General features: G+C 43.7%; 1 protein-coding gene across 1 annotated transcript; it reads left to right on the top strand.

The window, feature by feature from the left end:
- Positions 1–43,517: 43,517 nt before the first annotated feature.
- LOC134350331 (uncharacterized) lies at positions 43,518–68,692 on the top strand. Its single transcript, XM_063055388.1, has 2 exons — positions 43,518–44,110; positions 67,633–68,692. The coding sequence occupies exons 1-2, from the start codon at positions 43,645–43,647 to the stop codon at positions 68,121–68,123; spliced, it is 957 nt and encodes a 318-aa protein (XP_062911458.1). The 5' UTR covers positions 43,518–43,644; the 3' UTR covers positions 68,124–68,692.
- The last annotated feature ends 3,397 nt before the right edge of the window (positions 68,693–72,089 follow it).

Here is a 72,089-nt window from a genome sequence, read left to right as displayed (position 1 = left end):
ACATCATTAACACCGAATTAGAACACATCATAAACACTGAATTACAATACATCACAAACACCGAATTCAGACACATCATAAACACCGAATTAGGACAAATCATAAACCCCGAATTAGGACACATCATAATCCCCGAATTAGACCAATATCATTAACACCGAATTTCAACACATCATTAACAGCGAATATCAACCAATCATGAACACTGAATTTCAACACATCATAAACACTAAATTAGAGCACATCATAAACACCGAATTTCAACACATCAGAAACACCGAATTAGAGCACATCATAAACACCAAATTGGAGCACATCATAAACACCGAATTTCAACACATCAGAAACACCGAATTAGAGCACATCATAAACCCCGAATTAGAACACATCATAAACACCGAATTAGGACACATCATAAACACCGAATTAGAACACATCATAAACACCGAATTTCAACACATCATAAACACCGAATTAGGACACATCATAAACACCAAATTTCAACACATTAGAAACACCGAATTAGAGCACATCAGAAACACCGAATTAGAGCACATTATAAACACCGAATTAGGACACATCATAAACACCGAATTTCAACACATCATAAACACTGAATTAGGACACATCATAAACACAGAATTAGGGCACATCGTAAACACCGAATTAGGACACATCATAAACCCCGAATTAGAACACATCATAAACACCGAATTAGGACACATCATAAACACAGAATTAGGGCACATCGTAAACACCGAATTAGGACACATCAGAAACACCGAATTGGAACACATCAGAAACACCAAGTTGGAACACATCAGAAACACCGAATTTCAGCACATCATAAACACCGAATTTCAGCACATCATAAACACCAAATTAGGACACATCATAATCACCGAATTAGAACACATCATAAACACCGAATTTCAACACATCACAAACACCGAATTAGAACACATCATAAACACCGAATTTCAACACATCATAAACACCGAATTAGGACACATCATAAACACCAAATTTCAACACATTAGAAACACCGAATTAGAGCACATCAGAAACACCGAATTGGAACACATCATAAACACCGAATTAGGACACATCATGAACACCGAATTTCAACACATCATAAACACTGAATTAGGACACATCATAATCACCGAATTAGAACACATCATAAACACCGAATTAGGACACATCATAAACCCCGAATTAGACCACATCATTAACACCGAATTAGAACACATCATTAACACCGAATTTCAACACATCATAAACACCAAATTAGAACACATCATAAATAACCAAATTAGAGCACATCATAAACACCGAATTTCAACACATCAGAAACACCGAAATAGGACACATCATAAACCCCGAATTAGAACACATCATAAACACCGAATTAGGACACATCATAAACACAGAATTAGGGCACATCGTAAACACCGAATTAGGACACATCAGAAACACCGAATTGGAACACATCAGAAACACCAAGTTGGAACACATCAGAAACACCGAATTTCAGCACATCATAAACACCGAATTTCAGCACATCATAAACACCAAATTAGGACACATCATAATCACCGAATTAGAACACATCATAAACACCGAATTTCAACACATCACAAACACCGAATTAGAACACATCATAAACACCGAATTTCAACACATCATAAACACCGAATTAGGACACATCATAAACACCAAATTTCAACACATTAGAAACACCGAATTAGAGCACATCAGAAACACCGAATTGGAACACATCATAAACACCGAATTAGGACACATCATGAACACCGAATTTCAACACATCATAAACACTGAATTAGGACACATCATAATCACCGAATTAGAACACATCATAAACACCGAATTAGGACACATCATAAACCCCGAATTAGAGCACATAATTAACACCGAATTAGAACACATCATTAACACCGAATTTCAACACATCATAAACACCAAATTAGAACACATCATAAATAACCAAATTAGAGCACATCATAAACACCGAATTTCAACACATCAGAAACACCGAAATAGGACACATCATAAACACCGATTTAGAGCACATCATAAACACCGAATTAGGAGACATCATAAACACCGATTTAGAGCACATCATAAACAGCAAATTTAAACACATCAGAAACACCGAATTAGAGCACATCAGAAACACCGAATTAGAGCACACCAGAAACACTGAATTAGAGCACATCATAAACACCGAATTAGAGCACATCATAAACACCGAATTAGGACACATCATAAACACCGAATTAGGACACATCATAAACACCGAATTAGGACACATCATAAACACCGTATTAGGACAGATTATAAAAACCGAATTAGAACACATCAGAAACACCGAATTAGAACACATCAGAAACACCAAGTTGGAACACATCAGAAACACCGAATTTCAGCACATCATAAACACCGAATTTCAACACATCATAAACACAGAATTAGGACACATCATAATCACCGAATTAGAACACATCATAAACACCGAATTAGGACATATCATAAACCCCAATTTAGACTACATCATTCAGACCGAATTTCAACACATCATTAACACCGAATTAGAACACATCATAAACACTGAATTACAATACATCACAAACACCGAATTAGAAAATAGCATAAACACCGAATTACGACACATCATAAACACCAATTAGGACACATCAGAAACACCGAATTTCAACACATCAGAAACACCGAATTAGAACACATCAGAAACACTGAAATAGAGCACATCATAAACACCAAATTAGAGCACATCATAAACACCAAATTAGGAGACATCATAAACACGGAATTAGGACACATCATTAAAACCGATTTAGAGCACATGATAAACACCGAATTGGAACACATCAGAAACACCGAATTTCAGCACATCATAAACACCGAATTAGGACATATCATAATCACCGAAGTAGAACACATCATAAACACCGAATTAGGACATATCATAAACCCCGATTTAGACTACATCATTAAGACCGAATTTCAACACATCATTAACACCGAATTAGAACACATCATAAACACTGAATTACAATACATCACAAACACCGAATTCAGACACATCATAAACACCGAATTAGGACAAATCATAAACCCCGAATTAGGACACATCATAATCCCCGAATTAGACCAATATCATTAACACCGAATTTCAACACATCATTAACAGCGAATATCAACCAATCATGAACACTGAATTTCAACACATCATAAACACTAAATTAGAGCACATCATAAACACCGAATTTCAACACATCAGAAACACCGAATTAGAGCACATCATAAACACCAAATTGGAGCACATCATAAACACCGAATTTCAACACATCAGAAACACCGAATTAGAGCACATCATAAACCCCGAATTAGAACACATCATAAACACCGAATTAGGACACATCATAAACACCGAATTAGAACACATCATAAACACCGAATTTCAACACATCATAAACACCAAATTTCAACACATTAGAAACACCGAATTAGAGCACATCAGAAACACCGAATTAGAGCACATTATAAACACCGAATTAGGACACATCATAAACACCGAATTTCAACACATCATAAACACTGAATTAGGACACATCATAAACACAGAATTAGGGCACATCGTAAACACCGAATTAGGACACATCATAAACCCCGAATTAGAACACATCATAAACACCGAATTAGGACACATCATAAACACAGAATTAGGGCACATCGTAAACACCGAATTAGGACACATCAGAAACACCGAATTGGAACACATCAGAAACACCAAGTTGGAACACATCAGAAACACCGAATTTCAGCACATCATAAACACCGAATTTCAGCACATCATAAACACCAAATTAGGACACATCATAATCACCGAATTAGAACACATCATAAACACCGAATTTCAACACATCACAAACACCGAATTAGAACACATCATAAACACCGAATTTCAACACATCATAAACACCGAATTAGGACACATCATAAACACCAAATTTCAACACATTAGAAACATCGAATTAGAGCACATCAGAAACACCGAATTGGAACACATCATAAACACCGAATTAGGACACATCATGAACACCGAATTTCAACACATCATAAACACTGAATTAGGACACATCATAATCACCGAATTAGAACACATCATAAACACCGAATTAGGACACATCATAAACCCCGAATTAGACCACATAATTAACACCGAATTAGAACACATCATTAACACAGAATTTCAACACATCATAAACACCAAATTAGAATACATCATAAATAACCAAATTAGAGCACATCATAAACACCGAATTTCAACACATCAGAAACACCGAAATAGGACACATCATAAACACCGATTTAGAGCACATCATAAACACCGAATTAGGAGACATCATAAACACCGATTTAGAGCACATCATAAACAGCAAATTTAAACACATCAGAAACACCGAATTAGAGCACATCAGAAACACCGAATTAGAGCACACCAGAAACACTGAATTAGAGCACATCATAAACACCGAATTAGAGCACATCATAAACACCGAATTAGGACACATCATAAACACCGAATTAGGACACATCATAAACACCGAATTAGGACACATCATAAACACCGTATTAGGACAGATTATAAAAACCGAATTAGAACACATCAGAAACACCGAATTAGAACACATCAGAAACACCAAGTTGGAACACATCAGAAACACCGAATTTCAGCACATCATAAACACCGAATTTCAACACATCATAAACACAGAATTAGGACACATCATAATCACCGAATTAGAACACATCATAAACACCGAATTAGGACATATCATAAACCCCAATTTAGACTACATCATTCAGACCGAATTTCAACACATCATTAACACCGAATTAGAACACATCATAAACACTGAATTACAATACATCACAAACACCGAATTTCAGCACATCATAAACACCGAATTTGGACACATCATAATCACCGAATTAGGACACATCAGAAACACCGAATTTCAACACATCAGAAACACCGAATTAGAACACATCAGAAACACTGAAATAGAGCACATCATAAACACCAAATTAGAGCACATCATAAACACCAAATTAGGAGACATCATAAACACGGAATTAGGACACATCATTAAAACCGATTTAGAGCACATGATAAACACCGAATTGGAACACATCAGAAACACCGAATTTCAGCACATCATAAACACCGAATTAGGACATATCATAATCACCGAAGTAGAACACATCATAAACACCGAATTAGGACATATCATAAACCCCGATTTAGACTACATCATTAAGACCGAATTTCAACACATCATTAACACCGAATTAGAACACATCATAAACACTGAATTACAATACATCACAAACACCGAATTCAGACACATCATAAACACCGAATTAGGACAAATCATAAACCCCGAATTAGGACACATCATAATCCCCGAATTAGACCAATATCATTAACACCGAATTTCAACACATCATTAACAGCGAATATCAACCAATCATGAACACTGAATTTCAACACATCATAAACACTAAATTAGAGCACATCATAAACACCGAATTTCAACACATCAGAAACACCGAATTAGAGCACATCATAAACACCAAATTGGAGCACATCATAAACACCGAATTTCAACACATCAGAAACACCGAATTAGAGCACATCATAAACCCCGAATTAGAACACATCATAAACACCGAATTAGGACACATCATAAACACCGAATTAGGGCACATCGTAAACACCGAATTAGGACACATCAGAAACACCGAATTGGAACACATCAGAAACACCAAGTTGGAACACATCAGAAACACCGAATTTCAGCACATCATAAACACCGAATTTCAGCACATCATAAACACCGAATTTGGACACATCATAATCACCGAATTAGAACACATCATAAGCACTGAATTACAATACATCACGAACACCGAATTAGGAAATAGCATAAACACCGAATTACGACACATCAGGAACACGAATTAGGACACATCATAAACACCGAATTTCAACACATCAGAAACACCGAATTAGAACACATCATAAACACCGAATTTCAACACATCATAAGCACCGAATTAGAACACATCATAAACACCGAATTTCAACACATCACAAACACCGAATTAGAACACATCATAAACACCGAATTTCAACACATCATAAACACCGAATTAGGACACACCATAATCACCGAAATAGGACACATCACAAACCCCGAATTTCAACACATCATAAACCCCGAATTAGAACACATCATAAACCCCGAATTAGGACACATCATAAACACCGAATTAGACCACATCATAAACACCGAATTAGACCACATCATTAACACCAAATTTCAATACATCATTAACACCGAATTTCAACACATCATAAACACCAAATTGGAGCACATCATAAACACTGAATTTCAACACATGATAAACACCGAATTTCAACACATCATAAACACCGAATTTCAACAAATGATAAACACCTAATTAGGACACATCATAAACACCGAATTAGACCACATCATTAACACCGAATTTCAACACATCATAAACACCGAATTTCAACACATCAGAAACAGCAAATTAGAGCACATCATAAACACCGAATTAGAGCACATCATAAACACCAAATTAGAGAACATCATAAACACCGAATTAGGAGACATCATAAACACCGAAATAGGACACATCATAAACACCGATTTAGAGCACATCATAAACACTGAATTGGAACACATCAGAAACACCGAATTTCAACAAATGATAAATACCTAATGAGGACACATCATAAACACCGAATTTCAACACATCATAAACACCAAATTAGAGACATCATAAACACCGAATTTCAACACATCAGAAACAGCAAATTAGAGCACATCATAAACACCGAATTAGAGCACATCATAAACACCAAATTAGAGTACATCATAAACACCGAATTAGGACACATCATAAACACCGATTTAGAGCACATCATAAACACTGAATTGGAACACATCAGAAACACCGAATTTCAATACATCATAAACACCGAATTGGAACACATCATAAACACCGAATTTCAACACATCATAAACACCAAATTGCAGCACATCATAAACACCGAATTTCAATATATCATAAACACCGAATTAGAGCACATCATAAACACCAAATTAGAACACATCATAAACACCAAATTAGGGACATCATAAACACCGAATTAGGACACATCATAAACACCGATTTAGAGCACATCATAAACACCGAATTGGAACACATCAGAACCACCGAATTTCAACACATCAGAAACACCGAATTAGAACACATCATAAACACTGAATTACAATACATCACAAACACCGAATTAGGAAATAGCATAAACACCGAATTACGACACATCAGAAACACGAATTAGGACACATCAGAAACACCGAATTACGACACATCATTAACACCGAATTTCAACACATCAGAAACACCGAATTTCAACACATCATTAACACCGAATTTCAACACATCATAAACACCGAATTAAGACACATCATAATCACCGAATTAGAACACATCAGAAACACCGAATTAGGACACATCATAAACACCAAATTTCAACACATTAGAAACAACGAATTAGAGCACATCAGAAACACCAAATTAGGAGACATCATAAACACCGAATTAGGACACATCATAAACACCAATTTAGAGCACATCATAAACACCGAATTGGAACACATCAGAACCACCGAATTTCAACACATCAGAAACACCGAATTAGAACACATCATAAACACTGAATTACAATACATCACGAACACCGAATTAGGAAATAGCATAAACACCGAATTACGACACATCAGGAACACGAATTAGGACACATCATAAACACCGAATTTCAACACATCAGAAACACCGAATTAGAACACATCATAAACACCGAATTTCAACACATCATAAGCACCGAATTAGAACACATCATAAACACCGAATTTCAACACATCACAAACACCGAATTAGAACACATCATAAACACCGAATTTCAACACATCATAAACACCGAATTAGGACACACCATAATCACCGAAATAGGACACATCACAAACCCCGAATTTCAACACATCATAAACCCCGAATTAGAACACATCATAAACCCCGAATTAGGACACATCATAAACACCGAATTAGACCACATCATAAACACCGAATTAGACCACATCATTAACACCAAATTTCAATACATCATTAACACCGAATTTCAACACATCATAAACACCAAATTGGAGCACATCATAAACACTGAATTTCAACACATGATAAACACCGAATTTCAACACATCATAAACACCGAATTTCAACAAATGATAAACACCTAATTAGGACACATCATAAACACCGAATTAGACCACATCATTAACACCGAATTTCAACACATCATAAACACCGAATTTCAACACATCAGAAACAGCAAATTAGAGCACATCATAAACACCGAATTAGAGCACATCATAAACACCAAATTAGAGAACATCATAAACACCGAATTAGGAGACATCATAAACACCGAAATAGGACACATCATAAACACCGATTTAGAGCACATCATAAACACTGAATTGGAACACATCAGAAACACCGAATTTCAACAAATGATAAACACCTAATGAGGACACATCATAAACACCGAATTTCAACACATCATAAACACCAAATTAGAGACATCATAAACACCGAATTTCAACACATCAGAAACAGCAAATTAGAGCACATCATAAACACCGAATTAGAGCACATCATAAACACCAAATTAGAGTACATCATAAACACCGAATTAGGACACATCATAAACACCGATTTAGAGCACATCATAAACACTGAATTGGAACACATCAGAAACACCGAATTTCAATACATCATAAACACCGAATTGGAACACATCATAAACACCGAATTTCAACACATCATAAACACCAAATTGCAGCACATCATAAACACCGAATTTCAATATATCATAAACACCGAATTAGAGCACATCATAAACACCAAATTAGAACACATCATAAACACCAAATTAGGGACATCATAAACACCGAATTAGGACACATCATAAACACCGATTTAGAGCACATCATAAACACCGAATTGGAACACATCAGAACCACCGAATTTCAACACATCAGAAACACCGAATTAGAACACATCATAAACACTGAATTACAATACATCACAAACACCGAATTAGGAAATAGCATAAACACCGAATTACGACACATCAGAAACACGAATTAGGACACATCAGAAACACCGAATTACGACACATCATTAACACCGAATTTCAACACATCATAAACACCGAATTAAGACACATCATAATCACCGAATTAGAACACATCAGAAACACCGAATTAGGACACATCATAAACACCAAATTTCAACACATTAGAAACAACGAATTAGAGCACATCAGAAACACCAAATTAGGAGACATCATAAACACCGAATTAGGACACATCATAAACACCGATTTAGAGCACATCATAAACACCGAATTGGAACACATCAGAACCACCGAATTTCAACACATCAGAAACACCGAATTAGAACACATCATAAACACTGAATTACAATACATCACAAACACCGAATTAGGAAATAGCATAAACACCGAATTACGATACATCAGGAACACGAATTAGGACACATCATAAACACCGAATTTCAACACATCAGAAACACCGAATTAGAACACATCATAAACACCGAATTTCAACACATCATAAGCACCGAATTAGAACACATCATAAACACCGAATTTCAACACATCACAAACACCGAATTAGAACACATCATAAACACCGAATTTCAACACATCATAAACACCGAATTAGGACACACCATAATCACCGAAATAGGACACATCACAAACCCCGAATTTCAACACATCATAAACCCCGAATTAGAACACATCATAAACCCCGAATTAGGACACATCATAAACACCGAATTAGACCACATCATAAACACCGAATTAGACCACATCATTAACACCAAATTTCAATACATCATTAACACCGAATTTCAACACATCATAAACACCAAATTGGAGCACATCATAAACACTGAATTTCAACACATGATAAACACCGAATTTCAACACATCAGAAACACCGAATTTCAACAAATGATAAACACCTAATTAGGACACATCATAAACACCGAATTAGACCACATCATTAACACCGAATTTCAACACATCATAAACAACGAATTTCAACACATGATAAACACCGAATTTCAACACATCAGAAACACCGAATTTCAACAAATGATAAACACCTAATTAGGACACATCATAAACACCGAATTAGACCACATCATTAACACCGAATTTCAACACATCATAAACACCGAATTTCAACACATCAGAAACAGCAAATTAGAGCACATCATAAACACCGAATTAGAGCACATCATAAACACCAAATTAGAGAACATCATAAACACCGAATTAGGAGACATCATAAACACCGAAATAGGACACATCATAAACACCGATTTAGAGCACATCATAAACACTGAATTGGAACACATCAGAAACACCGAATTTCAATACATCATAAACACCGAATTGGAACACATCATAAACACCGAATTTCAACACATCATAAACACCAAATTAGAGACATCATAAACACCGAATTTCAACACATCAGAAACAGCAAATTAGAGCACATCATAAACACCGAATTAGAGCACATCATAAACACCAAATTAGAGTACATCATAAACACCGAATTAGGACACATCATAAACACCGATTTAGAGCACATCATAAACACTGAATTGGAACACATCAGAAACACCGAATTTCAATACATCATTAACACCGAATTTCAACACGTCATAAACACCAAATTAGAGCACATCATAAACACCAAATTTTAACACATCAGAAACACCGGATTCGAGCACATCAAAAACACCGAATTAGAGCACATCATAAACACCGAATTAGGACACATCATAAACACCGAATTAGAGCACATCATAAACACCAAATTTTAACACATCAGAAACACCGGATTAGAGCACATCAAAAACACCGAATTAGAACACATCATAAACCCTGAATTAGGACACATCATAAACCCCAAATTAGGACACATCATAAACACCGAATTAGAACACATCAGAAACACCGAATTAGAACACATCAGAAACACCAAGTTGGAACACATCAGAAACTCCGAATTTCAGCACATCATAAACACCGAATTTCAGCACATCATAAACACCGAAATAGGACACATCATAATCACCGAATTAGAACACATCATAAACACCGAATTAGGACATATCATAAACCCCGAATTAGGACACATCATAATCACCGAATTTCAACACATCATAAACACCCAATTAGAACACATCATAAACACTGAATTACAATACATCACAAACACCGAATTCAGACACATCATAATCCCCGAATTAGGACACATCATAAACACCAAATTAGAGCAGATTAAAAAACACCGAATTTCAACACATCAGAAACACCCAATTAGAACACATCAGAAACACCGAATTAGGACACATCATAAACACCGATTTAGAGCACATCATAAACACCGAATTGGAACACATCAGAACCACCGAATTTCAACACATCAGAAACACCGAATTAGAACATATCATAAACACTGAATTACAATACATCACAAACACCGAATTAGGAAATAGCATAAACACCGAATTATGACACATCATAAACACGAATTAGGACACATCATAAACACCGAATTACGACACATCATTAACACCGAATAAGACCAAATCGTTAACACCAAATTTCAACACATCAGAAACACCGAATTAGAACACATCATAAACCCCGAATTAGGACACATCATAAACCCCAAATTAGGACACATCATAAACACCGAATTAGAACACATCAGAAACACCGAATTAGAACACATCAGAAACACCAAGTTGGAACACATCAGAAACACCGAATTTCAGCACATCATAAACACCGAATTTCAGCACATCATAAACACCAAATTAAGACACATCATAATCACCGAATTAGAACACATCATAAACACCGAATTAGGACATATCATAAACCCCGAATTAGGACACATCATAATCACCGAATTTCAACACATCATAAACACCCAATTAGAACACAACATAAACACTGAATTACAATACATCACAAACACCGAATTCAGACACATCATAATCCCCGAATTAGGACACATCATAAACACCAAATTAGAGCAGATTAAAAAACACCGAATTTCAACACATCAGAAACACCCAATTAGAACACATCAGAAACACCGAATTAGAATACATCATAAACACCAAATTAGAACACATCATAAACACAGAATTTCAACACATCATATTCACCGAATTAGAACACATCAGAAACACCGAAATAGAGCACATCATAAACACCAAATTAGATCACATCATAAACACCAAATTAGGAGACATCATAAACACCGAATTAGGACACATCATAAACACCGATTTAGAGCACATCATAAACACCGAATTGGAACACATCAGAACCACCGAATTTCAACACATCAGAAACACCGAATTAGAACACATCATAAACACTGAATTACAATACATCACAAACACCGAATTAGGAAATAGCATAAACACCGAATTACGACACATCATAAAAACGAATTAGGACACATCATAAACACCGAATTACGACACATCATTAACACCGAATTAGACCAAATCGTTAACACCGAATTTCAACACATCATTAACACCGATTTAGGACACATCATAATCACCGAATTAGAACACATCATAAACACCGAATTAGGACATATCATAAACCCTGAATTAGGACACATCATAATCCCCGATTTAGACTACATCATTAAGACTGAATTTCAACACATCATTAACACCGAATTAGAACACATCATAAACACTGAATTACAATACATCACAAACACCGAATTACAATACATCACAAACACCGAATTCAGACACATCATAAACACCGAATTAGGACACATCATAAACCCCGAATTAGGACACATCATAATCCCTGAATTAGACCACATCATTAACACCGAATATCAACACATCATTAACACCGAATTTCAACACATCATAAACACGAAATTAGAGCACATCATAAACACCGAAGTTCAACAGATCAGAAACACCGAATTAGAGCACATCATAAACACCAAATTGGAGCACATCATAAACACCGAATTTCAACACATCAGAAACACCGAATTAGAGCACATCATAAACCCCGAATTAGAACACATCATAAACACTGAATTAGGACACATCATAAACACCGAATTAGGACACATCATAAACACCGAATTAGAACACATCAGAAACACCGAATTAAAACACATCAGAAACACCAAGTTGGAACACATCAGAAACACCGAATTTCAGCACATGATAAACACCGAATTTCAGCACATCATAAACACCGAATTACAACACATCATAATCACCGAATTAGAACACATCATAAACACCGAATTAGGACATATCATAAACCCCGAATTAGGACACATCATAATCACCGAATTTCAACACATCATAAACACCCAATTAGAACACATTATAAACACTGAATTACAATACATCACAAACACCGAATTCAGACACATCATAATCCCCGAATTAGGACACATCATAAACACCAAATTAGAGCAGATTAAAAAACACCGAATTTCAACACATCAGAAACACCCAATTAGAACACATCAGAAACACCAAATTAGGACACATCATAAACACCGAATGTCAACACATCATTAACACCGAATGTCAACGCATCATTAACACCGAATGTCAACGCATCATTAACACCGAATTTCAACACATCATAAACACGAAATTAGAGCACATCGTAAACACTGAATTTCAACACATCAGAAACACCGAATTAGGACACATCATAAACACGAATTAGGACACATCATAAACATGAATTAGGACACATCATAAACACCGAATTACACCACATCAGTAACACTGAATTTCAACACATCATAAACACCAAATTAGAAGACATCATAAACACCGAATTTCAACACATCAGAAACACCGAATTAGAGCAAATCATAAACACCAAATTAGAGCACATCATAAACACTGAATTTCAACACATCAGAAACACCGAATTAGAGCACATCATAAACACTAAATTAGAGCACATCATAAACACCGAATTTCAACACATCAGAAACACCAAATTAGAACACATCATAAACACTGAATTACAATACATCACAAACACCGAATTAGGACACATCATAAACACCGAATTAGGACACATCATAAACACGAATTAGGACACATCATAAACACGAATTAGGACACATCATAAACACCGAATTACACATCAGTAACACCGAATTTCAACACATTATAAACACCAAATTAGAAGACATCATAAACACCGAATTTCAACACATCAGAAACACCGAATTATTGCAAATCATAAACACCAAATTAGAGCACATCATAAACACTGAATTTCAACACATCATAAACTCCGAATTAGGACACATCATAAACACCGAATTAGTGCGCATCATAAACACCGAATTTCAGCGCATCATAAACACCGAATTCGGACACATCATAAACACCAAATTTCAACACATCATAAACACCGAATTAGAACACATCATAAACCCCGAATTAGGACACATTATAAACACCGAATTAGGACACAGCATTAACACTGAATTTCAACACATCATAAACACCAAATTAGAGCACATCATAGACACCGAATTTCAACACATCATATACACCGAATTTGAACACATCACAAACACCGAATTTCAACACATCACAAACACCGAATTTCAACACATCACAAACACCGAATTTCAACACATCACAAACACCGAATTTCGACACATCATAAACCGGAATTTCAACACATCATAAACACCGAATTTCAACACATGATAAACACCTAATTAGGACAGATCATAAACACCGAATTTCAACACATCATAAACACCGAATTCGGACACATCATAAACACCAAATTTCAACACAGCATAAACACCGAATTAGAACACATCATAAACCCTGAATTAGGACACATCATAAACACCGAATTAGGACACATCATTAACACTGAATTTCAACACATCATAAACACCGAATTTCAACACATCATAAACAACGAATTTCGACACATCAAAAACACTGAATTAGGACACATCATAAAACTGAATTAAAGCCCAGATCTGCAATCCATGTCTATTCCAATGGTCGTAGTGAGAAGAGAGTGAGACAGGTCAGACACAGACAAGCAGGACAGCCTCAGGTGAGGGATCATAGCTGACATGGAGTAGTGATCTGATCTGTGAGTAGTGAGCTGAACTGTGGGTAGTGATCTGAAATGTGAGTAGTGAGTTAATTTGTGAGTAGTGAGCTGAACTGTGAGTAGTGAGTTAAATTGTGAGTTGTGATCTGATCTGTGAGTAGTGAGCTGAACTGTGAGTAGTGATCTGAACTGTGAGTAGTGAGTTAAACTGTGAGTAATGAGCTGATTTGTGAGCAGTGGGCTGAACTGTGGGTAGTGATCTGAACTGTGAGTAGTGAGTTGAACTGTGAGTAGTGAGCTGATTTGTGAGCAGTGGGCTGAACTGTGAGTAGTGATCTGAACTGTGAGTAGTGAGTTAACTGTGGGCAGTGAGTTGAGTGATCTGAACTGTGGGTAGTGAGTTGAACTGGATAGCGAGTTGAACTGTGAGTCGTGATCTGATCTGTGAGTAGTGATCTGATCTATGGGTACTGATCTGAACTGTGAGCAGTGATCTGAACTGTGAGTAGTGAGTTAAACAGTAGTGAGCTGATTTGTGAGCAGTGGGCTGAACTGTGGGTGGTGATCTGAACTGTGAGTAGTGATCTGAAGTGTGAGTAGTGATCTGAACTGTGGGTAGTGGGCTGAACTGTGGGTAGTGATCTGAACTGTGAGTAGTGATCAGAACTGTGAGTAGTGATCAGAAATGTGAGTAGTGATCTTATGTGAGTAGTGATCTTATGTGAGTAGTGATCTGAACTGTGGGTAGTGATCTGAACTGTGAGTAGTGATCTGAACTGTGCGTAGTGATCTGAACTGTGAGTAGTGAGTTGAACTGTGAGTAGTGAGCTGATTTGTGAGCAGTGGGCTGAACTGTGAGTAGTGAGTTAACTGTGAGTAGTGATCTGAACTGTGTGTAGTGATCTGAACTGTGCGTAGTGATCTGAACTGTGAGTAGTGAGTTGAACTGTGAGTAGTGAGCTGATTTGTGAGCAGTGGGCTGAACTGTGAGTAGTGAGTTAACTGTGGGCAGTGAGTTGAGTGATCTGAACTGTGGGTAGCGAGTTGAACTGTGGGTAGTGAGTTGAACTGTGGGTAGTGAGTTGAACTGTGAGTCGTGATCTGAACTGTGAGTTGTGATCTGATCTGTGAGTAGTGATCTGATCTATGGGTACTGATCTGAACTGTGAGCAGTGATCTGAACTGTGGGTAGTGATCTGATCTATGGGTACTGATCTGAACTGTGAGTAGTGATCTGAACTGTGGGTAGTGAGTTAAACTGTGAGTAGTGAGCTGATTTGTGAGCAGTGGGCTGAACTGTGGGTAGTGAGTTGAACTGTGGGTAGTGATCTGAACCGTGGGTAGTGAGCTGAACCGTGAGTAGTGAGTTGAACCGTGAGTAGTGAGTTGAACTGTGGGTAGTGATCTGAACAGTGGGCATTGGGCTGACCTGTGGGTAGTGATCTGAACTGCGAGTAGTGATTTGAACTGCGAGTAGTGAGCTGATCTGTAGGCAGTGATCTGAACTGCGAGTAGTGATTTGAACTGCGAGTAGTGATCTGAACTGCGGGTAGTGAGTTGAACTGTGGGCAGTGATCTGAACCGTGGGTAGTGAGCTGAACCGTGAGTAGTGAGTTGAACCGTGAGTAGTGAGTTGAACCGTGGGTAGTGATCTGAACAGTGGGCATTGGGCTGATCTGTGGGTAGTGATCTGAACTGCGAGTAGTGAGCTGATCTGTAGGCAGTGATCTGAACTGCGAGTAGTGATTTGAACTGCGAGTAGTGATCTGAACTGCGGGTAGTAAGTTGAACTGTGGGCAGTGAGCTGAACTGTGGGTAGTGAGCTGAACTGTGGGTAGTGAGCTGAACCGTAAGTAGTGATCTGAACCGTGGGTAGTGAGTTGAACTGTGAGTAGTGAGTTGAACTGTGAGTAGTGAGTTGAACTGTGGGTAGTGATCTGAACAGTGGGCATTGGGCTGATCTGTGAGCAATGGGCTGATCTGTGGGTAGTCAGCTGATCTGTTTGTAGTGAGCTGAACTGTGAGTATTGAGCTGAACTGTGGGCAGTGATCTGAACTGGGGCAGTGATCTGAACTGTGGGTAATGAGCTGAACTGTGGGCAGTGATCTGAACTGTGGGTACTGATCTGAAATGTGGGCAGTGAGCTGAACTGTGAGTAGTGATCTGAACTGTGAGTATTGAGCTGAACTGTGAGTAGTGATTTGAAGTGTGAGTAGTGATCTGAACTGTGAGTAGTGATTTGAACTGTGGACAGTGATCTGAACTGTGGGCAGTGAGCTGAACTGTGGTATTCAGTAGTTCATCTTCTACACTTGGCCTCAACACAATCTTTTAGGCACAGGGCCCTTAGCTTTGTTAGTCATCGCACTCATCTGTCTTTTTGACCCCCGTAACATCGTGGTGTTAGTGTCGTGGTTAGCTGAACCCTTTACAGTACTAGCGACCCAGGTTCAATTCAGAATCAGAATCAGGTTTATTATCACCAGCATGGGATGTGAAATTTGTTAACTTAGCAGCAGCAGTTCAATGCAATACATAATATTAAATAAATAAATAACCAACCAACCTGCCACTGCATGTAAGGAGTTTGTATGTTCTCACCATGACTGCGTCTGTTTTCTCCGGGTGCTCTGGATTTCTCCCACAGTCTGAAGACACACCGGTTGGTAGGTTAATTCATCATTATAAATTGTTCCATGATTAGGCTCGGATTAAATCTGTGGATTGGTGTGCAGTGTTGTTCAATGGGCTGGGAGGGCCTCTTCTGTGCTGTTTCTCAACAAATAAATCAATAAAATTAGGCAGGAGGTGCCATAGCATTAGCACAGGGATTGTTAGGGTGGGAAACAGCGTCTTCCCCCAGACCATTCTAAACACAATCTACATTTATTGTTAAAGTATATATCATATATGCAATGTCCAGATTCGTCTCCTTATAGGCAGCCACAAAACAAAGAAACCCCATAGAAACTCAATTTAAAAAGAGCATCAAACACTCAATATGCAGAAGAGAACAACTCAAGCAAATAAGATTCAGAACTGAAATTCATGAAAATGCGTTCGCAGCTATGAAGTCACAGCTGACTCAGGAGCCTGTTAATTGCAGGCCACAGCGGAGAGACGAGTAAAGCTCGCAGAACAGCCAGCTGAGCACCGGCCTGCCCCGGCACCCTGAGCCACTGAAGATTACTGGACTCCCTGACACCACCCAGGACCATCATCACAACAGCCATCATCACCTGAGTGGGCCGAGTCAGAGTGGTGACCTCGAGGCTTCCGCGAAGGGAGGCTTCAGTCAGAGAAAGCAAAGCAAAGAAAAGCTCAAGGTTGTTTTCTTTTTCATTCCCTTCTTCATATCTGCTCAGCTCGGACGGTAGAGGTGATAGGGAGGACAGTTGAATGCTCCTCCTGGGGGATGTGGGAAGGCAGGGAGACCGCCAGAGTTTTTTCAATTATATAAAGCATAAAATGGAGGTGAGAGTTGATATTGGACCACTGGAAAATGATGCTGGTGAGGTAGTAATGGGGGACAAAGAAATGGCAGATGACCTTAATAAGTACTTTGCTTCAATCTTTACTGTGGAATACACTAGCTGTATGCCAGAGTGTCAGGGAGCGGGAGTGAGAGCCATTGCTATTACAAAGGAAAACGTGCTGGGCAAACTCAAAGTGGACAGGTCACGTGCACCAGCTGGATTACGTCCCAGAGTCCTGAGGGAGGCTGCTGAAGAAATAACAGATGCATTGGTCATGATCTATGTTCCCTCTAAGCTGTGTACGTGTGCACGCGCGCACACATTTTTCAACCAGCGCACAAAGGAAATTAGTCATAGTCGTAGTCATAGTCATACTTTATTGATCCGGGGGGAAACTGGTTTTTGTTACAGTTGCACCAGAAATAATTAAATAGTAATATGTAAATTATGCCAGGAAATAAGTCCAGGACCAGACTATTGGCTCAGGGTGTCTGACCCTCCAAGGGAGGATTTGTAAAGTTTGATGGCCACAGGCAGGAATGACTTCCTATGACGCTCTGTGCTGCATCTCGGTGGAATGAGTCTCTGGCTGAATGTACTCCTGTGCCCATCCAGTACATTATGTAGTGGATGGGAGACATTGTCCACGATGGCATGCAACTTGGACAGCATCCTCTTTTCAGACACCACTGTGAGAGAGTCCAGTTCCATCCCCATAACATCACTGGCCTTACGAATGAGTTTGTTGATTCTGTTGGTGTCTGCTACCCTCAGCCTGCTGCCCCAGCACACAACAGCAAACATGATCGCACTGGCCACCACAGACTCGTAGAACATCCTCAGCATCGTCCGGCAGATGTTAAAGGACCTCAGTCTCCTCAGGAAATAGAGACGGCTCTGACCCTTCTTGTAGACAGCCTCAGTGTTCTTTGACCAGTCCAGTTTATTGTCAATTCATATCCCCAGGTATTTGTAATCCTCCACCATGTCCACACTGACCCCCTGGATGGAAACGAGGGTCACTGGTACCTTAGCTCTCCTCAGGTCTACCACCAGCTCCTTAGTCTTTTTCATATTAAGCTGCAGATAATTCTGCTCACACCATGTGACAGTTTCCTACCGTAGCCCTGTACTCAGCCTCGTCTCCCTTGCTGATGCATCCAACTATGGCAGAGTCATCAGAATTAATGTGCGCACAGAAGGTTAGTTATCTAAAATAATGTAGTAATTAATAATTATACTTATTGAAAATAATCCTTTAGCTAAATGTTTCTGTTAACTAGTTAGTCAGTTTTTTAAATATCACCATACACGTCACCTCACCTTTCCTGTTCCGGTTTGTACAGCTGCATCATGGTGGACACTGTTCATATCGTAAAGTTTACAAAGATCTGTTTCAAATCCTGTAGGTAGCTTACTAAGTTTTTATTGAAAAAAATATTGATTCACTATGTCGAATTCAAAAGTGAAGGGCGTGAAGCACATAAGAACTTCACAGGTTTTAAGTGATGCCTTTGATGAACTGGCTGCACTGTGCAAGATTTTGCAAAAGCGTGGCCTGACACCGATTGATTCACTTCATTTTGCACGAGGCAAAATTAACAAGAAAGCAGAATCTGGGAGACAATATTTCGTGGAGTTACAAAGTTAAAGTTTTGCTAAGCGAACAACATGAAGAAAATGTCACAGTAGATACAAGTTCACTGTTGACTTTTATAAGTAGTCGCTGTGTTCATTTAGAAGAAAGGTTTCCTGAAGTTGAGGTACAGGAATGGTCAGCTTTTCATTTCTCCGCAATTGCAGATTGGGACTTCACATTTGGCAATGAACAAGTTAATGCCTTATGTCTAAGATATCATGATTTTCTAGCTGAAAATACTGTAATAGTTAGACAGTTTAATGATTTCAAATTTTCCGTGCAAAAAAATATTAAATCCAAACTGATTTCAAACTTTGCTCAAATGGTGGCATTTATACTTCAAAATGAACAGTTTTGCGACCTTACACAGTTGATGGACATTGGGGGAACCTTTCTTGCATCAAGTGCGGACTGTGAGCGAGGTTTTAGCCTAACGAATCAACTCAAAAACAAGCTGAGAAACCGTTTAGGTGAATGTCATTTGGATATGTTAATAAGAATCAAAAGCTTTTAACACCTTAGTTAGGGAAGGAAGGAGGAGGTATGGCACTTCCTTGTTTGAGAAATCATTTTTATGCTTCACAGATAACCCCTCTGTTATATTGGTGTAATAGGGAATATAAGGCTAGATGGAAGGAAATAGAATTTGGTTTGATTGACGGTTTTCCTCTACAGGCCTCAATAGCGGAGAAAGGATTGATGGCCCAATTGGAAAAGTTTAAAAACAGCTGGATAAATCTCACATTAAAAGTATGGCAGAAGGTGGCTAATTCATGTGGAATCAATAGCATGTTAAAACTTTTCAGGTGGTGTGCATATGACACTGAATTCCTTCCCAGCAGAGGAGATAGAAGATTTGAACTATGGATAAAGAAAGGTCTTACAAACCACCTCTCATTCACACATAAAAGAGTATCACAAAGTTTTCAGTCCCTGCAGGACAAACGTGGCCTAGAACACAATGACTTTTTTTAGGTACCTTCAAGTACGACATTATGTTAACCAGAGTCGTAGATATACAGACTTATCAACAGTAGAATTAGAATTTTTCAAGATTCTGAATTCGGCTTACAGTTCAATACCAAGTAAATCAGTTTCTTAATTACATAATGCCCTCTTTCATGCCAAAAATGAAAACACATTGTATATTAAAGAGAAGTGGGAGAAAGAAGTGAGGTTGGTACTTTCAGAGGAGGCTTGGGGGAAAATATGCAGCTTTCAGTGGTCTTCGACTAACTTTTTGATTTGGAGAGAACATTGTTGGAAAAATATTATAAGATACTTCAAGACCCCCTACCAGGAAAAATATAAAGACACAAACGTGATGTGTTGGAGAAGGTGTGGCTCCAAGGAGGCAAATCATTTCCATATTTTTTGGGATTGCCCTAAATTAAGTTTATATTGGAAAGGTATTCACAGAACATCAGTTAAGGTATTTAAGACCCAGATACCTCTGAACTTGAGACTCTCTATTTGGGACATGTGTTGTTTCCTGAACAGAAGAAAGATATAAAGTTGCTGCAGGCCCTTTTAGCGGCAAGTAAGAAATCAATCACCAGAAAGTGGCTAAATCCAATATCACCTACATTAGAAGATTGGCATGAAATTATTTTGGAAATATTTAAAATAGAAAAGATGACTTACTCTCTGAGAATTCAAAAAGAAAAATCTTATCAAATTTGGAATAAATGCATTGAATTTATAACCCCAAAGCGAGCAGACTTTAGATGACTCTCCTAATAGTTTATACTGCTTACCTCATCAACATAGTAATAGTGTTAACATAAGCACCCTTGGTTCGAACGTTTACTGTTCTTTTTTGGAAAATGGGGAATTAACACAAGTAAAGGAAAATATTTAGGAAAGGAAAAAAATGATAAAAGGAAATAAATAAGTACATAGGGATTGGATAAGTATGTTTATGAGTAGGAGCAAACATGAACAAGTTAAGATACAAACACCTACGATGGAAATTACATAGGGCTACACGCAATATTTTGGACCAGGAAGAAATGGACCAGAAGAGATAAATGGAAATTAATATTCAACCACTGTTATTACTAGTTTTTAACAACCATTATCATTTCTTAATCTAATAGAGTGGAATTACAACTGCACACAATTATCTATTTAAGTGCCTAATTACTTTTTATATCATCTCAATGTGTACTTGTGAATGTATAAATAATTATAAATTTATACGTATATAAAAAATGGAAAAGGTTATACATGTAAAAAAAAGTTAGTATAATACTTGCGAATACCTTATCCAAATTAAAAAAAGAGAATCAAAAACTATCAATTGGATGCAAGTTCTATTAGTCTAGATAGCGTTTACAAAGAATGGATTAATGCCAAAGACAGGAGAGAGAAAAAATATCTGTGACTTAAATATGTATGCTATTTTGTTGTTACTCTGTGCAGTTTTATGTCAAATATTTTGTAAACCTACATAAACTGAGCAATGTGTGCATTCAGTGCGCATATACTTTTGTCACAGAAAAAAAAATTGCACAACATAAGATTTTTGTGCACACTGACTACTAAAAATTAGAGGGAACATTGGTCACGATCTTTCAAGAATCACTCGATTCTGGCATGGTTCCGGAGGACTGAAAAATTGCAAATGTCTCTCCATACTTTTAAGAAGGGAGGAAGACAAAAGAGTGGAAATTATGGGCCAATTAGCCTAATCTCAGTAGTTGAGAAAGTGTTGGAGTCTACAAACAGTATTATTAAGGATGAGGTTTCAAGGTACTTGGAGACTAATGATAAAATAAGTCAAAGTCAGTATGGTTTCCTGTAACGGGAAATCTTGCCTGACAAATCTGTTAGAGTTAGGGGCACAAATCTGTTAGAATTCTGTACTCACTGGAATTTAGAGGAAAGTGTGGAGATCTCATTGAAACTTCCTGAATATTGAAAGGACTAGATAGGGTGGATATGGAGAAGATGTTTCTTATGGTGGGGGTATCCAGAAATAGAGGGCACAGCCTCAAAATTGAGGGGGCTACCTTTTTTTAACAGAAGTAAGGAGGAATTTTTTCAGCCAAAGAGCGGAATGTTCTGCCACACCCTGTGGTGGAAGCCAATTCCTTTGGTATATTTAAAGTGGAAGTTGATAGATTCTTGATTGGGCGGACATTGAGGGATATGGTGAGAGGGCAGGTGTATGGGGTTGAATGGGATCTGGGATCAGCCATGATGAAATGGTGGTGTGGACTCGGTGGGCTGAATGACTTAATTCTGCTTCTATGTCTCATGCTCTTGTGGTCCCAGATGACTACAACTGTGAGGAGTGCATTCAGATACAGCTTCTAACAATCTGCGACCTGCATTAGGAGTTGGAGGCAGAACTGGATGAACTCTGGATCATTTGGGAGACTGTGGGGACAGTAGATAGGACTTATGGGGAGGTAGTTACACCCAAGGTGCAGGACATGGGAAACTGGGTGGCATTCAGAAGGGGAAGGGGGTTAAGGAGCCAGTGCAGGGTGCCCCTCTGGCCAGCCCCTCAACACTTTGGATACTGTGGGAGGGGGGATTGACCTAATAGAGGAAAGTCACAGTGGTCGGGTCTCTGGCAGTGAGTCTGCCTCTGGGACTCAGAAGAGGAGAAGAGGCACGCTGTTGTGATGGAGATTTATTAGTTAGGGGGACAGACAGGAGGTTTTGAGAATAAGATTCCCCAATGGTATGTTGCCTCCAAGGTGCCAGAGTCTGGGAAATCTTGGATCAAGTTCTCAGCATTCTTAAATGGGTGAGTGAACAGTCAGAAGTTGAGGTCCATTTAGGTACCAAGTACGTGGGTAGGACGAGTGATGAGGTTCTGCGGAGGGAGTTCAGAGAGTTAGGTGATAAGTTAAAGGGCAGGATCTCCAGGGTAGAGATCTTAGAACTGGTATCTGTGCCACGTACTGGTGAGACCAGAACTAGGAAGATTATACACTTTAACACATGGGTCCCCAACCTTTTTTGCACTGTGGACCGGTTTATTATTGACAATATTCTTGCGGACCGGCCGACCTGGGGGTGAGGTTGCAAACAGACAAGAGTAGCAGTCAAATACGTTGTGTTTACCCCGAGAAAGACTACAATGACCATGAAGCCTTGCGCGGGAACCAGTGCGCATGCGTGTACGTGCCGATTTTTTTTTTCTACAAATTGGTTTTGGTGATTCTGTTCTGGTTGAGGGGGGCGGTTAATCACGACCGGAATATCGGTGATAAGTGGCGAATACACTCAATTTCATTTCTAAAAGGGTTTATCTAACGAATTTAATATTAAACACACAGCGCATATTGTCCTCACACGAATATAGTGAGAAGTCAATTATCAGGGGAGGACAGGGGAGCTTGAAGTAAGTGTTGAACGAACTTCCAGTAGAAGTGGTAGAAGCAGGTTCGATATTACCAGTTAATGAAAAATTGGATCGGTGGATGGACAGGAAAGTAATGGAGGGTTATGGGCTGAGTGCAGGTCAGTGGGACTAGGTGAGAGTAGCGTTTGGCACGGACTAGAAGGGCAGAGATGGCCTGTTTCCGTGCTGTAATTGTTATATGGTTATATAAGTCAATAGCATCATAATATTTTAAGTAACGTTTGGATATTAAACACAGCGTATATTTTCCCCGTATGAACATATAAAATCATTGCAACACACCAATATTGCTGAATCAGTGGGAGCCCTGGGCTTGTTCCCTGCAATAAGACGGTCCCATCGAGGGGTGATGGGAGACAGCGATACTCGAGGGGGGTTCCTCATGTCCAGTCTATTCCGCAGTTCAGTTTTTGTTGCATTCATTGCAGAGATTTGTTAGAAATGGAAGCAGCATTTTCGGTGCTTTCGTGGCTATCTCAGGATATTTAGCCTTGACTTTGATCCAGATGCCGGCAGAGATGTTACGTCAAACATACTTTTCAGCCCGTCGTCATTTGCAAGCTCGCAGAGTTGATCTCCTTCCCGTGCTGACATGGATGACGCGCGGGTCATGACCTTGTGTGCATTTAAGCTCAACAGTGGGCGTGACAGGGAATGAGGAAAGGTGCAGCTGACTCATATCGCCAAATCATATCATTTCCTCGTGGCCTGGTAGCACATGCTTTGTGGCCCGGTACCGGTCCGCGGCCCGGTGGTTGGGGAATGCTGGTTAACACATGCCTAAGGGAGCTAGGGCTTTACTCTTCGGAGAGAAGGAGGATGAGAGGAGACATGATAGAGGTGTACAAGATAATAAGAGGAATAGATAGAGTGGATAGCCAGCACCCCTTCCCCAGGGCACCACTGCTCAATACAAGAGGACGTGGCTTTAAGGTAAGGGGTGGGAAGTTCAGGGGGGATATTAGAGTAAGGTTTTTAACTCAGAGAGTGGTTGGTGCGTGGAATGCACTGCCTGGGTCAGTGGTGGAGGCAGATATACTAGTGAAGTTTAAGAGACTACTAGACAGGTATATGGAGGAATTTAAGATGGGGGGGGTTATATGGGATGCAGGGTTTGAGGGTCGGCACAACATTGTGGGCCGAAGGGCCTGTACTATGCTGTACTATTCTATGTTCTATGTTAAGGAGTTGGTGTAGGAGGGAGGGCAGAAGATTTTTGGATCATTGGGCTCTCTTCCTGTACAGAAGGGATGGTTTACACCTGAACTGGAGGGGGACTAATATCCTAGTGGGAAGGTTTGTTAGTACTGCACAATGGGGTTTAAACTAGAGTTGCAGGGGGATGGGAACCAGAACAGTTAGTGGAGAAGTTGTGAAGGCAGATGCTGGTAAGACGACAGACAAAGGCCGGAATCGAAAGATTGAGCATGGTGTGACTCGTGTCCTGAGCTCCATATATTTCAACGCAAGAAGTATCATAGGAAAGGCAAATATAGGGCTGAAGATGAGGCATCCGGTTTACAGAACGCAATGTGTAGTGACGAGAGGCTGTTGAAAGGGCAAAATTGCAGTCAACAGATTGAGTTGTAACGTACAGTAAAAGGTGAACAAAACCGAAAAGTGTATCTGAATGTGTGCAGTGTACGGAATAAGGTCGATGAACTTGCAGCACAGTTGCAGATTGGCAGGTATGATGTTATAGGCATCACTGAATCATGGCTGGGAGTTTACTGTCCAAATCTAGTTAACATTGTATCAAAAGGACAGGCAGGAAGGCAGAGGGGGTGGTGTGTTCTCTGCTGGTAAAAATGAAATCAAATCATTCGAAGAGGTGACATAGGGTCGAAAGGTGTTGAATTGTTGTGGATAGAGCTAAGGAACCGCCAGGGTAAAAAGACCCTGATGGGAGATGTATATAGAACCCCAAACAGTAGTAAAGATGTGGGCTACAAGTTACAACGGGAGATAGAAAATGCATGCCAAATGTGCAATGTTATAATAGTCATGGGGGATTTCAATATGCAGGTAGATTGGGAAAATTAGGTTGGTGCTGGATTACAAGAAGAGAGAATTCTGTCCCTCAATGTCACAAAAACAAAGGAGCTGGTTGTGGACTACAGGAGGGATGGAGACAGGCTAAACCCCATTGACATCAATGGATCTGGGGTTGAGAGGGTGAACAGCTCTAAATTCCTCAGCATACACATCACCGAGGATCTCACATGGTCTGAACATACTGGCCGTGTAGTGAAAAAGGCACAACAGTGCCTCTTTCACCTCAGACGATTGGACAAGTTTGGTATGGGCCCCAAATCCTAAGAACTTTCTACCGGGGCACAATTGAAAGCATCCTGACTGGCTGCATCACTGCCTGGTATGGGAACTGTACCTCCCTCAATCGCAGGACTCTGCAGAGAGTGGTGAGGACAACCCAGCACATCCATAGATGTGAACTTCTCACTATTCAGGACATTTACAAAGACAGTTATGTAAAAACTCGGATCACTGGGGACCCGAGTCACCCCAACCACAAACTGTTCTAGCCGCTACCATCTGGGAAATGCTACCACAGCATTAAAGCCAGGACCAACAGACTCCAGGACAGCTTCTTCCACCAGGCCATCAGACTGATTAACTCACATTGATACAATTGTATTTCTATACTATATTGACTGTACATACTATTTATTATAATTTACTATAAATTGCACATTGTGCATTTAGATGGAGACGTAATGTAAAGATTTTTACTCCTCATGTATAAGAAGGATGTAAGTAACAAAGTCAATTTAATTCTAGAGTGCCAAAGAGATGGCTTTTTAAAACAGCTCGGTGTTCATTCTACCAGGGCATCAGCAAATCTGGATTGGGTGTTGTGCAATGAACCAGAATGGATTAGAGAGTTTAAGGTAAAAGAATCCTTCGGGGAAGTGATCATAATATGATCAAATTCATCCAGAAATTTGAGAAGGAGAAGATAAAGTCAGATGTATCAGTATTACAGTGGAGTAAAGGGAATTACAGAGGCATGAGAGAAGAGTTGGCCAGAATTGATTGGAAGAGAACACTGGCAGGCGTTATGACAGAGCAGCAGTGGCTGGAATTTCTGGAAGCAATTCAGATGGTACAACATATATACATCCCAAAGAGGAAGAAGTATCTGAAGGAAGATGACACAAACATGGCTAACAAAAGAAGTCAAAGCCAACGAAGACAGGCCATATAATAAAGCAAAAATTAGTGGGCAGTTAGAGGACCGGAAACTTTTAAAAACAAACATAAGGGAACAAAAAAGTCATTAAGAAGGTAAAGATGGAATATGAAAGTAAGCTAGCCAATAATATTAAAGAGGATACCAAACGTTTCTTCAGATACATATAGTGTAAAGAGAGTAAAGAGTGGATATTGGACCACTGGAAAATGATGCTGGAGGGGTGGTAATGGGGGACAAGGAAATGGCAGACAAACTAAATAAATATTTTGTGTCAATCTGGTGGAAGTTCCAGGTGTCAAGGACCATGAAGTGTGTGAAGTTACCATAACCAGAGAGAAGGTTATGCTGACTTCATAACCAAAGGCAAAACTGAAAGGGCTGAAGATAGATAAGTCACCTAGACCAGATGAATTACACCCCAGAGTTCTGAAAGAGGTGGCTGAAGAGATTGTAGAGGCATTGGTAAAGATCTTTCGAGAATCGCTAGATTCTGGGATAGTTCCAGAGGACTGGAAAATTGCAAATCACATGGCTCTTCAAGAAGGGAGAGAGGCAGAAGAAAGGAAACTATTGGCCTGTTGGAGGTTCACCTTTTCTACAGCAGTGACACTATCTCTGATCAACAGTGCCACACCCCCACCTCTTTTGCCTCCATCCCTGTCCTTTCTGAAACATCTAAAACCCGGCACTTGAAGTAACTATTCCTGTCTGAGCCATCCAAGTCTCTGTAATGGCCACCACATCATATCTCCAAGTACTGATCCATGCTCTAAGCTCATCCACTTTGTTCACAATACTCCTTGCGTTAAAATAGACACATCTCAAACCTTCGGTCTGAGCACGTCCCTTCTCTTTCATCTGCCTATCCTCCATCTTGCACTGTCTACAAGCTTTCTCTGTTTGTGAGCCAACCTCCTCTTCCCCAGTCTCTTCAGTTCACAGCCTCTTTTAAATCTGGCCTGGCTCTCAAGGACTTTAGATGAGGTGAAATTTGCAAAACGCATCCAAGGATTTTTTAGATAGCTTGTAGAGAGTACTGTACAACCAGGAAGGTGCCCTACCTGAACTTACAGTAGGGGAGAAGGATAGGCAAGTCTGTATAGGGACCCTTTGGTAACACTCACCATAGTTTGAAAAGTAACTTTATCCTTAGTAAGGTGGGGTTGTTCTGAACTTTTTGCAGGAAATGCGGATGGGCAGATGTTGGAAGAGTCTTCAGGGAACCTGCAGTTACACCGACCATCATTTTCCAAGCAAGTCATAAACACAAGAGGTTCCACAGATACTGAAAATCCTGAACCACACACACAAAATGCTCGTAATGTTCAAGGCGGACATGGGTAAAGATATGGGTGGTCCTGAGGTTAGTGGGACGGCAGATTTTAACAGCCTACGGCAGGACCTGATGGAGGTAGACTGGGAGCAGCTGGGGGATGGGAAACATCAAAGTTCAAAGTAAATTTTATTACCAGAATACACTCTGAGCACCGGTGCCCCACAAGGCTGTGTACTCAGCCCCCTGCTGGACTCACTGTACACCCATGATTGTGTAGCCAAGTTTCCATCAAACTCAATATATAAGTTTGCTGATGACACAACAATTGCAGGCCGTATCTTGGGTAATGATGAGTTTGAGTACAGAGAGGAAATTAAGAACACGGTGGCATGGTGCGAAGACAATAACCTATCCCTCAACGTCAGCAAGACGAAGGAGTTGGTTGTTGACTTCAGAAGGAGTAGCGGACCGCACGACCCAATTTACATCAGTGGTGCGCAAGTGGAACAGGTCAAAAGCTTTAAGTTCCTCGGGGTCAATATCACAAATGACCTGACTTGGTCTAACCAAGCAGAGTTCACTGCTAAGAAGGCCCACCAGCACCTTTACTTCCTGAGAAAACTAAAGAAATTTGGCCTGTCCCCTAAAACCCTTGCTCATTCTTCTCGGGTGCATCACAACCTGGTATGGAAGTTGTCCTGTCCAAGACTGAAAGAATCTGCAGAAGATCATGAACACAGTGCAGCACATCACACAAACCAATCTTCCATCCGTGGACTCACTTTACACCGCATGCTGTCGGAACAGTGCTGCCAGGATAATCAAGGACACAACCCACCCAGCCAACACACTTTTCGTCCCTCTTCCCTCCGGGAGAAGGCTCAGGAGCTTGAAGGCTCGTACGGCCAGATTTGGGAACAGCTTCTTTCCAACTGTGATAAGACTGCTGAACGGATCCTGACCCAGATCTGGGCCGTACCCTCCAAATATCCGGACCTGCCTCTCGGTTTTTTTGCACTACTTTACTTTCCATCTTTCTACTTTCTATTTATGATTTATAATTTAAATTTTTAATATTTACTATCGATTTGTAATCCAGGGAGCGGGAAGCGCAGAATCAAATATCGCTGTGATGATTGTATGTTCTTGTATCAATTGTTTGGAGACAATAAAGTATAAAAGTATATGTCACCACATACAACCCTGAGGTTCATTTTCCTGTGGGCATACTCAGCAAATCTATAGAACAGTAACTATAACAAGATCAATAAAAGATCAACCAGTGTCCAGTGACAACAAACTGTGCAAATGCAGATATAAATGAATAGCAATAAACAATGAGAACATGAAATGATCTAGTACTTTCCCGGCATATGTGACGAATCATCTCTTCTCAGGCTTCCAGCCAGGTATGGGTATGGATGTGGATTTTAACAGATATTTCAATGACAAACTCTGCCAGGTTCATCAAGTTGGCAGGTCTAGTCCAGTGGTCTATATACCTCCATCGTCCGTCCCTCTTGATTGGTTCATCCTCAGCCAATCCGGTTTCTGCTCTCCCACCTTGTTTCCAATCGAATTCCAGTTCTTCCTTTGAGCAAGACCTTCATCCTTATTAAAGTTCTTTTTCTCCTATTTAATTTCATTGGCCTTCCTCACCAGGCGGTCCCAAAGGCCATTGGCACAGCACAGTAGTTTTGTGCCGTTGAAGTCAATCCCAAGGCCATTGCGAATGCAATGCTCTGCTACTGCTGATTTCACTGAGTAACCCAGACAAATACTCCTCCGGTGCTCCCTGATGCAGGTTTCCACTGTCCGCCCCATCTGGCCGGTATACGCTGCTCTATATTCACAGGGAATCCTGCAAACACCAGCCTTCCTGAGTCCCACGCCATCTTTCGCCTGCACAAACTGAGCTTCCTTATGGGTTTATGGATGGTATTAATCCGATATTTCTTCAGGATCCTGGCTAACTTTGCGGAAACCGTGGAAGTATAGGGAAGACAGGTAGTAGCGATGGATTCCCTCTCGTTGTTAGGTTTCCTTGTTTTCCCATTGGCCCTTTTAAGGGCCAATTGATTTCCTTCACCTTGTAGCTATTCTGTAGGAACATTGTGCGGAATTGTCTTATTTCCCGTGGGTCTGAAACGGTTAATCAAAGTAGAAAGAACCGCGCTATGTTGGGAAGTGTGATGGTGGCTGTGATTGTTGAGCTATAAGTCCGTGTAAGTGGTGGGACAGCAGAAACCTGATTGGTTAAGAACTAACCAATCGGGGAGGCAGACGACAGGGGTGTATATACTGCTGGACTTGACATGCCGAGGTATTATCCCTAATGAAGATGGCAGAGCTCGTCATTGAAACATCGGTTAAAATTGATACTTGTACCTGACTAGAAGCCTGAGAAGATAAAGAGTCCTTAAAGTGAGATAATCGCCTGAGGAATTATTGATTATTGACAAGTGGGGAGTGTCTAGAAACATAGAAACATAGAAAATAGGTGCAGGAGTAGGCCATTCGGCCCTTCCAGCCTGCACTGCCATTTATTATGATCATGGCTGATCATCCAACTCAGAACCCTGCACCAGCCGTCCCTCCATACCCCCTGATCCCCAAAGCCACAAGGGCCATATCTAACTCCCTCTTAAATATGGCCAATGAACTGGCCTCAACTGTTTCCTGTGGCAGAGAATTCCACAGATTCACCACTCTCTGTGTGAAGAAGTTTTTCCTAATCTCGGTCCTAAAAGGCTTCCCCCTTATCCTCAGACTGTGACCCCTCGTTCTGGACTTCCCCAACATCGGGAACAAACTTCCTGCATCTAGCCTGTCCAATCCCTTTAGGATTTTATACGTTTCAATCAGATCCCCCCTCAATCTTCTAAATTCCAACGAGTACAAGCCCAGTTCATCCAGTCTTTCTTCATATGAAAGTCCTGCCATCCCAGGAATCAATCTGGTGAACCTTCTTTGTACTCCCTCTATGGCAAGGATGTCTTTCCTCAGATTAGGGGACCAAAACTGCACACAATACTCCAGGTGTGGTCTCACCAAGGCCTTGTACAACTGCAGTAGTACCTCCCTGCTCCTGTACTCGAATCCTCTCGCTATAAATGCCAGCATACCATTCGCCTTTTTCACCGCCTGCTGTACCTGCATGCCCACTTTCAATGACTGGGGTATAATGACACCCAGGTCTCGTTGCACCTCCCCTTTTCCTAATCGGCCACCATTCAGATAATAATCTGTTTTCCTATTTTTGCCACCAAAGTGGATAATTTCACATTTATCCACATTAAATTGCATCTGCCATGAATTTGCCCACTCACTTAACCTATCCAAGTCACCCTGCATCCTCTTAGCATCCTCCTCACAGCTGACACTGCCGCCCAGCTTCGTGTCATCCGCAAACTTGGAGATGCTGCATTTAATTCCCTCATCCAAGTCACTAATATATGTTGTAAACAACTGGGGTCCCAGCACTGAACCTTGCGGTACCCCACTAGTCACTGCCTGCCATTCTGAAAACGTCCCGTTTATCCCCACTCTTTGCTTCCTGTCTGCCAACCAATTCTCTATCCACATCAATACCTTACCCCCAATACCGTGTGCTTTAAGTTTGCACACTAATCTCCTGTGTGGGTCCTTGTCAAAAGCCTTTTGAAAATCCAAATATACCACATCCACTGGTTCTCCCCTATCCACTCTACTAGTTACATCCTCAAAAAATTCTATGTGATTCGTTAGACATGATTTTCCTTTCACAAATCCATGCTGACTTTGTCCGATGATTTCACCGCTTTCTGAATGTGCTGTTATCACATCTTTGATAACTGACTCCAGCAGTTTCCCCACCACCGATGTTAGGCTAACCGGTCTATAATTCCCTGGTTTCTCTCTCCCTCCTTTTTTAAAAAGTGGGGTTACATTAGCCACCCTCCAATCCTCAGGAACTAGTCTAGAATCTAAAGAGTTTTGAAAAATCATAACTAATGCATCCACTATTTCTTGGGCTACTTCCTTAAGCACTCTGGGATGCAGACCATCTGGCCCTGGGGATTTATCTGCCTTTAATCCCTTCAATTTACCTAACACCACTTCCCTACTAACATGTATTTCGCTCAGTTCCTCCATCTCACTGGTCCCTCTGTCTCCTATTATTTCTTGGAGATTATTTATGTCCTCCTTAGTGAAGACAGAACCAAAGTAATTATTCAATTGGTCTGCCATGTCCTTGCTCCCCATAATCAATTCACCTGTTTCTGTCTGTAGGGGACCTACATTTGTCTTTACCAGTCTTTTCCTTTTTACATATCTATAAAAGCTTTTACAGTCAGTTTTTATGTTCCCTGCCAGTTTTCTCTCATAATCTTTTCTCCCCTTCCTAATTAAGCCCTTTGTCCTCCTCTGCTGAACTCTGAATTTCTCCCAGTCCTCAGGTGAGCCACTTTTTCTGGCTAATTTGTATGCTTCTTCTTTGGAATTGATACTATCCCTAATTTCTCTTGTCAGCCACGGGTGCACTACCTTCCTTGATTTATTCTTTTGCCAAACTGGGATGAACAATTGTTGTAGTTCATCCATGCAATCTTTAAATGCTTGCCATTGCATATCCACCGTCAATCCTTTAAGTGTCATTTGCCAGTCTATCTTAGCTAATTCACGTCTCATACCTTCAAAGTTACCCCTCTTTTAGTTCAGAACCTTTGTTTCTGAATTAACTATGTCACTCTCCATCTTAATGAAGAATTCCACCATATTATGGTCACTCTTACCCAAGGGGCCTCTCATGACAAGATTGCTAATTAACCCTTCCTCATTGCTCAAAACCCAGTCTAGAATAGCCTGCTCTCTAGTTGGTTCCTCGACATGTTGGTTCAAAAACCCATCCCGCATACATTCCAAGAAATCCTCTTCCTCAGCACCTTTACCAATTTGCTTCACCCAATCTACATGTAGATTGAAGTTACCCATTATAACTGCTGTTCCTTTATTGCACACATTTCTAATTTCCTGTTTAATACCATCTCCGACCTCACTACTACTGTTAGGTGGCCTGTACACAACTCCCACCAGCATTTTCTGCCCCTTAGTGTTATGCAGCTCTACCCATATCGATTCCACATCTTCCCAGCTTATGTCCTTCCTTTCTATTGCGTTAATCTCATCTTTAACCAGCAACGCCACCCCACCTCCCCTTCCTTCATGTCTATCCCTCCTGAATATTGAATATCCCTGAACGTTGAGCTCCCATCCTTGGTCACCCTGGAGCCATGTCTCTGTGATCCCAACTATATCATAATCATTAATAACAATCTGCACTTTCAATTCATCCACCTTATTACGAATGCTCCTTGCATTGACACACAAAGCCTTCAGGCGCTCTTTTACAACTCTCTTAGCCCTTATACAATTATGTTGAAAAGTCGCCCTTTTTAATGCTAGCCCTGGATTTGTCGGCCTGCCACTTTTACTTTTCTCCTTTACAACTTTTTGCTTCTACCCTCACTTTACACCCCTCTGTCTCTCTGCACTGGTTTCCATCCCCCTGTTGTGAACTAACCTCCTCTCGCCTAGCCTCTTTAATTTGATTCCCACCCCCCAACCAGTTTCTAGTTTAAAGTCACCTCAGTAGCCCTCGCTAATCTCCCTGCCAGGATATTGGTCCCCCTAGGATTCAAGTGTAACCCGTCCTTTTTGTACAGGTCACGCCTGCGCCAAAAGAGGTCCCAATGATCCAAAATCTTGAATCCCTGGCTCCTGCTCCAATCCCTCAGCCACGCATTTATCCTCCACCTCATCGCATTCCTACTCTCACTGTCGCGTGGCACAGGCAGTAATCCCAAGATTACTACCTTTGCAGTCCTTTTTCTCAACTCCCTTCCTAGCTCCCTATATTCTCCTTTCAGGACCTCTTCCCTTTTCCTACCTATGTCATTGGTACCTATATGTACCACGACCTCTGGCTCCTCACCCTCCCACTTCAGGATATCTTGGACACGATCAGAAATATCCCGGACCCTGCCACCAGGGAGGCAAACTACCATCCGGGTCTCTGGACTGCGTCCACAGAATCGCCTATCTGACCCCCTTACTATCGAGTCCCCTATTACAACTGCCCTCCTCTTCCTTTCCCTACCCTTCTGAGCTACAGGGCTGGACTCTGTGCCGGAGGCACGGCCACTGTCGCTTCCCCCGGGTAAGCTGTCCCCCCCAACAGTACTCAAACAGGAGTACCTATTGTCAAGGGGCACAGCCACCGGGGTACTCTCTATTACCTGACTCTTCCCCTTCCCCCTCCTAACCGTGACCCACTTGTCTGCGTCCCGTGGCCCCGGTGTGAGCACCTGCCTGTAACTCCTCTCTATCAATTCCTCACTCTCCCTGACCAGACGAAGGTCATCGAGCTGCAGCTCCAGTTCCGTAACGCGGTCCCTTAGGAGCTGCATCTCGATGCACTTGGCACAGATGTAGACGTCCGGGAGGCTTGGAGACTCCAGGGCCTCCCACATCCGACACCGAGAACAGCAAACTGCCCTCACACTCATACTGCCCCTCTCCTCAAATAACAATAGAAAATGAATACCAAACCTTCCTTGCCTCGCCCGTTTCCGCCTAAGCCCGTTGAGCCGAAGCCCTTAAGTCTTCACTCTGCTCCCGGCTCACTCCGCCGCCTGCAAACTATGCTGCCCGCTGTATGAGGCTCTGTTCCTTTTAAATCTGCCGCGCTGCACTGCCCAACGTCACACACCTGCGCAGTCCCACCTCTCTGAACGCCGTTGGAGAAAAAAAAACGAAAATTTCAAAAATGTCTCTAAACATGAGGTAACACGAGTTTTGAGTATCGTGTCCCTCCGAGGTAAGAAATGTAACGTTCCGTTATATTGGCTCGTATATGTCTAGGGGAAATCCCGCCCAGCACCTGCTTCAACACTCCCCTCAAGGTCAGTCGCCACCCGAATCAATCACAAACATCAATCATCAGCCAGCACACCCAGTAACTTTTAACAAATACACTTTATAGATATTACTAATTCTAGGACATTAATATACATTTGATACAGAGAGGAAAGTAATGGAAAAAAAAGGCCCCAACACTTATCAAAGTCCAAGTTCTTTGCACGCTACGTTGGAGCTCAATTCGACTTCAGACGACCACCCGAATTCCGTCGACTCACGGCTCGGGACCACCCGGAGTGATCGACCGGAGCCTCTCCGCACGTCCGCCGTCCTCTTCGTCTCTCCTCCGACTCCCCGCCAAAACTCAGTCCACAGTCATATCATACAGCATGGCATCCGAAAACAGAACGATACATAACCACCCATTGGCTAATAGAACCTTGTTATCTCATTTTAAAGTAAAACAAACTGTTAGCGCAAACTCTCTGCAGCGTTAAAACACAACAAAGCCACATTCCCCAGATTAACATAACAAAATCGCCATTTTAAATGTAACAAAAGAAAGACCCCGTACAGAAACAATGATGGTAAATTTGGAGGACATTGGTTAATTGTGGGAGTGTAGAGGAGATTTAATCGGGGGAAGAAGGAAGCACATTTCAGAGATGTGAAACTGGCTTCAAATTAGTTATTTGAGGGTGATAGGAGATCAGGTTATGGTTAGTGAGTTGCGGGTACACTATGTTGGTTGTGGAAGTGCGGTGATGATTGTGGGCTCTCCTCAGCAAACCCAGACTGTTGGTCGTAGATACAAGCAGCACTTCTCAACCCTAGTTTCGATGTACATGTGGCAAACAAAGCCAGTCTTATAACCTCTTACAGTGTATAGGTCAGAACATAGAAAGAAATTAAGACCAAAAGGTGTGATGAACTGATGTTGGCAATTCAGATTAAGGAGAATCCTAAAGCTTTGTCAGTGTATTGGAGGCAAGAGAGGAGCTAAAGAGAACAGAGGGGTTACCAGCCAGAGAGACATGCAGTATGGAAGCTATCCCTTTGGCCCATCTCATTCCTGCTGATCAGCGTGTCCCTACCCCAGCCAGTTCCATTTGCCCACGTTTTGCTCATAACCTTCGAAACCTTTCCTAGCTACCAACCCGTCCATCTGTCTTTCAAATGCTGTTAATGAACTTGCCTCAACCATCTCGTGCGGCAGCTCATTCCGTATACTGACACCCTCTGGGTGAAAAGCTTCCCCCCTCAGGTTCCTATGAAACCTCTCCCCTCTCACCTTAAACCTGTGAGAGTACTTGGTAAGTGGGAGTCTGTGCCCTCTGGTCCTAGGCTCCCCCGCTACAGGAAACATCCTCTCCACATCAACTCTATCTATATTTGATTGGTTTTAATGAGATCTCCCTTCATTCTTTAGAAAGTGAGCAGTGCCTTTTGGGACTTGTCTGCCGAACGGGATCTCACAGAGTGAGTGGGAGACAGTCCTTTGTGGTATTTACATGCCAGTTTTAAAAGATAAACAGAGATGTTGAGATTTGTTTGCCAAGCAGGAGATCGCAGAGTGAGTTGGCAACTCCTCCTTGCGAACTTTACACATCAGGTTTAAAAAGTGACCGGGCCTGGTGGGGCTTGTCTGCAGAACAGGAGATTGTTTGGGTTAATAGTAATCTAGCAACAGCCAATAAAAGAAGAGAGGTTTAAGCAGAGCAGCTATTGTGGGAGTGGACAGTATTAGAGTGGTCAGACTTACAGAGGATGGTGGTTGGTCAAAGAGACTTTTTTCTAGCTGGAGGTCTGTGATTAGTGGAGTTCTATAGAGATGTATACTGGGACCTTTGCTGTTTGTGATGTACAAGGGGTGATTGATGAGTCCATGGCCTAAGGTAGAAGGACATGAGTTATTGACTTCAAACTCCCTGCATAATCACCCTGCATAATGAACTGCACGTGCAGGTAACGAGGCCGTACAACTCACCTCCTTCTACCTCAGGTCACGAACTTATCAATCACCCCTGCTGTGGGCACTTTCTGGAGGTCCAGGATCCGTGTGCTCCACGACCACTGGACTAAGTGTGTACATGTAGGAGGGGACTATGTTGAAAAATAAATGTGCTAGGTTTTCTAAAATTGACTCTTTCTACCCTGGGCCACGAATGTATCAATCACCCCTCGTATATAAATGACCTGGATGAAAATGTAAATGGGTGGGTAAGTAAGTTTGCAGATGATAAGATTGTGGATAGAGTAGATGACTGGCAAAGAATACAGCGGAATATGGATCAATGGAGATATGGGCAGAGAAATGTCAGACGGAGTTGAGCCTGACCAAATATGAAGTGGTGCACCTCAATAAGTCAAATGTAAAGGGTGAGTACACTGTCAAGATCAGTGTTGATGAGCAGAGGGATCCGAGTTCATAGCTACATGAAAGCTGATAGAGTGGTTAGAAGGCATATGGAATGCCTGCCTTTATTAATTGAGGCATTGAGTTCAAGAGTTACATTGCAACTTTATGAAATTCTGGTTAGGCCTCTGGTTAACCTGCACCTACCACTTCCGCCACCTTGCTTAATGCTATTGGTCTATAGCATAAAAACTTTACAAATCACTGCGAGTGAAGCAGTCCCCTTCAGGCTGCACTTTCACCCTTAACCTATGACCTCTAGTTGTAGTCTCAGCCAGCCTCAGTGGAAAAAACCTGCTTGCAGTTACCCTACTTGTACCCCAGCTGTCTGTATGCGACACCTGGTTCAATATTTCCTCTTTTTCCATGACCAGACCCTAAGTACCATTCATCAAGCAGGATTCCTTAATCCCTAATCTGGCCCTTCACACAAACAGCAATGTCCTGTTCCAGTCTCACTTTTAAATGTCTCCCACTTGTCAGATATCCCTTTACCTACTGACGACCCCTCCCAATCAACCTTACAACCGTCCTGCCTAAACTTTCAAAACTATCTTTACCCCATTTAGGACTTTAACTTGTGAACCAATGCTATCATTTTTCATAACTGTTTCAAAACTAACAGAATACTGGTCACTGTTGCCAAAATGACTCTCCTCCCCACCACGGTTACCCTGTCTCAGTTCCCCACAGTGTGTGTGTGTGTATGTGTGTGTGTGTCTGTGTGTGAGGGAGAAGTGTGTGTGAGGGAGAAGTGTGTGAGGGAGAGGTGTGTGAGAGGTGTGTGTGTGTGTGTGTGTGTGTGTGTGTGTGTGTGTGTGTGGGAGAGAGAGAGTGTGTGTGTGTGTGTGTGTGGGAGCGAGTGTGTGTGTGTGAGGGTGTGTAAGAGAAGAGAGAGTGGTTGTGTCAGAGACAAGCGTGTGTGTGAGGGAGAGAGTGTGAGAGAAGAGTGGTTGTGTGATAGAAGAATAGAGTATTTGTGTGAGAGAGATAGAGAGAGATTGTGAGTTCTGTGAGAGAGTTCAAAGTACAATTTATTTTCAAAGTACATACATGTCACCATATATAACACAGATTCTTTTTCTGCGAGCATACTTAGCAAATCTATAGAACAGTAACTGTAAACTGAAGGAAGTGGAAGCATTGGAAAGGGTACAGAGGAGATTTACCAGGATGCTGCCTGGTTTAGAGAGTATAGATTATGATCAGAGATTAAGGGAGCTAGGGCTTTACTCTTTGGAGAGAAGGAGGATGAGAGGAGACATGATAGAGGTGTACAAGATATTAAGAGGAATAGATAGAGTGGATAGCCAGTGCCTCTTCCCCAGGGCACCACTGCTCAATACAAGAGGACGTGGCTCTAAGGTAAGGGGTGGGAAGTTCAAGGGGGATATTAGAGGAAGGTTTTTTACTCAGAGAGTGGTTGGTGCGTGGAATGCACTGCCTGAGTCAGTGGTGGAGGCAGATACACTAGTGAAGTTTAAGAGACTACTAGACAGGTATATGAAGGAATTTAAGGTGGGGGGTTATATGGAAGGCAGGGTTTAAGGGTCGGCACAACATTGTGGGCCAAAGGGCCTGTACTGTGCTATGTTCTAAACAAACTGCAGATGTGGATAATAAATAAATAGCAATAAATAACGAGCATGAAATAACAATATAACATAGTCCTTAAGTGAGTGTAGCTATCCCCTTTTGTTCAAGACCCTGATGGTTGAGGTGTCTTGAGGAAAATTAAAGTGGATAAATCCCCGGGACCTGACAGGGTGTTCCCTCGGACCTTGAAGGAGACTAGTGTTGAAATTGCAGGGGCCCTGGCTGAAATATTTAAAATGTCGCTGTCTACAGGTGAGGTGCCAGAGGATTGGAGAGTGGCTCATGTCGTTCCGTTGTTTAAAAAAGGATCGAAAAGTAATCCGGGAAATTATAGGCCGGTAAATTTAACGTCGGTAGTAGGTAAGTTATTGGAGGGAGTACTAAGAGACAGAATCTACAAGCATTTGGATAGACAGGGACTTATTAGGGAGAGTCAACATGGCTTTGTGCGTGGTAGGTCATGTTTGACCAATCTATTGGAGTTTTCGAGGAGGTTACCAGGAAAGTGGATGAAGGGAAGGCAGTGAATATTGTCTACATGGACTTCAGTAAGGCCTTTGACAAGGTCCCGCATGGGAGGTTAGTGAGGAAAATTCAGTCACTAGGTATACATGGAGAGGTGGTAAATTGGATTAGACATTGGCTCAATGGAAGAAGCCAAAGAGTGGCAGTAGAGAATTGCTTCTCTGAGTGGAGGCCTGTGACTAGTGGTGTGCCACAGGGATCAGTGCTGGGTCCATTGTTGTTTGTCATCTATATCAATGATCTGGGTGATAATGTGGTAAATTGGATCAGCAAATTTGCTTATGGATCTGAGGGATCTGGGAATACAGATACAAAATTCCCTAAAAGTGGTGAGTGTGAGTGTGTGTCGGTGTGTATTGTGTGTGAGTGTGTGTTGTTGTGCACTGTGTGTGAGTGTGAGTGTGTGTCGGTGTGTATTGTGTGTGAGTATGTGTCGTTGTGCACTGTGTGTGAGTGAGTGCGTGTCGGTGTGTATTGTGTGTGAGTGTGTGTCGTTGTGCACTGTGTGTGAGTGTGAGTGCGTGTCGGTGTGTATTGTGTGTGAGTGTGAGTGTGTGTCGGTGTGTATTGTGTGTGAGTGTGTGTCGTTGTGCACTGTGTGTGAGTGTGAGTGTGTGTCGGTGTGTATTGTGTGTGAGTGCGTGTCGTTGTGCACTGTGTGTGAGTGTGAGTGTGTGTCGGTGTGTATTGTGTGTGAGTGTGTGTCGTGCACTGTGTGTGAGTGTGAGTGCGTGTCGGTGTGTATTGTGTGTGAGTGTGAGTCGGTGTGTATTGTGTGTGAGTGTGTGTCGTGCAGTGTGTGTGAGTGTGAGTGTGTGTCGGTGTGCACTGTGTGTGAGTGTGAGTGCGTGTCTGCGTGTCGGTGTGTATTGTGTGTGAGTGTGAGTCAGTGTGTATTGTGTGTGAGTGTGTGTCGTGCAGTGTGTGTGAGTGTGAGTGTGTGTCGGTGTGTATTGTGTGTGAGTGTGAGTGTGCATTGTGTGTGAGTGTGTGTCGTTGTGCACTGTGTGTGAGTGTGAGTGCGTGTCGGTGTGTATTGTGTGTGAGTGTGTGTCGGTGTGTATTGTGTGTGAGTGTGAGTCGGTGTGTATTGTGTGTGAGTGTGTGTCGTGCAGTGTGTGTGAGTGTGAGTGTGAGTCGGTGTGCACTGTGTGTGAGTGCGTGTCGGTGTGTATTGTGTGTGAGTGTGAGTGCGTGTCGGTGTGTATTGTGTGTGAGTGCGTGTCGGTGTGTATTGTGTGTGAGTGTGAGTGTGAGTCGGTGTGTATTGTGTGTGAGTGTGCGTCGTGCAGTGTGTGTGAGTGTGAGTGTGTGTCGGTGTGCACTGTGTGTGAGTGTGAGTGCGTGTCGGTGTGTATTGTGTGTGAGTGTGAGTGCGTGTCGGTGTGTATTGTGTGTGAGTGTGAGTCGGTGTGTATTGTGTGTGAGTGTGTGTCGTGCAGTGTGTGTGAGTGTGAGTGCGTGTCGGTGTGTATTGTGTGTGATTGTGTGTCGTTGTGCACTGTGTGTGAGTGTGAGTGTGTGTCGGTGTGTATTGTGTGTGAGTGCGTGTCGTTGTGCACTGTGTGTGAGTGTGTGTCGGTGTGTATTGTGTGAGTGTGTGTCGTGCACTGTGTGTGAGTGTGAGTCGGTGTGTATTGTGTGTGAGTGTGTGTCGTGCAGTGTGTGTGAGTGTGAGTGTGTGTCGGTGTGCACTGTGTGTGAGTGTGAGTGCGTGTCGGTGTGTATTGTGTGTGAGTGCGTGTCGGTGTGTATTGTGTGTGAGTGTGAGTGTGAGTCAGTGTGTATTGTGTGTGAGTGTGTGTCGTTCAGTGTGTGTCGGTGTGTATTGTGTGTGAGTGTGAGTGTGCATTGTGTGTGAGTGTGTGTCGTTGTGCACTGTGTGTGAGTGTGAGTGCGTGTCGGTGTGTATTGTGTGTGAGTGTGTGTCGGTGTGTATGAGTGTGAGTCGGTGTGTATTGTGTGTGAGTGTGTGTCGTGCAGTGTGTGTGAGTGTGAGTGTGAGTCGGTGTGCACTGTGTGTGAGTGTGAGTGCGTGTCGGTGTGTATTGTGTGTGAGTGTGAGTGCGTGTCGGTGTGTATTGTGTGTGAGTGTGAGTGTGAGTCGGTGTGTATTGAGTGTGAGTCGGTGTGTATTGTGTGTGAGTGTGCGTCGTGCAGTGTGTGTGAGTGTGTGTCGGTGTGCACTGTGTGTGAGTGTGAGTGCGTGTTGGTGTGTATTGTGTGTGAGTGTGAGTGCGTGTCGGTGTGTATTGTGTGTGAGTGTGAGTGTGAGTCGGTGTGTATTGTGTGTGAGTGTGTGTCGTGCAGTGTGTGTGAGTGTGAGTGCGTGTCGTTGTGTATTGTGTGTGAGTGTGTGTCGTTGTGCACGGTGTGTGAGTGTGAGTGTGTGTCGTTGTGCACTGTGTGTGAGTGTGAGTTGGTGTGCTCCTCCAGCTGTACTCTGTGAGCCTGTGAGGACTGCGATGTGTGTGCTGCAGTTGAGAGTGATGGAGGAGGAAGGAAGGAGACTGTGTGAGTGACGGGCTGCTAATGGGTGGTGTGTGCAGATCGGGGAGTGATCACTGCTGTGAGATAATGGCACCTCCCACCACGACCAATCGTAGATCTGTAACTTCGTCACGAGACTCGTCCTCCTCCCCCCCCCTACCCTGGCCATATCCTGTGATGCCTTGATACCACTTGTTGCCGGAGTCTCTGGCGAGAGAGACGGCGCGAGGCAAACGAAGTAGGGGAACTGGACGCTGCTGGGACACTCCCTTTCACAGAGGAACACCCAGGCCAGAAATGGAACACCAGACAAGCTTTAAACAAAAAGTATTGCCTCATTACCTGAAGGTGATAACGGAGGTTGTGACGCTGGACGACATTGTCAGCAACTGCAGTGATCGGGAGCTCAGCGGGGTAGAGAAGAGGCTGCGGACAGTGGTGACGACAGCTCACGCCGAGATCCAAAAGGCAGTAGCGGAGGGAGGGAAGGTCCAGGACGAGGTGAGCGAGGCCATCAGAGACGCGACGGAGGAGAAGAGGAAGGTTCAGCAGGAGATGGAGAATAAGAGGAAGCAGCTGCTGGAGGTGGGAAACCAGCTCGTCACCCTGGAGACTAAGAAAGACAAGAAGCAAGCCGAACTGAAGAGGGTTCAGGCGACGATTCTGCAAAAAGAAGCAGCTCAGGAAGCTGAAAACGCCCGTAAGGCAGAGAAGGAAACATTACGCAATGTGGGATTTGGCCTGCTCATCCTGCCCTTTGTCGGTGAGTCACAAATTTCTAAACCATTCCCCTCGGGATAACCCAACACCCAATCCCCACTCTCCGCCTTTCCAGCCGCAGCCCAATGCGTGTCGAGGAATATCACCTCATCTCCCCAATGTGTTCTTTCCAACCCTTGGGGCTCCGCGATAAAGTCAACAAGATGAGGCGTCACCTCAGCCCCTCCAAATTGCTCCTACTCCCAACCACATCAGGTTAATCGGTCCCAGGTCCCACTGACTCGCATCGCTCTTCACTGTCCCTGCTCATCACCAATCTATCAACCTCTCTTAAAAATACTCACAGGCTCCACTTCCACTGAGGGGGAGACATTCTGAGGCCTACCACCCCAAGGGAAACCAGTGATCTCATCTCCGTCTTAAGTGGGTGATTCATTTCGAGTGAGATGGCAGACAGCAGATTTGGGAACAGGACACAATCTGCTGAAGGAGCTCGGTGGGCCAGGCAGCATTGAGACCGGGGAAATTGGCTGTCCATCTACTTGACATGTTGAGCTCGTTCAGCACAGCACATCGGACATAGAACAGTATGTCCACAGAAACCTTCGGCCCACAATGTTACGCCAAACTTTAACGTATACTAAGATATATCTACCCTTCTCTTGCACAGTCTTCTATTTCTCTCTCACCTGTGTCCCTATCCAGGAGTTTCTACCTGCCTTTAATGTACCCGCCTCTACCACCACCCTGGCAGGGTGTTCCACACACCCACCACTCTCTGTGTGACAGGCCTACCTCCGATATCCCCCACTACATTTTCCTCCAAAAACTATAAAATTATGTCCTGTTGTATCTGCCACTCTCTGCCCTTGGAAAAGTCTCTGACTGTCCACTTGATTTATGCCAGTGAACACTTTAGACTCCTCCATCAAGTCACCTCTCGTCCTCCTTCACTCCAGAGAGAAAAGCCCCAGCTCACTTAACCTGGCCTCATAAGACACGCTCTCTAATCCAGGCAGTATTGTGGTAAGTCTCCTTTGCACAGTCCCTAAAGTTCCCACATCCTTCCTATCATGAGGCAGCCAAAACTGAACACAATACTCTAAGTGTGGTCTAACCTGAGTTTTACACAGTTGCAATATTAACTCTTGGCTCCTGAACTCAATCTATCAACTAATGAAGGCCAACACACTATACGCCTTCTTAAGCATGCTATCAACCTGCACGGCAACTTTGGGGATCTACGGATGTGGATTCCATGATCACTGTTTCTCTGTACTTCCAAGAATCCTGCCATTAACCCTATTTTCTGCCTCCCAAAATTCAACCTTCACACTTTTCTGGGTTGAATTCCACCCAGACTTCAATCTCAGCCCAGCTCATCCTCCTGTCAATGCTTCAATGTAACCTACTCTGTCCACAACATCACCAAACTTCCTGTCATCTCTAAACTTACAAACCCACTATTTCACTTCCACATCCAAGCTACTTTAAAAAAATACAAAAGAACAGGATTCCCAGCATAGATTCCTGAGGAACACCCCAGGTCACCGAACCCCAGGCAGAATACACTCCATCTACCACCACTGCCTGTGGGCAAGCCAGTTCTGAATCCACACAGCCAAGTTTCTCTGGATAAGAACATAAGGAATAGGAGCAGGAGTCGGCCATCTGGCCTGTCGAGCCTGCTCCACCATTCAATAAGATCATGGCTGATCTGGACACGGACTCATCACCACCTACCCGCCTTCTCCCCATAACCCTTAATTCCCCTACAATGCAAAAATCTATCCAACCTTATCTTAAATATATTTACTGAGGTAGCCTCCACTGCTTCATTGGGCAGAGAATTCCACAGATTCACCACTCTCTGGGAAAAGCAGTTCCTCTTCATCTCCGTCCTAAATCTACTCCCCTGAATCTTCAGGCTATGTCCCCTAGTTCTAGTCTCACCTACCAGTGGAAACATCTTTCCTGCTTGTATCTCATCTATCTCTTTAATAATGTTATATGTTTCTATAAGATCTCCTTAGTGGTTCTTTGTTGCTTTCTAACGTTTTCCCCATCTTCCAGTTTTCCAATACTCTCGGTGACTTTATACGCATGAGCTTTTAGTTTGATGCCGTCCTTGCCTGGCTCTTCCCACCCTTAACTGCTTTTAACTGGAATATACTTTTGTTGAGCACTGTGAAAAATCTCTTTGAAAGTCTTCCACTGTTCCACCATACAGTCTGTGTTACTAGTCTACCCTATCCAACTCCTCCCTCATCCTGTTGTAGTCTCCCCCGTTCAGGCATCCTCTTGGTTTTAGATCCCTCCATTTGTATGAGAAACTCTTTCATACTGTGGTTACTCTTTCCAAGAGGTTCCTGAACTACAAGATTGCTAATTTTACCTGTCTCATTGCACAGGACTAGATCCAAGATAGCACATTCAGTAACATACTGTCCAAAAAAGCTATCACATTTGTATTTTATGAATTCCACTTCAAGAATGCCTTAATCAACTTGATTCACCCAATCTATGTGCAAGTTAAAGTCTCCCATGATAACTGCTGTTCCATTCTTGCACGCCTCAGATATTTCTGTTCATTACCTGTGTCACTGTAATGCTATTATTCAATGGTCGATAGACAACTCCCACCCATGATTTTTTTCCCTTTACTATTCCTAATCTCTACCCAGATGGATTCAACATTCTGCTCCTTAGAACTTATATCATCCCTCATTATCGCCCTGATCTCATCGTTAATTAAGAGCGATACCCCACCTCCCTTACCTTCCTGCCTATCCTTCCATATTATCTGATATCCTTGGATATTTAATTCCCAATCCTCTCCACCCTGTAACCACATCTCTGTAATGGCCACTAAATCATACCCCTCTGTATTGATTTGTGCCACAAGTTCACTGACCTTGTTTCGAATACTATGGGCATTCGGACAAAGTGCCCTTACACTCATTGTGCTTTTAAAATCTTGTAATCTTTTTCTCTTTTGCACTTAACTTTTCTTTACTCCACTCTTATATTTCCCTTTTTTAACTTTTGCTTTTACTTTACCTTTATCCACACTTTTCTCTTTTACTTTATCCAGATTTCTCCAATCTGTTGAACCCACCCCCCTACTGTTTAGTTTAAAGCCCTACCCGCAGTCCTAGTTATGTGATTCACCAGGATCCAGCTCCCATCATGGAACACCTCCCTCCTTCCCAATACTGGTTCCAATTTCCGATTAGTTCAGACCCACTTCTCCCACACCAATCCTTGAGCCACACATTTAACTCTCTAATCTTTTTAACCTTTTGCCAATTTGCATGTGGCTCAGGTAGTAATCGAGAGATTGCCACCTTTTTGGTTCTGCTTTTTAACTTTGGCCCAAGTTGCTCAAATTCCCTTAGCAGAGCCTCTTTCCTCATTCTACCCAAGTCATTGGTAACCAATGGACCACGAAAACTGGATCATACCCCTCCCACTGCAAATTTCTCTGCAGGTCAGATAAGATATGCCGAACCTGGGCACCAGGCAGGCATCACAGCCTTCGGAACACTCTATCCTTGTGACAGAGAAATCTGTCTATTCTCTGACTATACTATCCCCAATTATCACTACATTTCTCTTCTCTCCCCACTCTTGAATGGCTCCCTGAACCACAGTGCCACAGCTAAGTTGTTCATCCTTCCTATTGCCCCACTCTCATCCACGCAGGGAGCAAGAATCTCAGACCTGTTGGACAAAGTCAAAGGCTGAGACTCCTAACCGCCTCACTTGCAGTCAGATCCTCTTGTCCCTGACCGCAGACTAAATCTGAAGCAACTAATCTAATGGGTGTGACTACCTCCTGAAACAGGGAGTCCAGGTAACTGTCCCCATTCCTGATGGGTCGTAGTGTTTGAAGCTTAGATCCTAGGCTTCCCAACTTTCTGAACGAGCCTACCACAGGGACCCTTATCAAATAGAGACCTAGAGACATAGAAAGTACAGTAGAGAGACAGAGGCCTTTCAGCCAATCTACTCCCATCAACCTGCACCTGGACCATAGACATCCATACTTCTCTGAAACTTTGAAATCGAGCTCGCATGCATCACCTGCGCTGGGAGTTCATTCTGTGCTCTCACCACACTCTGAGTCAAATTTCCCCTCATGTTCTTCTTAAACTTTTCACCTTTCACCCTAAACCCATGAACACTAGTTGTAGTCCCACCCAACCTCAGTGAAAAATGTCTGCTTGCATTTACCCTTTCTATACTCCTCATAATTTTGTATACTTCTACCAAATCTCCTCTCAATCTTCTACATTCCAAGGAATAAAGTCCTAACTTAGTCAATCTTTCCTTATGCCTCAGGTCCTCCAGCCCGGCTACATTCTTCTTGTAAATTTTCTCTGTACACTTTCAACATCTTTCCTGTAGGTAGGTGACAGGAACTGCACACAATACTCCAAATTATTCTTCACTAATGGCTTCAACATACCAACCCATCCTCTTTACTCAATACTTGGATTTATGAAGGCCAATGTGCCAAAAACTTTCTTTGCAACCCTGTCTACCGGTGCTGCCACTTCTAATAAATTATGCACCTGTATTCCCAGTTGCCTTTGTTCTACCACACTCCTCAGTGCCCTCTTGTTCACTGTGTTAGACCTACCCTGGTTGGTCCTACCAAAGTGCAACGAATAGCACTTGTCTGCATTTACATTCCATCTGCCATTTTTCAGCCCATTTTTCCAGCTGGTCCAGATCCCTCTGCAAGCCTTGATAGCCTTGGAGGAACCCAGCAGGCCAGGCAGCATCTATGGAAAAAAGTACAGTCGACAAACAGTTTCAGCCCAAAACGTCGACTGTACTTTTTTCCACAGATGCTGCCTGACCTGCCGAGTTTCTTCAGCATTTTGTGTGTTGCTTGGATTTCCAGCAACTGCAGATTTCCTCTAGTCCATGATAGCATTCTTCTCTGTCCACCACACTCACATACTGTCGTCCACAAATTTGCTGATCCAGCTAACCACATTATCATCCAGATTATTGATACAGATTTAAAACAGCAAAGGACCAGAACAGATCCCTACAGCACACCACTAGTCACAGGCCTCCAGTCAGAGAAGCAACTATCAACTGCCACTCTCTGGCCTCTCCCACAAAGCCAATGTCTAATCCAATTTACTACCTCATCCTGAATACTGAGCAACTGAACTTTCTCAACCAACCTCACATGTGGGGCTTCGTCAAATGCCTTGCTAAAGTCTATGCAGACAACATCTACTGCCTTGCCTTCATCAACTTTCCTGGTAACTTGCTTGAAAAACTTCATAAAATTGGTTAGACACGACTTACCACACATGAAGCCATAAACTCACCAGCTGATAATTTTCTGGTTTATGTTTGGAGCCTTTTTCAAACAACGGAATCACATTGGCTATTCTCCAATCCTCTGGTACCTCAATTGTCACTAAGGATAATTTAAGTATCTCTGCTTGGGCTCCTGCAATTTCTGCACTTGCCTCCCATAGGTTTGAGAGAACGCCTTATCAAGCCTATGGGTATTTATCCAACCCAATTTGCCTCAAAGCGGCAAACACCTTCTCTTCTGTAATCCGTATAGGACCCATGGCCTCGCTGCTGCTCCTTCACTTCAGAACACTCTGTGTCTGTCTCCCAAGCAAAAACAGATGCAAAAGATCCTTTTGGCATGGGGCCAAAAGCCATCTCCTTTAGCTTCATACATAGATTACCATTTTGTTATGTTACTTTTGTTTAAACGTACCGTGGGTTAACGGTAAAGAATCATATTCTGGAAGAATTAGAGAACTTTTATTTACAGTAATAGACAAACACGTCTTAACCCAGTCACGTGCTGGAACATTCTGGCAATCCCATGCATGCTCAGTCCTCTGTCCAATCATGTATTGGCACATCATTGCACATGACATCACCACATCTTCCTTTCCTTAAAAAGAAAAACAATTAACAACATTAATCAAAACACATTTATATCAGATAACTGAAACTCTGAAGTTGGCTCTTTCTTAAACCCTTTGCGATTCTTTCTTAACACGGCTCCCTCCTCTGTTTGGACCATGTATGGTCTGGTCTGTGTCCATGTGTTCCTTTTATCTTGTACCCTCACTTTCTCTCCTTGTCCTTCAGACAGACGTCTCCTTAGATCAGTCAATTCACATTCCACTTTTATTTGTAATGAAATATGATTCTTTTCTTCATCTAATTCTTTCAAAACTGTGTCATCTCTTTTTTATGCTGAGACTTCATCATTTCAATAAAACTTATCAATTCCTTCACTTGTGCTTTCACTTCTTCCTTATACTGTGCCCACTGTGAGCGTTCTTGCTCTAGACGGTGATAAAACTGAACCTCATATTCTCTCATTGACTCTTCCATTATTGCTTGCATTGAAGTAACCTCCTCCTGCCATTCCTTTTTCACATCATCAATTGCCTCCTGTTTGGTCGTCTCAGACACTGCAGCTACTGCTTTTATATTCCCCATGTCAGCATTTGCCTCCATGAGCTGGACCTGCAGTCGAGTTACCTCACCTTCTGCCGACTGTAATAGTCACAGTCATAGTCATACTTTATTGATCCTGGGGGAAATTGGTTTTCATTACAGTTGCACCATAATTAAATAGTAATAAAACCATAAATAATGCAACATTCTGTCACTTCAGCTCTGTGTCACTATCCAAGACAAAAATTCTTTTCACCAAATTAAGCCTTTCACAGGCAGATACACCCAGAACTGACTGTACATTTTTTGGCACAACCACAAATGAAAGCATGTGCACAACATCTTTGTGTGATACCTTTGCCATGCATGTTCCTTTAGCTGGAATGTCTGCACCTGAATACCCAGTTACTTTTATATTTGTCTGATGTAACTTCAGTCTTGCCTCTTGGCTTTAAAGCATTAAACTCAGATTCTGCAAGAACATTTACTTGCGCTCCAGTATGACGTTTAAACAGAATATTGTTTTGAATCACTTGCAATGGAATAGTCCAGTCATTCTTACTTTGTTTATTTTCACAAAGCACATCTATATAAAATTCCTCACGTTCATCTTCAAGCACAGAATTTACTTGTTTCATTTTATTTTCCTTCTTTCTACTTTTACAACAGCGTGGAAAACTATTAATCTTACTGCAACCATTGCTTGAATATCCTCCAATTCTCAGCTACATTGCAGGTCAGCTGAAGTTTTGGTGGGGGTTGTAAACCTTCCATTTTACCGTTTACTGTTCGAACTTTTTTCTTCTTCTCTTTTTTTTCCATTATCTTCGATTCTCCTTTATTATTCTTCCAGAACCACTTCTGACACCATGTTATGTTACTTCTGTTTAAACGTACCGTGGGTTGACGATAAAGAATCATATTCTGAAAGAATTAGAGAACTTTTATTTACAGTAATAAACAAACACGTCTTAACCCAGCCACGTGCTGGAACATTCTGGCAATCCCGCGCATGCTCAGTGCTCCGTCCAATCATGTACTGGCACATCATTGTACGTGATATCACCACATCTACCAGAGGACCAATTTTATCTTTTACAATGCTTTTGCTCTTAACATATCTGTAGCATCCCTTAGCATTCTCCTTCACCGTGTTGGAGAGGGCAACCTCATGCCTTCTTTTAGCCCTCCTGATTTTCTTCTGAAGTGTTCTCTTGCATTTTATACTGCATACGTACCTCATTTGTTCCCACCTGCCTATCCTTAAACACCTTACTAAAATAGATGTACACCGCACCCACCTTCGTCAATCAGGCTCATGAAGCACGACTGGCCTCTCACAAAGCTATGCTCACTACCCCAATCAGACTATGTGTCTCCAAATGCTGATAAACCCTGTCTGTAAGAATCCTTTCCATCAATTTGTCCACCTCTGAAGAAAGACTCAATGGTCTATCATTCCCAACTCCCTTTCTTGAACAGAGGAATAACATTTACACTACTACAGTGTGAAGGCTTCGAGGGATTCCAGTCCTGAAGAAGTTGAATTCTTCTCTTTGACAGGTGTTCAGTGAAACTGTCTCTCGCTACTGCTCCGAGATCTCTGACTCTTCACAACTTTCCAGCTCTTCCCCCCACCTCTTCCCCCTCTTTCTCCCGGTTTCACCTACCACCTACAACATTGTATTTCTTCCTCCCCTCCCACACCTTCTTACTCTGACTTCTCATCTCTTTTTCCAGTCCTGATGAAGGGTGTCAGCCTGAAATTTCAACTGTTTATTCCTCTCCATAGATGCTGCCTGAGCTGCTGAGTTCCTCCAGCATTTTGTGTGTGTTGTCAAGTATATCCGTCTATTTTACACCCTTCTCACAAATGTCAAATGGTGAGTACAGAAGTAAAATATTCACTAAGGACGTCCCCAATCTCCTCCAACTTGTTAAAACACCGAACACAGCACTGTACAGAACAGCACAGGCCCTTCGGCCCGTGATGTTATGCTGACCTTCTAACCTACTCGAAGATCAATCTAACCCTTCCCTCCACATCGCCCTCCATTTTTCCTTCATCCATCTCTGATTGGCCCTACCCTCACTCTAGTCACCCTCATGTTCTTCCCATATGTGTAGCACGTATTGGGGTTTCCCATAATCCTACTCACCAAGGCCTTCTAACCTCTTCTAGCTCTCCTAGGACGATTCTTAAGCTGCTTCCTGGCCACCTTGTAGCTGTCTAGAGTCTTGTCTGATTTGGCTTCCTACACCTTAAGTAAGCTTCCTTCCTCCTGTTGACTAGATATTCCACATCCCTTATCAACCATGATTCCTTCACCCTGTCACCCTTTCCCTGCCTCACTGGGACAAACCTTCCTGAACCCATGCAAGTGCTCCCTAAACAACCCCCACATTTCCATTCCACTTTTCCTTGAGTACATCTGTTTCAATTTATGCTCCCAACTTCCTGCATAATGGCATCATAATTAACTCTCGCTGAATGAAATACTTCCCACACTCTGCTCCTGTCCCTCTCTGAGGCTGTGGTAAAGGTCAGGGAGTTGTGGTCACTGTCCGTGAAATGCTGTCCCACTGAGGGATCTGACACCTGACCAGGTTCATTACCAAGTACCAGATCCGTAAGGGCTCTTCTCCATTCAGCCTGTCTATATATTGTGTCAGGAATCCTTCCTGGACACACCTAACAAATTCCACCCCTTCCTAACGGAGTTGTACAGCAGAAACACAGGCCCTTCAGCCCACTGTGCCTATCCCATCTGCCTGCATTAATTACATCTCCCTCCAAACCCTGGTCATTCAAGTACCTGTCCAAATGTTACCCCGCAAACAACAGGAATTCAGCAGATGCTGGAAATTCAAGCAACACACATCAAAGTTGCTGGTGAACGCAGCAGGCCAGGCAGCATCCCTAGGAAGAGGTACAGTCGACGTTTCAGGCCGAGACCCAAAGGTTACAAATGTTACCCCTCCTGCAGCTCATCCCACCTACCTTCTGCTCTTGGTGTGAAAGCATACCTTCTCAGGTTCACCTGAAATGTCCACATTCCCAGCTTAAATCAATACCCTCAACTTTTGGACCTCGAATCACGCAAAATGGACTGGCTGTCTTCCTCATCTTTGCCTCTCTTAATTTGACATGCCTTTATCATAACATCTCTTGGCCTCCTGTGCTCCAGGGAATTCAGTATTCCAGTTGAGTAAAGGAAGTTACAGAGGTGGGAGAGAGGAGCTGGCCAAACTTCATTGGAAGGGAACACTAGCAGGGATGATGGCAGAGCAGCAATGGCCAGAGTTTCCGGGAGCAATTTAGAAGGCGCAGGATTGATACATTCCAAAGAAGAGGAATTCTAAGGACAGGGTGACATAACCGTGGCTGGCAAGGGAAGTCAAAGCCAACTTAAAAGCCACAGAGAGGGTATATAATACAGCAAAAATTAGTGGGAAGTTATAGGATTGGGAAACTTTTAAAAACCAACAGAAGGCAACTAAAAAAGCCATAAAGAAGGAAAAGATGAAATACGAGGTAAGATAGCTAATAATATTAAAGAAAATACCAAAGGTTCCTTCAAATATATAAAGAGTAAAAGAGAGATGGGAGTAGTTATTGGACCACTGGAAAATGATGCTGGAGAGATAGTAATGGGGAACAAGGAAATGGCAGACGAACTGAATAAGTATTTTGTACCAGGCTTCAGTGTGAAAGGATCCAGCAGAGTGCCAGAAGTTCAAGGGTATCAGGGAGCAGAAGTGAGTGAAGTTACTACTAGAAGGGAGAAAGAAAGTGCTTGGTATGTAGCTGAGTCACCTGGACCAGATAGTGTACACCCCAGCGCTCCGAATGAGATGGCTGAAGAGATTGTGGAGGCAGCAGTAATGATCTTTCAAGAATTAATATATTCAGGCATGGTTCCAGATGACTGGAAAATTACAAATGTCACTCCACTCTTTCAGATGGGAGAGAGGCAGAAGAAAGGAAATTATAGGCCAGTTAATCTGACCTGAGTGGTTCAAAAGATGTTGGAGATGATTACTAAGGATGAGGTTTCAAGGTACTTGGAGGCATATGATAAAATAGGCTAAAGTCAGATTGGCTTCCACAAGGAAAAATCTTGCCTGACAAATCTACTGGAATTCTTTACGTAAATAACAAGCAATATAGACAAAGGAAAATTGGTGGATATTGTATACTTAGATTTCTAGAAAGCCTTTGACTAAATGCTGCACATGAGGCTGCTTGGCATGGAAAGATACGAGCATGGATAAAGCAGTCACTGATTGGTAGGAGGCAAAGAGAGGGAATACAGGGAGACTGCTGGTAACCAGTGGTATTCCACAGGTCTGTTTTGAGACCTTTTCTTTTGACATTATATTTCAATGATTTGAATGACAGAATTAATGTATTGTGGCCAAGTTTGCAGATGATACAAAGATAGATTAATGGGCAGGTCATGTTGAACATAGAATAGTACAGCACAGTACAGGCCCTTCAGCCCACAATGTTGTGCCGACCCTCAAACCCTGCCTCCCATATAAGCCCCCACCTTAGATTCCTCCATATACCTGTCTAGTAGTCTCTTAAACTTCACTAGTGTATCTGCCTCCACCACTGACTCAGGCAGTGCATTCCACACCCCAACCACTCTCTGAGTAAAAAACCTTCCTCTAATATCCCCCTTGAACTTCCCACCTCTTACCTTAAAGCCATGTCCACTTGTATTGAGCAGTGGTGCCCTGGGGAAGAGGCGCTGGCTATCCACTCTATCTATTCCTCTTAATATCTTGTACACCTCTATCATGTCTCCTCTCATCCTCTTTCTCTCCAAAGAGTAAAGCCCTAGCTCCCATAATCTCTGATCATAATACATACTTTCTAAACCAGGCAGCATCCTGGTAAATCTCCTCTGTACCCTTTCCAATGCTTCCACATCCTTCCTATAGTGAGGTGACCAGAACTGGACACAATACTCCAAGTGTGGCCTAACCAGAATTTTATAGAGCTGCATCATTACATCGCGACTCTTAAACTCTATCCCTCGACTTATGAAAGCTAACACTCCATAAGCTTTCTTAACTACCCTATCCACCTGTGAGGCAACTTTCAGGGATCTGTGGACATGTACCCTGAGATCCCTCTGCTCCTCCACACTACCAAGTATCCTGCCATTTACTTTGTACTCTGCCTTGGAGTTTGTCCTTCCAAAGTGTACCACCTCACACTTCTCTGGGTTGAACTCCATCTGCCACTTCTCAGCTCACTTCTGCATCCTATCAATGTCTCTCTGCAATCTTTGACAATCCTCTACACTATCTACAACACCACCAACCTTTGTGTCGTCTGCAAACTTGCCAACTCACCCTTCTACCCCCACATCCAGGTCATTAATAAAAATCACGAAAAGTAGAGGTCCCAGAACAGATCCTTGTGGGACACCACTAGTCACAATCCTCCAATCTGAATGTACTGCCTCCACCACGACCCTCTGCCTTCTGCAGGCAAGCCAATTCTGAATCCACCTGGCCAAACCTCCCTGGATCCCATGCCTTCTAACTTTCTGAATAAGCCTACTGTGTGGAACTTGTCAAATGCCTTACTAAAATCCATATAGATCACATCCACTGCACTACCCTCATCTATATGCCTGGTCACCTCCTCAAAGAACTCTATCAGGCTTGTTAGACACGATCTGCCCTTCACAAAGCCATGCTGACTGTCCCTGATCAGACCATGATTCTCTAAATGCCTATAGATCCTATCTCTAAGAATCTTTTCCAACAGCTTTCCCACCACAGACGTAAGGCTCACTGGTCTATAATTACCCGGACTATCCCTACTACCTTTTTTGAACAAGGGAACAACATTCGCCTCCCTCCGATCCTCCGGTATCATTTCCGTGGACAACGAGGACATAAAGATCCTAGCCAGAGGCTCAGCAATCTCTTCTCTCGCCTCGTTGAGCAGCCTGGGGAATATTCCGTCAGGCCCCGGGGACTTATCTGTCCTAATGTATTTTAACAACTCCAACAGCTCCTCTCCCTTAATATCAACATGCTCCAGAACATCAACCTCACTCATATTGTCCTCACCATCATCAAGTTCCCTCTCATTGGTGAATACTGAAGAGAAGTATTCATTGAGGACCTCGCTCACTTCCACAGCCTCCAGGCACATCTTCCCACCTTTATCTCTAATCGGTCCTACCTTCACTCCTGTCATCCTCTTTTTCTTCACATAATTGAAGAATGCCTTGGGGTTTTCCTTTACCCTACTCGCCAAGGCCTTCTCATGCCCCCTTCTTGCTCTTCTCAGCCCCTTCTTAAGCTCCTTTCTTGCTTCCCTATATTCCTCGATAGACCCATCTGATCCTTGCTTCCTAAATCTCATGTATGCTGCCTTCTTCCTCCTGACTAGATTTTCCACCTCACTTGTCACCCATGGTTCCTTCACCACACCATTCTTTATCTTCCTCACCGGGACAAATTTATCCCTTACATCCCACAAGAGATCTCTAAACATCGACCACATGTCCATAGTACATTTCCCAGCAAAAACATCATCCCAATTCACACCCGCAAGTTCTAGCCTTATAGCCTCATAATTTGCCTTTCCCCAATTAAAAATGTTCCTGTCCTCTTTGATTCTATCCTTTTCCATGATAATTATAAAGGCCAGGGAGTGGTGGTCACTGTCCCCCAGATGCTCACCCACTGAGAAATCTGTGACCTGACCCGGTTCATTACCTAGTACTAGATCTAGTATGGCATTCCCCCTGGTCGGCCTGTCCACATACTGTGTTGAGGAAGCAAAGAGGCTACAGAAGAGCTTAGACAGATTAGAAGAATTGGCGATGAAATGGAAGATGGAATACAGTGTCGGGAAGTGTATGGATGCACTTTGGTAGAAGAAATAAAAGTGTTTTCTAAATGGAGAGAAAAGATCTGAGGTGCAAAGAGACTTGGGAATCCTCATGCAAGGTTCATTAAAGATTATTTCGCAGTTTGGGTCTGTGGTGAGGAAGGTAAATGTGTTGTTAGCTTTCATTTCGAGGAGTAGAATATAAAAGCAAGGATGTAATGTTGAGACTTTATGAAGCACTGGTGAGGCCTCTCTTGGAGTACTGTGAGCAGTTTTGGGCCGCTTATCCAAGAAAGGATGTGCTGAAACTGGAGAGGGTTCAAAGGAGGTTCACAATAACAATTCTAGGATTGAATGGCTTGTCAGATGAAGAGTGTTTGATGGCTCTGGGCCAGTAGTCACAGGAATACAGAAGAATGAGGGGTGACCTCATTGAAACCTATCGAATGGTGAAAGGCCTCGACAGAGTGGAAGTGGAGAGTATGTTTCCTTTGGTGGGAGAGCCGAAGAACAGAGGATACAGCCTCGATACAGAGGAATGTCCATTTGGGACAGAGGTGAGAAAGAATTTGTTGAACCAGAGAGTGGGGAACCTGTGAAACTCATTGCCACAGGCAGCTGAGAAGGCCAAGTCTTTACGTATATTTAAGGCAGAGATTTGATTGGTCAGGGCAAGAAGGGTTATGGGAGAAGGCAGGCAGTAGGGGCTGAGAGGGAAATGGATCAGCCATGATCAAATGGTGGAGCAGACTCCATGGGCCAAATGGAGTAATTGTGCTCCTATATCTTATGGTCTTAAATCAGTCCCATCCGGTCCTATCACTCCTCATATCTCAGGCTTTGAGTCCCAGCAACTATCTTTTAGAGTCATGAGGTCATTGTGCACTACAGCACAGAAACAGGCCCTTCAGCCCATTTAGGCTGTGCTGAGCCATTAATCTGCCTAAACCCATTGACCTGCACCTGGGCCATATCCCTCCATGCCCTCCCTTCCATGTACTTAACCAAATTTCTCTTAAATGTTAAAATCAGACCACATCCACCACTTGCACTGGCAGCTTGTCCACACTCCCATCACCCTCTGAGGGATGAAGTTCCCCCTCATATCCCCTTAAACATATCATCTTTCACCCTTAACCCATGACTGCCAGTCCTAGTTTCACCCTACCTCAGTGGAAAAATCCTGCTTGCATTTACCCTGTCTATATCCCACACCACTGTGCACATCTCTATCACATCTCCCCTCGTTCCCTTGCACTCCCGGGAATGAAGCCTTAACCTATTCAGCCTTTCCCTGTAACTCAAGTCCTGGCACCACCTTGTAAATTGTCTCTGGACTCTCTCAATCTTACTGACATCTTTCCTGTAGCTAGGTGACTAGAACGCATCTTCTGTCTATTAATCACATCTTTCCCACAGAGCTGTGACCAGAACTGAACACAGTTCTCCGGCTGCAACCTAAATGATGTTCTGCACCGCTGCAACCCAACATCCCATCCCATCTCCCACCCTCAGTGCCACGGCTGACGAAGGCACCTCCTCTGCCACCCTGTCTACATGGGTCGTCACTTTCAGGGCACTCTGCTCTTGTACTCTTAATTCTCTCTGTCGCACAACAGTCCCCACGTACCTACCGTTCATTGTGCAAATCCTACCCTTATTTAACTTGAGAGAGGTGCACAGGATGATAAGAAGCATAGACAGAGACATTTTTCCCAGGGTGGAAATGGCTAATGCAAGGGGGCATCGTTTAAAGGCGATTGGATGAAAGTATAGGGGGGGTGTCAGAGGTAGTGTTTGTTTTTTTTACACAGAGTGGGGGATGCGTGTCGGGGTGGTGGTAGAGACAGACCCACTTAGGACTTCTAAGAGAGACATGGGTGAAAGGAAAATGGAGGCTATGTGGGAGGGAAGGGTTAAACGGATCTTGGATAGGTTAAAAGGTCCACACAACATGGTGGGCCGAAGGGCCTGTACTGTGCTGTTTGACGTTCATTGTAAAATACATAAATTGTCTGAGTTAAATTCCATCTGCTGATCCATGGCTCATGTTCCCAGTGGATGTAGAGACTATAGTAACCTCAGACCAGCCCACCACCAACTGTGCCAGGGACAATGGCATCGAGAGTGGTATTACAGAGTCCAGCCCACCACCAGCTGTGCCAGGGACAATGGCATCGAGAGTGGTATTACAGAGTCCAGCCCACCACCAGCTGTGCCAGGGACAATGGCATCGAGAGTGGTATTACAGAGTCCAGCCCACCACCAGCTGTGCCAGGGACAATGGCATCGAGAGTGGTATTACAGAGTCCAGCCCACCACCAGCTGTGCCAGGGACAATGGCATTGAGAGTGGTATTACAGAGTCCAGCCCACCACCAGCTGTGCCAGGGACAATGGCATCAAGAGTGGTATTACAGAGTCTAGCCCACCACCAGCTGTGCCAGAGACAATGGCATTGAGAGTGGTATTACAGAGTCCAGCCCACCACCAGCTGTGCCAGGGACAATGGCATTGAGAGTGGTATTACAGAGTCCAGCCCACCACCAGCTGTGCCAGGGACAATGGCATCAAGAGTGGTATTACAGAGTCCAGCCCACCACCAGCTGTGCCAGAGACAATGGCATTGAGAGTGGTATTACAGAGTCCAGCCCACCACCAGCTGTGCCAGGGACAATGGCATCGAGAGTGGTATTACAGATGAGAAACAGCAGTGGAGCCTGCACCAACCCCTGTGGCACACCGAGCTGGCAGGACTCCAGTCTGAACCACACCATCACTACCACCCTCTGCCTCCGGTTGTCTCCCAGTGCCCACCTCACCCTGGATCCTATGTGATCACACTTTCTAGTCCACTCATTTCTGGTCTCCTCTCCAATGAAATTGCCAAAGAACTCTGGCACAGACACGATTTTCAGATTCCCCACAGGCACAGCACTCACACTCTCTACCCCGAAGAATCAGCCTGATCCAAACTAGGGGTCCCAGGACAACTTCACAACCATGGGATGGTGGTCTGAGGTGGGAGATATCGGTGATGGGGGAAAGAGTCCATGTGATGTGGGTGGGGAGAGTCGGTGACGCAGGAGAGTGTCTGTGGGCTGTGGGAGGGAATTCGGTGGGTGGGGGTGTCGGTAATGGGGAGAGTGTGTGGGCTGTGGGAGAGGATTTGGTGGGGTGGGGGTGTCAGTAATGGGGAGAGTGTCTGTGGGAGGGGATTTGGTGGGGTGGGGGTGTCGGTAATGGGGAGAGTGTCTGTGGGCTGTGAGAGGGGATTCAGTGGGTGGGGGTGTCAGTAATGGGGAGAGTGTCTGTGGGCTGTGAGAGGGGATTCAGTGGGTGGGGGTGTCGGTAATGGGGAGAGTGTCTGTGGGCTGTGAGAGGGGATTCAGTGGGTGGGGGTGTCGGTAATGGGGATAGTGTCTGTGAGCTGTGAGAGGGGATTCAGTGGGTGGGAGTGTGGGTAATGGGGAGAGTGTCTGTGGGCTGTGAGAGGGGATTCAGTGGGTGGGGGTGTGGGTAATGGGGACAGTGTCTGTTAGTTCTGGGTAGACTGCCTGGAGAGTTGGTGACAGGGAGAGTGTGTGAGAGTTCTGGGTAGACTGCCTGGAGAGTTGGTGACAGGGAGAGTGTGTGAGAGTTCTGGGTAGACTGCCTGGAGAGTTGGTGACAGGGAGAGTGTGTGAGAGTTCTGGGTAGACTGCCTGGAGAGTTGGTGACAGGGAGAGTGTGTGGGAGTTCTGGGTAGACTGCCTGGAGAGGGCATAGGCTGCAGTGACACACCCGGAGTCCGTCAGCAGTTCTGTCCATCTAAAGGAACAGATACTGTGTGTTCAGCACTGCGGCAGACACCGAGGCTACAGAAAACACACCAACTTCCTGTGTGTTTCCACATTGCACACCAGCATGGTTACCACCCAGAAATACAGGCCAGTGCAGATACACAAACTGCAGCCCAGATACACAGGCCCCAGCCACCATCTGGTTTCTGAACACTCCATGAACTGATGAACTTTCCTCTCTTTTTGTACCACTCACTGATTTGTTATATATAATTTCTGTAACTTGTATTCATTCTCCTGTACCGCACTGTACTGCCACCACCACACATTTCATCACATACACCAGCGATAATTAACTTGATTCTGAAAGCAGATGACACTGGCAGTCCCAGCACAGAGACACTGACATTCCCAGTGTGGAAACCTTGACAGTCCCAGTGCAGAGACACTGACAATCTCAGTGTAGAGACACTGGCGGTCCCAGGAGAGATTCTGGTCCCAACGTGGAGACACTGGTCCCAGTGCAGAGTTGCAGGTGGTCCCAGCATGGAGGCACAGATTACTGTGAGGATACACATCCGAACTACAGTTCCTCCCGACTGCCTCTGTTAAGAATTCTATCCTCTCTCCAAGTTCCTCCTGATCCCACAATGAGACATTTTGTGCAGGACCCTCCAGAATGTCTCCGACTCGTAGTGCCCACCGCCATCATTGCCAACAGCATCCCTCACATCCAGCCTCTCACCCTCTGCTCTCCTCCTGGACAGAACAGGAGCAGAGCTTCTCCCCACCCCCAGTCCTCTCGCCCTTACCGCCGATCCTCGTGAGACTCTGCCAGCAGTCATACCTTCCTCTCCCCTTCCTCCCCGACATTCTGCAGCTTCTCCAGTCTTTTCCCCAGCTCCCTCCCTTTAGCCCTTCCCTCTCCCTCCTCCCCACATTCCAGGGCCACTGACAGCTCTTCCCGTGGTCTCACCGACTCCCCACGTACCAGAGGACAACATCCCTACTCCCACAGCCATCTCCCCCGAGTACCCTTCTCATCCCCCCAGCCTGCTCGGGGGCTGTCTACTGGGTTGTGCACCAGAGCCAGCGGTACAATTATTACACACAAAATGCTGGAGGAGCTCAGTGGTCAGGCAGCATCTGCCGAAACGAAAACACTGTTGGAAGTTTTGGGCTGAAACCCTTTATCAGGATTGGAAAGGAAGGGGTAAGATACCAGAATAAATAGCTGGGGGGGGGGTGGGGGAGGTGAAGGAGGATAGCTGGAAAGTGATAGATGAAGACAGGTGGGTGGGAAAGATAAAGGGCTCTGGAGAAATGAATCTAATAGGACAGCAGTGTGGATCATGTGAGAAGGGAAGGAGGAGGGACACCGGAGGGAGGTGATAGGCAGGTGAAGGGAAGTGGTGAGAGGCCAGAGTGACGAATTGAAGAAGGGGAAAGGGGGAGGGGCAAAGAGAGAATGAAAAAGGAAGTAGTGTACTGGAAATGACATTAAACAATCACAAATGCTGAATTCCTTGGTAAATTATCACACTCGCAGACGATGTGCGTACTCAGAATTCACACAGCGGCCTCCTCGACAACAGGGAAAATAAGCGTAGACCGTGTGACCAATTTGGGGAGCACTCCAGATTCAATCTGCAGTGGTGACCCTGAGGTTCCCGTTTCCTGTCTCTAACTTCCAGTCTGACCTCCCAGTGTGGCCTCCTCCACTTTTCTGACAAATGATGTAATGTTGAATTTGTACAAGGTAAGGGCAAATCTGGAGTATTGTGTACAGTTCTGGTCACCGAATTATAGGAAAGATGTCAATAAAATTAAGAGAGTACAGAGAAGGTTTACTAAAATGTTGCCTGGGTTTCATCTCCTAAGTTACAGAGAAAGGTTGAACAAGTTAGGTCTTTATTCTTTGGAGCGTAGAAGGTTAAGGGGAGACTTGATAGAGGTGTTTAAAATTATGAGGGGGATTGATAGAGTTGACGTGGTTAGATTTTTTCCATTGAGAGTGGGGAAGATTCAAACAAGAGGGCATGGGTTGAGAATTACAGGACAAAAGTTTAGGGGTAACATGAGGGGGAACTTCTTTACTCAGAGAGTGGTAGCTGTGTGGAATGAGCTTCCAGCAGAAGTGGTTGAAGCAGGTTCCATGTTGTAGTTTAAAGTTAAATTGGATAGATATATGGACAGGGAAGGATTGGAGGGTTATGGGCTGAGTGCAGGTCAGTGGGAATAGGATAGGGTAAGAGTTCGGCACGGACTAGAAGGACTAAGATGGCCTGTTTCCGTGCTGTAATGGTTATATGGTTATACTGAAAGGCCGAGAGAGAGTAGATGTGGAGAGGATTTTTCCTGTTCTGGGGCAGTCTAGGACCAGAGGGCACAGCCTCAGAATAGAGGGATGTCCATTTAGAACAGAGATGAGGAGGAATTTCTTTAGGTAGAGGGTGGTGAATCTGTGGCTTTCTTTGCTACTGACAGCTGCAGAGGGCAAGTCTGTATGTATATTGTCTTTATTATAACAGGTCTGATTATCTTTAAGACAGAGATTGATAGATTGATCAGGGCATGAAGGGTTAAGGGCGGAAGGCAGGAGATTGTGGCTGAGAGGAAAATGGATCAGTCATGATGAAATGGTAGGGCAGACTTGATGGGCCGAATGGCCGAATTCTGCTCCCATGTCTTATGGTCTTGTGATCTTTTGGCCTTATAGTTTAACACTGGAGGAGCAGCATCTCATCAGCTTTTGGATCAGTACATCGATGTCAGGGGTAGGTGAGACTTGAATTAGAGGGTGAAAAGTGAAATGTTTAAAGGGAACCTGAAGAGGAACTTTGTCACTCAGAGGTCTGGTGAGAGTGTGGAACGAGCTACCGGTGGAAGTGGGTTCAGGTTCAACATTTAAGAGAAATTTGACAGATACCGTACATAATGGGAGGGTTATGGAGGGCCGTGGTCTCGGTTTGGGTTGATGGGACTAGGCGGAAGAACAGTTTGACAGTAGATGAGCTGAAAGGTCTGATTTTATGCTGTAGTGGCCATGCTCGGTCCTCAATACTGAATTCAACAACAGAAGATGAAAGGAGGAGCTGGCAGTGGCCAATCAGCCCATCTAGACTGTCCCCTTCATTGCTAATGGCTGATATGGATTAACAGATTCTTATTCAATTGTGTGACCCTTCACCCCACCCCTCGCTTTTCAGGAATCCATCAACCTCGGCATTAATGATAACCAGACCCCTCGCTTTGATCACCACTGCTCCTTGAAGAAAGATATAAAGGCTGATCGTCCCTTCAGCGAAAAAATAACGCTGCTTTGTCTTAAGTGGTTCACAGTTTATTTTTAACCAGTGACAATAGTTCCCAGTTCTCCCGCAAGAGGAAACGCTCTCTCCACATTACACATGATTCTGTCAGTTGCTGTCTACTCTTCTACCCTCAAGCAGATACAGGCCCAGTCTGCCTGACCTGCCATAGACTACAGCACAGAAACAGGCCTTTTGGCCCATCTAGTCTGTGCCAATCTACCAAGGTTTTTCAAATGCTCCGCCTCTGGCCTCTGCTCAAACTGCTGCTTGTCCGAGCCCCTTTCCACTGGTAGGGGTTGTGACAGGCACTAAGATCCAAGGTCATCACTCAGTGTGGTTTTCTGTTGAGTCTGATATTATCTTCAGCCTTTTATAGTTCTTCACGAGGTGCTGTGTTCAGATGGTTTGAAATGCCAGGACAGTTTTTCTCTCCTTAGAAGCTGCCTGACCTGTTGACTGTTTGCAGAGAGCCCTGTTTCCATATCAAACTTACAACACTGGAGGAGGTCAGCATAAAGCAGCATCTGGTGAGGAAAACCTTCACCTCAGTCTCACATGAGGCATCGACCATCCCCCTGCCTCCACAGATTCTGCTCGACCTGTTCTGTTCCTCCGGTGGTTAGTTTGATGGTCTGGATTCCGGAGCCTGCAGCCTCTTCCCTCTCCATCTGGCAGGTCCTTTCACTTTTTAAGATGACACAGGCCCCAGCCCAGGGACACAAGCAGACACAGATCACAGTTATAGAGAAAAGTTCAGCACAGAAACAGGCCCTTCGGCCCATCTACTCCATGTCAAAACCATTGAAAATGCCTAGTCTCATCAACCTGCACCACTTGTGCTGTCAGCTCCTCCCACCCTCTCATGACTTTCTGAGAGAAGAGGTTCCTCCTCTTCCCCTTAAACTCATCACCTTTCACCCTTAACCCATGACCTCTGGTTGTATTCCCACCAAACCTTTGAGGAAAAAGCCTGCCTACATTTACCCTGTCTATACCACTCATAATTTTCTACACCTCTATCAAATATCCTCTCAGTCATCTACATTCTGAGGAATGAGGTCCTAACCTACTCAGTCTTTCCTTATAACTCGGGTCCTCCAGACCCGGCAACATCCTTGTAAATTTTCCCTGTACTCTTTCAACCTTGTTCACATCTTTCCTGTAGGTAGGTGACCAAAACTGCACACAATACTCCAAATTAAACCTCACTAATGTCTTATACGACTTCAACATAACATCCCGTCTCCTGTACTCAGTACTTTGATTTATGTAGGCCAATGCGCCAAAAGCCTTCTTTACGATCCTATCAGCCTGAGACGCCACTTGTGAGGAATTATGGACCAGTATTCCCAGATCCCTTTGTTCTACCACACTCCTCAGTGCCCTACTATTCACTGTGTCAGACTTGGTCCTACCAAAGTGCAAATCCTAACACTTGTCTGTATTAAGTTCCATCTGCCAGTTTTCAGCCCATTTTTCCAGCTGGAGCAGATCCCTTTGCGAGCCAGGACAGCTGTACCGTTCGGCTAGGCCTTCCAATATAAAGAAACAAATGACTGCAAATTCAGAGTGGATCACATTATTAATGCATTTATTATTTTACCTGCAAGGGGAAATGTATTTCCAGCCAAGTTTCATCTGGAAATAGAGCTCCAATCTTCTGTTTCAACCCAAGTACTTTGATACTTTTTCTTGCAAAGAACAGTGATTAGGCTGAACATTACATTCCTCTGTGACCTTCATCCTCATCTCATTCTCACATTTGAGCTTTAGAAGCTCCATCCTGTTTTCCCTGCTATCAAGACATCGCTTCTGCTCATAAAGCAAACTGCCTGTCATCAAAGAAAATAGTTTGCTCCCATATAACACAATCACACTTGTTCTCACCCAAACCAGCATAGCACCATGGATTTCATAGACCCTATTTTGTTACATTACATTTTACAAAAGTTACAAACTCATAAAGAATTCACAGTTACAAATATATTTCCACATTCCCTCCTTATTGTCATTTCATAACACCATAATAATCAAAAACATAATTATTAAGGTATGAGTACAGTAATCAAAATGATCTTGAATATTCAAATAATGATACAGTCTCAGAACTTTAATTAAACAAAATCCCCTTTTCCAAGTATGGATCGACAGGTAGTACCTATTTTCAATATACAGTACCTAGACCTACATGACACATAAATCACAAAAGAATAACAGTGATGATTATAACTATACCAATGATTATATCAGAACGTAGGATAGTCACTCACCAATCGCTTCCTGGAGTGTCTTAATTATGAAACTGTCCTCTCACTTTCGTAATCTTTTCGATGGCCTCTCAGATATGATCCATTTTTCAGCCCATTTTTTCCAGATCCCCCTGCAAGCTCTGATAGTCTTCCTTACACCACCAGTCTTGGTGTCATCCACAAATTTGCTGATCCAGTTAACGACATTATCATGCAGATCATTGATATAGATGACAAAGAAGATTGGACACAGCACTGATCCCTGTCCTCCAGTCAGAGAGGCAACTGTCAATGACCACTCTCTGGCTTCTCCCACAGAGCCATTTTACTACCTCATCTTGAATGCTGAGCGACTGAACCTCCTTGACCAGCCTCTCATGCAGGAACCTGTCAAATGTCTTATGAAAATCCACTTAGACAACAATCACTGTCTTGCCTTCAACCACTTTCCTGGTAACTTCCTCAAAAAACTCTATAAGATTGAATAGACATGACATCCCACACATGAATCCATAATGACTTTTCTTAGTCCATGACTATCCAAATACGAATAAATCTGCAGATATACAGACCGCAGCGCAAATTTACAGACACGAGAGCAGACACAAAGGGATATTTAGAGCCACCAGTCATAGTTTCAGGATCAATGGTCACAGTCGAGCACAAGACAGGCATCTCAGCCCTCTATGTCTTCTGAACTAATTATAGCATTAACTAGATGGGCTGAATGGTCCATCTCTGTGCTGTAGTGGAGGAGGGAGAAGATGAGGATGAGGATGAAGGTGAGGGTGAGCGTTTGAGAGCAGGGGAGGGTGAGGGTCAGAAAGTCTGTCCCACAGAGAGTGTGGAGATGTGGATAGGCTGACCCTCAGTTATCCACCTCCTTCCCTCCTCTAGGAATCCCCCTGGCTCTCGGTGCAACCAGGGAAATGAAACGCTCGAAGGAACTGATCTCCAAGGCCTCTGAAAGGCTGTCAACGATGAAGGTGGAACAGGACAGCGTGTGCCAGGAGCTAACCGAGTGCCAGGAGAAGGTGGAGGAGCTGAGGCTGAAGCAGCTGGAGGCGGACAGCCAGCTGAGGGGGAACGAGATGGAGGTCCAGGTCAGGCAGGAACACATAACCCAGCTGTGTGCCAGCAGGATGAAGGTGTTCAACAGTATGGACCACCTGAAAGCCCTCCAGAGAGAGCTGGACGTGGTGTACGAGGATTGCGACCCAGATAACTACCCTGGGTTTAATCTGATTGGCCATCTCCAGAAACTCGTCTCCCTTGTCCAGGGACAAAGCTTCGGCCTCGAGTTGCTCGGAGACCCCCGGGTAATCAGCAAGATCAGCCAACTCGATGGGAAGTGCCCGAACGGAGCACCGTCCCTGCCGGGGGTCTGACAGTGACCACAAAGGGATGTGTGTGGGAGGTACTGACTCCCTGAAGGTACTGTAGGGTTCTCAGTGATATTAACTGCTAACTGCTAATAATGAAATGGCTTCTCTGTACTGTTAAAATGAAATGGCTTTTCAGTAACGTTAACTGATGAGGTAAGATTCTCTGTAGCAGCATGTTTGGGTTATAATTAGTGATAATGGGACTTGTATTCACTTGCTAACCAATGGAAGAGATGTTATTCTTTCTGTCTGTGTGAAAGCTGTTAGTTTGCGCGGGCTTGGGGGGTTTTTCAGCGAGGAAGAACGAAGAGGAAGGATGTGCTGGACGCACTCTGGTAGACCACCGTGGTTGGTCCCAGTCTGAGGGTCGAGGAGTTCGGAGGAGATCGAATGGTGGAGAGAAGACTCCGTTAATTGAGCTCCAATGGTTGTGCACGAAGCGGATGAACTCTGATAAGATTGGGGCCTTTTTCTTTTCCTTTAGTATTTGTATCTCTATTAACCACATAGTCACATTAAGGTTTATAAAGTGTAATCAGTTAATCGTACCTTGTGTGCTCTCTGCAACACACATCAAAGTTGCTGGTGAACGCAGCAGGCCAGGCAGCATCTATAGGAAGAGGCGCAGTCGACGTTTCAGGCCGAGACCCTTCGTCAGGACTAACTGAAGGAAGAGTGAGTAAGGGATTTGAAAGCTGGAGGGGGAGGGGGAGATGCAAAATGATAGGAGAAGACAGGAGGGGGAGGGATAGAGCCGAGAGCTGGACAGGTGATAGGCAAAAGGGGATACGAGAGGATCATGGGACAGGAGGTCCGGGAAGAAAGACAAGGAGGGGGGGTGACCCAGAGGATGGGCAAGAGGTATATTCAGAGAGACAGAGGGAGAAAAAGGAGAGTGAGAGAAAGAATGTGTGCATAAAAATGAGTAACAGCTGGGGTACGAGGGGGAGGTGGGGCCTAGCGGAAGTTAGAGAAGTCAATGCTCATGCCATCAGGTTGGAGGCTACCCAGACGGAATATAAGGTGTTGTTCCTCCAACCTGAGTGTGGCTTCATCTTTACAGTAGAGGAGGCCGTGGATAGACATGTCAGAATGGGAATGGGATGTGGAATTAAAATGTGTGGCCACTGGGAGATCCTGCTTTCTCTGGCGGACAGAGCGTAGATGTTCAGCAAAGCGGTCTCCCAGTCTGCGTCGGGTCTCACCAATATATAAAAGGCCACACCGGGAGCACCGGACGCAGTATATCACCCCAGTCGACTCACAGGTGAAGTGATGCCTCACCTGGAAGGACTGTTTGGGGCCCTGAATGGTGGTAAGGGAGGAAGTGTAAGGGCATGTGTAGCACTTGTTCCGCTTACACGGATAAGTGCCAGGAGGGAGATCAGTGGGGAGGGATGGGGGGGACGAATGGACAAGGGAGTTGTGTAGGGAGCGATCCCTGCGGAATGCAGAGGGGGGGAGGGAAAGATGTGCTTAGTGGTGGGATCCCGTTGGAGGTGGCGGAAGTTACGGAGAATAATATGTTGGACCCGGAGGCTGGTGGGGTGGTAGGTGAGGACCAGGGGAACCCTATTCCTAGTGGGGTGGTGGGAGGGTGGAGTGAGAGCAGATGTACGTGAAATGGGGGAGATGCGTTTAAGAGCAGAGTTGATAGTGGAGGAAGGGAAGCCCCTTTCTTTAAAAAATGAAGACATCTCCCTCGTCCTAGAATGAAAAGCCTCATCCTGAGAGCAGATGCGGCGGAGACGGAGGAATTGCGAGAAGGGGATGGCATTTTTGCAAGAGACAGGGTGAGAAGAGGAATAGTCCAGATAGCTGTGAGAGTCAGTAGGCTTATAGTAGACATCAGTGGATAAGCTGTCTCCAGAGACAGAGACAGAAAGATCTAGAAAGGGGAGGGAGGTGTCGGAAATGGACCAGGTAAACTTGAGGGCAGGGTGAAAGTTGGAGGCAAAGTTAATAAAGTCAACGAGTTCTGCATGCGTGCAGGAAGCAGCGCCAATGCAGTCGTCGATGTAGCGAAGGAAAAGTGGGGGACAGATACCAGAATAGGCACGGAACATAGATTGTTCCACAAACCCAACAAAAAGGCAGGCATAGCTAGGACCCATACGAGTGCCCATAGCTACACCTTTAGTTTGGAGGAAATGGGAGGAGCAAAAGGAGAAATTATTAAGAGTAAGGACTAATTCCGCTAGACGGAGCAGAGTGGTGGTAGAGGGGAACTGATTAGGTCTGGAATCCAAAAAGAAGCGTAGAGCTTTGAGACCTTCCTGATGGGGGATGGAAGTATATAAGGACTGGACATCCAAGGTGAAAATAAAGCGGTGGGGGCCAGGGAACTTAAAATCATCGAAAAGTTTAAGAGCGTGAGAAGTGTCACGAACATAGGTGGGAAGGGATTGAACAAGGGGTGATAAAACAGTGTCGAGGTATGCAGAAACGAGTTCAGTGGGGCAGGAGCAAGCTGAGACAATAGGTCGGCCAGGACAGGCAGGTTTGTGGATCTTGGGTAGGAGGTAGAAACGGGAAGTGCGGGGTGTGGGAACTATAAGGTTGGTAGCAGTGGATGGGAGATCCCCTGAGCGGATAAAGTCGTTGATAGTGTGGGAGACAATGGCCTGGTGCTCCTTAGTGGGGTCACGATCGAGGGGTAAATAAGAGGAGGTATCCGCGAGTTGTGGCTGTGCCTCGGCAAGGTAGAGGTCAGTACGCCAGACTACAACAGCACCCCCTTTATCAGCGGGTTTAATAATAATGTTAGGATTAGTGCGGAGGGAGTGGAGAGCAGAGCGTTCCGAAGGAGTGAGGTTGGAATGGGGACAAGGTGCGGTGAAGTCGAGACGGTTGATGTCCCGTCGGCAGTTGGCAATAAAGAGATCCAGAGCAGGCAGAAGACCAGAGCGGGGTGTCCATGAAGAAGAGGAGGGTTGAAGACGGGAGAAGGGGTCATCGGTGGTGGTGGAAGAGTCCTTGCCGAAGAAGTAGGCTCGGAGACGGAGACGGCGGAAGAAAAGTTCCGCATCATGGCGAACACGGAACTCGCTGAGGTGTGGGCGAAGGGGGACAAACGTGAGGCCCTTACTGAGGACACAGCATTCTGCCTCCGACAGTTGAAGGTCGGAGGGGATGGTAAAGACCCGGCACGGATGAGAGCTGGGATCAGAGGGGGGAGGGGGGAGGCTGGGGGTGTCAGTGGAGAGGGGAGGGTTGGGGTGAGAGGAAGATGGAGCCTCCGAGGGCCCAGGAGCTGACGGTGGGATCTGAGGAAGACGGGGCTGCGGAGTGGTGGTGGGGGAAGGGGAGACGGGAGTCACAACAGCAGCACATAAAGACCCGGCCTGGAGTTCAAGGCTGGAGTCGCAGTTGGTGGTTGTGCAATCGCTGTGAAGGTGTCCATGGTCGTTGCTGGAGTCCGGGTTTTGAATATGTCCTGAGGTGTTGGAGCCGCCGAGATCAATGGCAGGCGCCGCAATTGAAAGTTCATGCCTGCTAGCGTCGGGGCCGGCAGGCTCTGGAGTCCGTAGATGTAAGATCTTGCGATCTTTGCCTAACATGACAAAGTCAAAAAAACGGCGATTGCAGGCGTGGATCCGACGGAGGATGAAATAACGGGTAGGACCATTACAGACGGCGAAGAAAGTGTCCCGAAGGTGTGGAAGGGTCTGGGATAGGGACACCAAGTACCTCCTCATGGCGGAGAGCACTCTGATGTGCTCTCTGATATCTTATGTGTGAGTCTGTACCAGGGTGCATTACACAGCATCTGTGCAAACCTGAAACACGGTTTGGCGGGTGGACAGGGGTTCCCCTGGACAAACGTGAGTCGATAGTCCTAAGCATTACGATACCTAAGGAAGCCACCAGCCCATAGCTTTATGCATCAATGCTACCAACTCATCACACAGAAACAGACCCTCCAGCCCTGCTTTACTGCTTATCTGCCTGCACTTGGACTGTAAGCGT

Source organism: Mobula hypostoma, chromosome 8, assembly GCF_963921235.1.
Source record: "Mobula hypostoma chromosome 8, sMobHyp1.1, whole genome shotgun sequence".
NCBI lineage: Eukaryota > Metazoa > Chordata > Chondrichthyes > Myliobatiformes > Myliobatidae > Mobula > Mobula hypostoma.
This window is presented reverse-complemented; position numbering and strand designations above follow the sequence as displayed.

Bases quoted from the DNA above. Each gene is read 5' to 3' on its own strand.
- LOC134350331 (XM_063055388.1), top strand. From the start codon at position 43,645: ATGGAACACCAGACAAGCTTTAAACAAAAAGTATTGCCTCATTACCTG. The intron at 44,111-67,632 runs GTGAGTCACAAA...TCCCTCCTCTAG, and splicing joins GCTCATCCTGCCCTTTGTCG to GAATCCCCCTGGCTCTCGGT.